This window comes from Aegilops tauschii, chromosome 1 (assembly GCF_002575655.3).
Source record: "Aegilops tauschii subsp. strangulata cultivar AL8/78 chromosome 1, Aet v6.0, whole genome shotgun sequence".
Lineage (NCBI taxonomy): Eukaryota > Viridiplantae > Streptophyta > Magnoliopsida > Poales > Poaceae > Aegilops > Aegilops tauschii.
Genome location: NC_053035.3, coordinates 35,051,662 through 35,123,750, shown reverse-complemented (window position 1 = coordinate 35,123,750; position 72,089 = coordinate 35,051,662). Strand labels below are relative to the sequence as shown.

Below are 72,089 nucleotides of genomic sequence, written 5' to 3'. Positions count from 1 at the left end.
TGGAAAATAATTGATGTCGGATTTCACTTGAGGAAGCAAGATACTCAAGGTGCCTATAAAGGTGGAATTACACTTGAGGAAATAATACTCGAGGCATCGAGGACAGCTGTGCTGGAATAATTAGGCGGAAACCAAAGGTCTCTAGTGATCTTAAGTGTCACAACAAGGAAACATATTGAAGGGAAGTATCACCATATATATATTTGGGGGTTTTCAACATAGCGTTAATATGACTGTTGATCCCTTGACTAAGCCTTTTAGTCGGGAGGTATTTGGTAAGCATGTTAAGGCTATGGGTTTATGAATATTTGAATGATCGTTTGGGACAAGTCGGAGATGTTGGAATTATGTGTCCTGCAACTATATTCAAATTACTAGGAATTACTTATATTCAGAATACCTCATTATGGAATTATACATGTATTTATGAATGGAATTACTTTACATGATTATCATGGAATTATCACTTGTTGGAACATACTTAAGTTATAGGCTTAAGGAAGCTGGTCAATTATCAGTGGAATACAATATACTATATATTGAAAAGACTACCCGGGTATAGTGATAATCGGAAGGAGCTAGATCATATAGTTAGATTACAGCCCTAATGTTGATCTATATAATTAGAGGAATTTACACTCTATTATGACGCGTTGCTCACAAGCGCGTGCTCGAGGGACACAACGGGTAGAATCCGTTAACAGACAAATTTGATCGTGGTTGGTAATTTGGTCTGGAGTCTATCCTGGAAAACTAGTTGAAAAGACTAGGAATCTTATGTTAAAAAAGGTGGACTCTTTGAAAAGACAGAATAAGAAAGTCCCTACCCCTAGCCTCAGATATGTGAATTGTGAGTAGCACCACGGATAAGTATAGAGGAATTAGGGGGTAGACCGCAAACCCTAAATTTCTAACATGTGGTGCGTCGAGGCTATGATGGTCGGTCGTGGCCCCACCTATCTGTGATTGACTCGTTTAGTGCAGTCCGCTGCGTATGGGCCTGCTTTTGTGTAAGTCGGTTTGACCCATTTAGCTATTTGAGTTACCGCACACCCCAACGCTAGGGCTTTGCCTGCCGCCGCCGCATTCGCTTCTCGCCCTTCCCTGCCCCAGTCGTCGCCGCCACCATCGGTGGAAGCCACCTAAGAATGGCCGTAAATACTTTCGCAGCTGCCATCCCCTCAACCTGAACCAGTACGGCGAGGCTTCCCGGGGGAATAGGCCGTGCCATGCTCCTCCTCTCCTTCAAATGGTGCGACGAGGAGGGGCAACAGGCCACCAACCCAGGGTGCCCAGCTCGATCTGCATCAGCACTCCACCACTAGCGCTCTCGGCCTCTCGCTACTGAGGCTTCACAGAACTGCCATTGTATCCCCACTGGTCCCGTGCAGCATCTGGCGTCCCAACCTCAAGGTCCATAGTTCTTCTCTTGTGTCTTCCTATCCAGTGTTCCGTTTTGTTGCGAAAATGAAGGAACCTGTGCTAAAGAGAAACAAATTTAGTTTAGGTAGGATATATAGTTGATGTAAATTAGCCTTTGGTTGCATATTCGAAGTATCTGTATTAAGCTCATGATAAATATTATTTGGTTCTTGGAGGAAGAAGCCTCGGACATAGTTTTGTACATCATATTGTTAGAACTGTGCTATTGTTTAGTTCAAATTTGAACTAAAACCATAGACACTTATTTTGGGATGGAAGGAGTACAAATTATGCCTAATGAACTGTATTTTTTTTTGGGACGGAGGAAGTACATCATATAGTCAGAACTATGCATTTTTTTCCCAAAATATACAATTGAATCTTGCTAGGGCATTTGACGTCTGGTCTCTGCGATTTGGATTCGTAGACTACAGCCGACTCACGCTGATGATCCACTTACCACAAAACCTGGATATCACACAGAGAAAATAACTGCGGCAAAATAGAAAGACTTTCCGTTGGGTCAAAATTGATAGAGCAATCCAATCACATTGAATGCATCAAACAGAAAACAATGGTTGATAGAGAGTAGATGTCACACGTCTGTGTTCCAGGCGCGGCAAAGCGCGCGTATCCCTCTGGTCTACTACTATGTACCCAAACATCGCTCTGCGATATTTTAATCGTCGAATATCATCTCATCTTTGGGGAAAAAATCACAGAAAACCACGTTTGGTGCAGGGTTGTAACACGTATGTAGCTAACACGTATGTAGCGCTAACTTGCGTCTTTGTGTGTTAAAAAAACTTGTCTATGTACGTAGCAAATAGTTAATGAGAAGAGAGATGTTTGTGATAACATAATATGTTTTAACATAAACATACCCAACGTAAAATGACTCTACATCTAAATAAATTAAGGCTTGCATGATACCACACATATTACTATCCACTATGAAGGTAGCATATGTTAACATAGACTGATAACATATGTTTAACATAGACTAGTAACATATATGACTTCCAACTATGACCAGCCTAATAGCGAATCTGACCAGTGGGACCCGTGAGTCAGTCCAACATGGACTTCCAACATGCTCATTCTTTGTCGTGTCCGTGTTTTTACACTCGGCTTACTTTATGTAGTGACTGTTCGTTAGTCATTTCTCTAAAATAATTAAAAAATCAAACAAACAACAAAACCGGGTAAAACAAATTCATATATAGTCCCGCAGGTATGGCGCTTGAGCGGATGGCGACGTTTCTTCTTCGAGTTTGTCTTTCGGGTTTCGATTCCCCTCGAGTTCATCCGTGTGGACATAGTCGAGAGAGCTCCCGCGTATATTTCTGCCATCTTCTTGGACAATGAGGTTAGGGTTTCTCGTCATGTGGCGAGATTCGGTCGTTCGTTGGTCTCGGAATCTTGATATAATTTTTATTATGTTTGAGATATTTTGTACTTTCGATGAACTTTTGTGTAGATCTGATCTTTTCGCAAAATAAAATAAAATCATATATACTAGTATGCAACAAGCTGCCTACAAGCGAAGCACGACAAGTTACATTATAGTAGTATACATGCATTCCAAAAGAAAAACATGTATATAGTAGAACAATCTGGCTTGCCCGGCAAGTGAAAATTACTCCCTCCGTTCGGAATTACTTGTTATAGAAATGGATAAAAATGAATGTATCTATAACTAAAATACATTTAAATACATTCATTTTTTGGATGAGTAATTCTGGACGGAGGGAGTACATGGCAACCAATCGGTATGACAAGTAGAATGATCAAGCGGTTGCTTCTTCCGTTGACGACAACTTGGCGTATCCAGTAGCCCCCAGCTGGTTGTCGCTGTTCTCTTTGCGCTCGTAGTAGAACGCGGTCATGGCGCAGACGGCGAACAACTGCACCAGTGCCATCAGAACCGCGTACACAAAATCTAGGAGCAGCCCAAGCGCCACGCTATCATCACCCGCGCACGTCCTTGCGAGCGTGTGCACCGGCGATAAGACGGCGGCCAGGGCGCCGGTAACGGCGACGTACAGCACGACCTGCCTCCTCTTCCCCTTGGCCAGCCTCCACGCCCTGCCTAACGCGGCCGCGCCGTGGCAGCCGGGTTCGGCCACCGCCACGACGATGCTGAAAGAGCACAGGAAAGAGAAGTACACGAGGAAGACGGTGGCCGCACCGACGATTAGAATTGACGCCAGGAGGAGCACCGCGAAGTACTGCTTCAGCATGACCATGAGGACGCCGAGAAGCGCGCCCACGAACGCCAGAAGCACGGTGCAGACGATCTCCAGGACGTAGACGAAGGCGAGCGTGAGCAGAGGGCCCTTGAGCTGCGCCTTGGCTTTCCCCAGGAGCGCGCCCAAGGAGGTAGCAGCAGGCTGCTCCTCGTCGGAGTACGTGGAGACGGCGGCGAAGAGGAGGACGATCCGGACGGCCGAGCTGACGACGACCGCCAACAGGAGGAACCCCGCGCCCACGAGCAGGAGCTCCCTGGTGTCATCCTGGATCTCCTGCACGAGCTTGGCGAACTCCGGGCTGCCGGGGTCGGTGCTGTTCAGCGCCTTGGCGTCCAGCTGGATCTCGTCGGCGAGGGGCTGGACGGCGAGGTCGCCGCCGAGGAGGAGCAGCGCGGTGGAGGCGATGACGACGGCGTAGACCGCCAAGAAGAGCCTCCGGTTGCGGGCCGGGAGGAGGAGGCCTTCCTTTAGGAAGTTGAAGAACGAAGGCCCCATGCTTGGAGTCGATTTGGTTGCCATGGCTATGGCCTATGGATCGATCGAGGAGCTAGCTAGCTCGGGATGATGCTGCTGATAGAAGAGAGACGCACAAATGTTCATATATATCAACGAGGGCCGGCGACTGGGTCAAGGAAGGCAGGGGATTATTATTGGATAATTAACGCGTGGCGAGCACTGTAGCGACTAATGTGTAATGAATGAACATGAGTAGGAGACTTTGGTAGCTGCTGTGACAGAGTCTCAATTGCCACGAAGGCGGGTGTCTGAACTGATCAACGCCGGGTGTGATGTGACTACCTACTTTTCAAAATCTTTTGTGGTGTCTATAAGAGCAAATCCAGTAGAATCGTCAAAACGATAGCCTCTATAACGTGTACTGTGCGTACTCTAAAATTGTAATTTTTTGGAGGCCACAAGGACAGAGCAAAGCACGAGCTGGGCGAACTAAATTATGCCAATAGAGTTTGCGACCAAGACAAGATGGCTGCTCTATCTCCAGGGCGCCGAGCACGGTGGCTTCATAAAGTTAACAGTTCAGCTGCGTACATTCTCGTATAGAGCGGAGATCAGCGCTTGTGATTGAAAATCCGGTCATTTTTGTCAATGGCAAAGAGTGACAAGACCAGCAGCAACCAGAATATGCAGCTTGCGGGATGCAGGCCAGCGTAGATGAGCACGTTGAACAAAATCCAATAAATCCATGGAGTTATAAGCAGCGTCAAGCAGATCAAACCTCTCCCAGATAGCAGGGGCACAAATGCATCTCAAAGCTAGATGACTGATGGACTCGATAGCTGGGCATATATCACAGCAGGCATGTGTAGCAATAGAAGACCACTGCTTCTTTACCATGTTGTCACGGGTATTCAGGCGACCCCAAAAAGCCAACCAAAGGAAGATCCTGTATTTCAGGGGGATAACAGGATCCCAAACCCACTGCTGGAAGCTGCTGTTGACGCCTCTGAAGGTAAATAGATGGTAAAAAAAGGCAGTAGTGACTTCTTTGTTGTAGAGAGATGAGAGACGGTGATCTTGACTGCTAGAGGAGGGCTGAACTCCCAGTAAAATAGCTAGAAGAAGCTGCAACTCTCGAGCTGCCGTTCGGGACAGATTTGGGTGCAGTTCGATGTCCCAACAGTTGTCAGAGAATTGTGAAGCAACACTGCACCAGGTGCTCTTGGCATAGGAGAGAAGAACTGGGAATTCATGGCACAAACGTCCAGCAGGCAACTACTTGTCCTTCCAGAAAGAAATAAGGTGTCCAGTACCCAGGGAGCAACTACAGGCAGACATAACCAGGGGGATAAACTGTTTGAACCCCTTCCAAATTGGCGTATCCTTGTAATGGGCACCAGAAAACACCTGATTTTTGACAATATTGAGCCGCAAGCCACTGGAAGCAGGGGATATCAGACCGTTGCAGGACCTTGGCAACAAATTTGCACACCATAGCTTTGTTATGAGCATAGAGATCTCTCACGCCAAGCCCACCGGACTCCTTTGGTAAAGTGACGTGTTCCCATGCCACCAGACGGTGACCGCCTTTAGCATGATTCTTTCCTTGCCAAAAGAACGCTCGTAACAGGCTCTCCAGTTTAGCAATGGACTCCTTAGGCCATAGAAAGCATGTCATAAAGTAGCTCGGGATACTGGCGAGGACTGAATTGATCAAAGTTAGACGGCCACCGGGAGACAGAAGGGCAGCCAACCAACCAAACAGCCGCTTATCAACCCTGTGGATTACTGGCAGAAGCATGCCATGTCCGATCTTGTGCAGAGAGAGAGGAAGGCCAAGGTATGTGCAGGGAAACGAAGAGACGGGGCAACCCAAGAGGGCAGCAATCTGGTTAGCAACTGTATTGTCCAAACATATAGGGACCAAGGTGCTCTTGTGAAAATTAATTTGCAAACCCGAGAAGTCAGAAAAAGCTGTAAGGATTTGTTTGACGAGGCTGGCCTGCTGTATATTGCCCTGAAAAAGTAACAGTGTGTCATCGCGTATTGAAAGACAGGAAACAATCGATCCGACCCAACCGGATGAACCAGATTACCCGCTTCAAATTGGGCACAACATAACCTCTGCAGCACATCGGCAACCAGGATAAACAAGTATGGTGACGTGGAGTCACCCTGCCTCAGCCCTTTCTTAGCCAAGAAAGGATCACCAAGCTCGCCATTAACCATAACTCTTGAACTGGCTGTCGAAAGAAGCGAAGAGACCCAGCTGATCCATCACTGAGGGAAACCTCGGGCTTCCATGATGGTATGGAGGCACTACCAGCTGACCGTATCAAAAGCTTTGCGGAAATCAAGCTTGAGCGCTACCATAGGAAGATTCCTCTTATGGGCAGATTGAACCATATCAGCGGCCATGGCAAAGTTTTCCACAATAGACCTCCCTTTGGCAAAACCGGACTGAAAGGAATGAATTAGATGCGGTATCTGACTCTGCAGTCTGCGGGCAAGAACCTTGCTGGCCATCTTTGGTATGCTGTGGACGATGGAAATAGGCCTAAAGTCCCGCAGCTCCAGCGATGTATCTTTTTTAGGCAGGAGTGAAATGAAAGCCGTGTTAATTCCTGTCAAGTCCACACGGTTATGATACAAGTCTGAGAAGAAGAGCTCGAGATCAGGCCTGAGTGTGCTGTGAAACATTTTGAAGAACTCATTAGTGAACCCATCCGGGTCGGGGCTTCGGTTATTTGGGGAATGGTTGATGGCAGCAACTATCTCAGACCAGGTGAACTCTGCTTCAAGGCAGGAGAGGTCCAAAGTGGGGTACAGAGAGCCTAGTTGTACAGTTGGCAGAGAGAGAGCGGGCTGCCCAAGAAGTTCAAAGAAGTAGTTGGTGGCAAGCTGTAGTTTATGTGCATTATCAAAGAACTCAACCCCTTCATGAACAATAACTCTGATCTTATTTCTCCTTGCATGACCGTTGGCTGCCGCATGAAAGAATTTCTTGCTCTCATCCCCAGAAACACACCACCGCAACTTGGCCCTCCTGCGCCACATCTCAGTTTGCCACAGAACAAGCTGTTCAGCCTTAGCAGAAGCAAATTGCCTGAGAACCTTTTCCAGCGAGGATAGCAGGCGCCGTTCCTCAAGCATATTGAGGTACTCAACCACATGCTTGTTGTTATTAATAAGCAGCTTGAGGCTGGCCCTGTGCCTTTTCCAGTGTCTCAAGGCGGCACGAATGCGCCTCATTTTGAAATTGATAAGCGAGGCAGAGGACTGAAACTGTCTAGTACCCCGAGTCCAGCCCTCCAAGATGATCCTGCGTGTGTCCTCCATAGCTAGCCAGTGATTCTCCATACGGAACAGATTACTTTTGTTAACTTGATGGCTGAACTGAACCAAGATGGGCACATGATCAGAGGTGACAGTAGGAATAGCAGAGGCAGAAGTTTGAGCAAACCCTAGCAACCAGTCAGTATTCACAAGCACTCTGTCTAGACGCACCAATGTTGGATTATCCCTTTTATTTGACCAAGTGAACTTTCTGTTACTGACCTCGATCTCATCAACACCATGATCCCTGGTCCAAGCATTGAACATATCCATCATAGCCCAGTTGATACGACCACGTGATTTTTCATGCTCAGAACGATACATATTAAAATCACCAACCAACAGCCAGGGATCAGACACCATGCCAACAGCCGAGTCAATAACATCAAGAAAAGGAAGTCTGTCCCGATCCAAACAAGGACCATAAACAGCCGTGAGTAAGAAAACAGAACTGCTTGAGGTGGATGTCATTCTGATAGTAATGTGATACTTGTGCGCCACGATGATCTGCCCACCAACAACAGAAGAATCCCAGGCCACCAGCAGACCACCAGATGAACCATCAGAGGGGAAAGCCTCAAGGCGATCCAAATGAGGGGGGAGAAAGGCATTCAACTTTCTGTGCGGGAGCGATTCCAACTTAGTTTCCTGCAAGCAGACTATACTAGGACGACAGGAAGTTAGGGTGTCGCGGACCAAAGAATACTTATCCTTATCACCAAGGCCACGAACATTCCAATCAAGAACTTTCATGGATTGCAAGATGCAGCAGCAGCCCAGCATAAAGAGAGAACACAAGTTTGAAATGCTCATGCGAAGGAAAAGCAAAAGACGCGTACATGACAGGCTCAAAAGAGACCTCTAACAGACAGAATCTGAAACAGACTACAGACGCTAGAGCAATGCAGGAACAATGCAAATGAGCTAGTGGAAAGGTGGTGAATGGCAGCGACCAACGCTGCAGCCAAACTCCAGAAGAACTAGACCTACACATCCAGAGTGGCGCAGTCACTGACGGAGGAAGCAGAGGCGCCACCAGCCTGGGGGAGCGAACAACCCCACCAGAGGAAGAAGCTTGAGCTTGTGCCTAGGCGAGAATGGCGTCAGCGTTGAGGTCGTAGCATTTTGCCAACTGCTTGAGCTTACCCCTGGTAAGCGGCCTGGGGGTGTTGGAGAAGGGAAGCTTCAGCAGGCCAGCCACGGCGGCCACCTTGGGCACCTTGCGACGGCCACCAGGAGAGAGGGAGCGCCTGCCTGGAGCGTGATACGTCTCCAATGTATCTATAATTTATGAAGTATTCATGTCATGTTTACAATATTTTTATATGATTTTGGTATGATTTGATTAGAACTAACCCGGACTGACGCTGTTTTCAGCAGAACTACCGTGGTGTTGTTTTTGTGCAGAAATAAAAGTTCTCGGAATGCGATGAAAAACAACGGAGAATTGTTCTGGAAAATATGAAAAATACTGGAACAGAAATCTACCGGAGGGGAGTCCTGGGGGGCCCCGCGAGGGTGGGGCGCGCCATGTGCCTCGTGGACTCCCCGAGGGCCCCCCTGACGTGAAATCAACGCCAAACTCTTCTATAAATACAGAAACCTTCGGGAAATAACCTAGATCGGAAGTTCCACCGCCGCAAGCCTCTGTAGCCACGAGAAATCAATCTAGGCCCTCGCTGGCACCCTGCCGGAGGGGGCCATCATCACCGGAGGCCATGGAGGAGGATCCCGAAGGGGCCATCATTGCCATGAAGGCCAAGGACCAGAGGGAGAACCTCTCCCCATCTAGGGGGGAGGCCATGGAGGAGGAAGCATAAGGGGGAGAACCTCTCCTCCTCTACCTCGGTGGCGCCAGAGTGCCATCGGGAGGGGAATCATCGTCGCGGTGATCGTCTTCATCAACATCACCATCATCATCACCATCATCATCTCTTTTACGCGGTCCACTCTCCCGCACCCTGCTGTAATCCCTACTTGAACATGGTGCTTTATGCCACATATTATGATCCAATGATGTGTTGCCATCCTATGATGTTTTGAGTAGATATCCTTTGTCTTTGGGTTGATTGATGATCTAGATTGGTATGAGTTGTATGTTTTATTTTGGTGATGTCCTATGGTGCCCTCCGTGTAGGGTGTTGCAGTATGTCCATGGTTTACTTATTGTCTGCGTTGCTTGAGTGACAGAAGCATAAACACGGATAAGTGGGTCACGGCGTATGGGATAAAGGGGACTTGATGCTTTAATGCTATGGTTGGGTTTTACCTTAATGATCTTTAGTAGTTGCGGATGCTTGCTAGAGTTTCAATCATAAGTGCATATGATCCAAGACGAGAAAATATGTTAGCTTATGCCTCTCCCTCATATGATATTGCAATAGTGATTACCGATTTTGTTAACAATTGCCTAGGAAAATTCCGCACACCGATCCATCATTATTCCACACTCGCTATTTATAATATTTAGTAATATATTCTAACTTTATGATAACAACACCTACTTTTATATTTTAGCTCTCCGATACCATGCAAAGCTATCCTCTTCATACCCACAATGTAGTTTTATTTCTCGTTTCTAGTTGGAAGCAAATGTTCCGTGTACGTAGAGTCGTATCAGTGGCGGATAGGACTTGAGAGAATATTGATCTTACCTTTAGCTCTTTGTGGGTCCGACACTCCAAACTTATCACTTCCACCTTTGGAAATTGCTACGATGATTCCCTGCACTTGGGGATTATCAAGCTCTTTTCTGGCACCGTTGCCAGGGAGCAATAGCGTGGGGTTGATATTCTCGGGTGTGCTTGTTTGCTTTCTTCACTAAGTAGATTTTCTTTTTCCTTTTTGTTTCTGTTTAGTTGTGGGTGAAACATACAAAAAAATTAAAAGAATTAAAATACAAAAAATTTACTTGCCTCTCATGCCTAAAAAGTTTTTCAAAAAGAGAAGTGGTTGGAAAGTTATGCATTGAAGAAGTGAGGGTCGACCTTGAGCACTTGTGTTCATGCTTACGGAAACAATGTAGAATTTTTCATGGAAGTTTCTCTGTAAATAATTATCCCCTTATATATATATCCATTGTATTATAAAAATAATGTGCCAAGCTTTGGTTTTAGGATGATTAGATTGCTTGTTTACTATGTGCAGAACAAAAACAGAAACTTTGGCTCTAGTGCGTGAATTTACATTTTTTACTGGAAAGTCAAATGGGTCTGAAACATTTTGCACATTACTTCTGTACAAATTGGTTAAATTGTCATATTTTTTAGAATTTTTTGGAGTTACAGAAGTTTACTAAACTTCCAGATTACTACAGACTGTCCTGTTTTTGACAGATTCTGTTTTCTATGTGTTGATCGCTTATTTTGATGAATCTATGGGTAGTATTGGGGGGTATGAACCATGGTGAAGGTGTAATACATTAGATAAAGTGCTAATATGAAATTGGAATGAGTTTGCAACAGTACCTAAAGGTAGTGATTTGCTTTAGTATACTAATGGATCTCACAAAGTTTTTGTTAAAGTTTTGTGTGGATGAAGTGTTCGGAGATCGAGGAGCTATCAATATGAGAAGAATAAAGAGAGGCAAGAGTTCAAGCTTGGGGATGCCCAAGGCACCCCAAGTAAATATTTCAAAGGATACTCAAGCATCTAAGCTTGGGGATGCCCCGGTTGACATCCCATCTTTCTTCTTCAACAAATATCGGTATACCTAGGTTTTTGTTTTGTTCACATGATTTGTGTCTTTTGTGTTTTTTTTCCTTTAAGAAACATGCTAGTATGAGATAGCCCTTCATTGATTTATAAAATACTTCATGTGCTGCACTTATATCTTTTAAGAATGATCTTATAGAATTGCTCTTTGTGCTTCACTTAAATCTTTTGAGTATGGTTTTATAGAATGCTTCGTGTGCTTCACTTACGTATTTTGAGCTTGGATATTGGTTAGTCTATATTAATTGTAGAATGTTCCATGAACTTCACTTATATCTTTTGGAGTATGAATAATACTATCATCTAAAGCGGGTTTGGAAAAGTGTCAACTTTAGGAATTAGTGATCCCACTATTCTAAATGAAAATAATTTTGCTTACGGGAGAGTAGAAAAATTTCTATGCTTGTAGATCATGAAAAGAATGCTTTATGTGATGGTTATATTGTTGAATTCATTCATGATGATACTGAAAATTATTATGAGGGAGGAATATATGCTTGTAGGAGTAGCAATAATACCAACTTTCCTCTCTATGTGCTTAAAGTTTTGAAGTTATACTTGTTTTGCCTTCCTATGCTAGTTGATTCTTGTTCCTATAAATTGTGTGCTCACAAAATCCCTAGGCATAGGAAGTGGGTTAGATTTAAATGTGCTAGTCATATTCTTCATGATGCTCTCTTTATGTTTCAATTCTTATCTTTTATGAGAGCATCATTGAAATCATCATGCCTAGCTAAAAGGCATTAAGGAAAAGCGCTTATTGGGAGACAACCCAATATTTACCCTTACTGTTTTTGTGTTTACATGATTAAGCTACTGTAGTAATCATGTTTATAGCTTTTGTTTCAATAAAGTGCCAACTAAGACCTTTGGGAAGACTTGGGTGAAAGTTAATGTGATCTTGCTGTAAAAAACAGAAACTTTGCGCTCACAAGATTAGCTGTCATTTTTTTACAGAGGAATGCTTTTGAGTTGATTATTTTTGCAGGAAATTAATAGACAAATTCCTCAGGTCCACCAATTTATTTCATAATTTTTGGAGTAGCAGAAGTATGGTTGCTGTTAAAATCATTACAAACTGTTCTGTTTCTGACAGATTCTGTTTTCATTGCATGGTTTGCTTGTTTTCTAGTTTCTATGGCTTATATTTCTCAATATAAATTGTAGAAATGATATGGTACAGTAGGCATTGTGTGAGAACAATTATGAACCTTGTCTTTGACAGTACCAAAGTGAATGGTTTACTCTTTATCATACTAACCTATCTCACGAAGTTCCGTTAAGTTTTGTGTGATTGAAGTTTTCAAGCTTTAGGTGAGATATCGATATGAGGAGAATAAGAAGTGGAAAGTCCCTAGGCTTGGGGATGCCCAAGGCACCCCAAGCTAATATTCAAGGAAGACTCAAGCGCCTAAGCTTGGGGATGCCCCGGAAGGCATCCCCTCTTTCGTCTTCAAAACTATCGATATACCTTACTCGGAGCTATATTTTTATTCGTCACATGATATGTGTTTTGCTTGGAGCGTATTTTCATTTTACTTGCTATTTGAATAAAATCATTGGATCTGAAATATTAAATGAAAAGGAATCCTCCCATGGCTAGTTAATTATTTGACTACTCAGTGTTCTTCACTTATATCTTTCGGAGTAGTTTATCATTTACTCACGTGCTTCATGTATATCCTATGAGTGAATGGTTGAATGAATTGAATATCATAAATCTGAATTTATATATGTTTCATATGCTTATAACATGGGGAGTAATGACTTCACACATAATAAGTGTAGGTAGTAAACTTATTGAAAGTTAGCAAACGCAGAATTGGTCGCTTGAACAATTCATGAAATAATATTGAAGGAAGAGAGATTTCACATATAAATATACTATATTGGACATCTTTTTGTAATTGTGAGCACTCATTAAAATATGACATGCTCAAAGGTTGATGTTGGACAAGGAAGACAACGAATGGGTTATGTTTTCTTATATCCGAAATAAAGTATATTGTCATGGATCATCCAACATGCTGAGCTTGCCTTTCCCCCTCATGCTAGCCAAATTCTTTGCACCAAGTAGAGATACTACTTGTGCTTCCGAATATCCCTTAAACTAGTTTTGTCATGAGAGTCCATCATACCTACCAATGGATTGAGTAAGATCCTTCAAGTAAGTTGTCATCGATGCATGCAATAAAAATTGTTCTCTAAATATGTATGATCTATTAGTGCGAAGAAAATAAGCTTTATACGAACTTGTGATAGGGAAGAAATAAAAGCGACAGACTGCATAATAAATGTCTCTATCACAAGAGGCAATATAAAGTGACGTTCTTTTGCATTAAGATTTTGTGCATCCAATCTTAAAAGCACATGACAACTTATGCTTCCCTCTACGAAGAGCATATCTTTTATTCTTGTCTTATACCTTATACAAGAGTCAAGGTGATCTTCACCTTTCCTTTTTACATTTTATCATTTGGCAAGCGCATTGTGTTGGAAAGTGTTGGGGAACGTAGTAATTTCAAAAAAATTCTACGCACACGCAAGATCATGGTGATGCATAGCAATGAGAGGGGAGAGTGTTGTCCACGTACCCTCGTAGACCGATAGCGGAAGCGTTTAACACAACGCGGTTGATGTAGTCGTACGTCTTCACGATCTGACCGATCAAGTACCGAACGCACGGCACCTCCGAGTTCAGCACACGTTCAGCTCGATGACGTCCCTCGAACTCCGATCCAGCCGAGTGTTGAGGGAGAGTTTCGTCAGCACGACGGCGTGGTGACAATGTTGATGTTCTACCGACGCAGGGCTTCGCCTAAGCACCGCTACGATATTATCGAGGTGTAATATGGTGGAGGGGGGCACCGCACACGGCTAAGAGATCAATCATCAATTGTGTGTCTAGAGGTGCCCCCTGCCCCCGTATATAAAGGAGCAAGGGGGGTTCGGCCGGCCTAGAGGAGAGGCGCGCCAGGAGGAGTCCTACTCCTACCGGGAGTAGGACTCCCCCCTTTTCCATGTTGGACTAGGAGAGGAAGGGGGAAAAGGTGGAGGGGAGGAAGGAAGGGGGGGCGCCCCCCTCTCCTTGTCCTATTCGGACTGGGGGGAAGGGGCGCGCGGCCCTGCCCTGGCCTCCTCTCCTCTCTTCCACCTAGGCCCACTAAGGCCCATTAAGTTACCGGGGGGTTCCGGTAACCTCCCGGTACTCCGGAAAAATCCCGATTTCACCCGGAACACTTCCGATGTCCAAACATAGGCTTCCAATATATCAATCTTTATGTCTCGACCATTTCGAGACTCCTCGTCATGTCCGTGATCACATCCGGGACTCCGAACAACCTTTGGTACATCAAAACATATAAACTCATAATATAACTGTCATCGTAACGTTAAGCGTGCGGACCCTACGGGTTCGAGAACTATGTAGACATGACCGAGACACCTCTCCGGTCAATAACCAATAGCGGAACCTGGATGCTCATATTGGTTCCCACATATTCTACGAAGATCTTTATCGGTCAGACCGCATAACAACATACGTTGTTCCCTTTGTCATCGGTATGTTACTTGCCCGAGATTCGATCGTCGGTATCTCGATACCTAGTTCAATCTCGTTACCGGCAAGTCTCTTTACTCGTTCCATAATACATCATCCCGCAACTAACTCATTAGTCACAATGCTTGCAAGGCTTATAGTGATGTGTATTACTGAGTGGGCCCAGGATACCTCTCCGACAATCGGAGTGACAAATCCTAATCTCGAAATACACCAACCCAACAAGTACCTTTGGAGACACCTGTAGAGCACCTTTATAATCACCCAGTTACGTTGTGACATTTGGTAGCACACAAAGTGTTCCTCCGGTAAACGGGAGTTGCATAATCTCATAGTCATAGGAACATGTATAAGTCATGAAGAAAGCAATAGCAACATACTAAACGATCGAGTGCTAAGCTAACGGAATGGGTCAAGTCAATCACATCATTCTCCTAATGATGTGATCCCGTTAATCAAATGACAACTCATGCCTATGGCTAGGAAACATAACCATCTTTGATCAACGAGCTAGTCAAGTAGAGGCATACTAGTGACACTCTGTTTGTCTATGTATTCACACATGTATTATGTTTCCGGTTAATACAATTCTAGCATGAATAATAAACATTTATCATGATATAAGGAAATAAATAATAACTTTATTATTGCCTCTAGGGCATATTTCCTTCAGTCTCCCACTTGCACTAAAGTCAATAATCTAGATTACACAGTAATGATTCTTACACCCATGGAGTCTTGGTGCTGATCATGTTTTGCTCGTGGAAGAGGCTTAGTCAACGGGTCTGCAACATTCAGATCCGTATGTATCTTGCAAATTTCTATGTATCCCACCTAGACTAAATCCCGGATGGAATTGAAGCGTCTTTTGATGTGCTTGGTTCTTTTGTGAAATCTGGATTCCTTTGCTAAGGCAATTGCACCAGTATTGTCACAAAAGATTTTCATTGGACCCGATGCACTAGGTATGACACCTAGATCGGATATGAACTCCTTCATCTAGACTCCTTCATTTGCTGCTTCCGAAGCAGCTATGTACTCAGCTTCACACGTAGATCCCGCCACGACACTTTGCTTAGAACTGCACCAACTGACAGCTCCACCGTTCAATGTAAACACGTATCCGGTTTGCGATTTAGAATCGTCCGGATCAGTGTCAAAGCTTGCATCAACGTAACCATTTACGATGAGCTCTTTGTCACCTCCATAAACGAGAAACATATCCTTAGTCCTTTTCAGGTATTTCAGGATGTTCTTGACCGCTGTCCAGTGATCCACTCCTGGATTACTTTGGTACCTCCCTGCTAAACTTATAGCAAGGCACACATCAGGTCTGGTACACATCATTGCATACATGATAGAGCCTATGGCTGAAGCATAGGGAACATCTTTCATCTTCTCTCTATCTTCTGCAGTGGTCGGGCATTGAGTCTTACTCAATCGCACACCTTGTAGTACAGGCAAGAACCCTTTCTTTGCTTGATCCATTTTGAACTTCTTCAAAACTTTGTCAAGGTATGTGCTTTGTGAAAGTCCAATTAAGCGTCTTGATCTATCTCTATAGATCTTGATGCATAATATATATGCAGCTTCATCGAGGTCTTTCATTGAAAAACTCTTATTCAAGTATCCCTTTATGCTATCCAGAAATTCTATATCATTTCCAATCAGTAATATGTCATCCACATATAATATCAGAAATGCTGCTGAGCTCCCACTCACTTTCTTGTAAATACAGGCTTCTCCAAAAGTCTGTATAAAACCAAATGCTTTGATCACACTATCAAAGCGTTTATTCCAACTCCGAGAGGCTTGCACCAGTCCATAAATGGATCGCTGGAGCTTGCACACTTTGTTAGCTCCCTTTGGATCGACAAAACCTTCCGGTTGCATCATATACAACTCTTCTTCCAGAAATCCATTCAGGAATGCAGTTTTGACATCCATTTGCCAAATTTCATAATCATAAAATGCGGCAATTGCTAACATGATTCGGACAGACTTGAGCATCGCTACGGGTGAGAAAGTCTCGTCGTAGTCAATCCCTTGAACTTGTCGAAAACCTTTCGCAACAAGTCGAGCTTTATAGACAGTAACATTACCGTCAGCGTCAGTCTTCTTCTTGAAGATCCATTTATTTTCAATGGCTTGCCGATCATCGGGCAAGTCAACCAAAGTCCATACTTTGTTCTCATACATGGATCCCATCTCGGATTTCATGGCTTCAAGCCATTTTGCGGAATCTGGGCTCACCATCGCTTCTTCATAGTTCGTAGGTTCGTCATGGTCTAGTAACATAACCTCCAGAACAGGATTACCGTACCACTCTGGTGCGGATCTTAATCTGGTTGACCTACGAGGTTCAGTAATAACTTGATCTGAAGTTTCATGATCATTATCATTAACTTCCCCACTAATTGGTGTAGGTGTCGCAGAAACTGGTTTATGTGATGATCTACTTTCCAATAAGGGAGCAGGTACAGTTACCTCATCAAGTTCTACTTTCCTCCCACTCACTTCTTTCGAGAGAAACTCCTTCTCTAGAAAGGATCCATTCTTAGCAACGAATGTCTTGCCTTCGGATCTGTGATAGAAGGTGTACCCAACAGTCTCCTTTGGGTATCCTATGAAGACACATTTCTCCGATTTAGGTTCGAGCTTATCAGGTTGAAGTTTCTTCACATAAGCATCGCAACACCAAACTTTAAGAAACGACAACTTTGGTTTCTTGCCAAACCATAGTTCATAAGGCGTCGTCTCAACGGATTTCGATGGTGCCCTATTTAGAGTGAATGCAGTCGTCTCTAAAGCATAACCCCAAAACGATAGCGGTAAATCAGTAAGAGACATCATAGATCGCACCATATCTAGTAAAGTACGATTACAACGTTCGGACACACCATTACATTGTGGTGTTCCGGGTGGCGTGAGTTGCGAAAGTATTCCGCATTGTTTCAAATGTAGGCCAAACTCGTAACTCAAATATTCTCCTCCACGATCTGATCGTAGAAACTTTATTTTCTTGTTACGATGATTTTCAACTTCGCTCTGAAATTCTTTGAACTTTTTAAATGTTTTAGACTTATGTTTCATTAAGTAGATATACCCATATCTGCTCAAATCATCTGTGAAGGTGAGAAAATAACGATATCCACCACGAGCCTCAATATTCATCGGACCACATACATCTGTATGTATGATTTCCAACAAATCAGTTGCTCTCTCCATAGTTCCGGAGAACGGTGTTTTAGTCATCTTGCCCATGAGACACGGTTCGCAAGTACCAAGTGATTCATAATCAAGTGATTCCAAAAGTCCATCATTATGGAGTTTCTTCATGCGCTTTACACCGATATGACCTAAACGGCAGTGCCACAAATAAGTTGCACTTTCATTATCAACTCTGCATCTTTTGGCTTCGACATTATGAATATGTGTGTCACTACTACCGAGATTCATTAAAAATAGACCACTCTTCAAGGGTGCATGACCATAAAAGATATTACTCATATAAATAGAACAACCATTATTCTCTGATTTAAATGAATAACCGTCTCACATCAAACAAGATCCAAATATAATGTTCATGCTCAACGCTGGCACCAAATAACAATTATTTAGGTCTAATACTAATCCCGAAGGTAGATGTAGAGGTAGCGTGCCGACGGCGATCACATCGACTTTGGAACCGTTTCCCACGCGCATCGTCACCTCGTCCTTGGCCAGTGTTCGCTTAATCCGTAGTCCCTGTTTCGAGTTGCAAATATTAGCAACAGAACCAGTATCAAATACCCAGGTGCTACTGCGAGCTCTGGTAAGGTACACATCAATAACATGTATATCACATATACCTTTGTTCACCTTGCCATCCTTCTTATCCGCCAAATACTTGGGGCAGTTCCGCTTCCAGTGACCAGTCTGCTTGCAGTAGAAGCACTCAGTCTCAGGCTTAGGTCCAGATTTGGGTTTCTTCTCCTAAACAGCAACTTGCTTGCTGTTCTTCTTGAAGTTCCCCTTCTTCTTCCCTTTGCCCTTTTTCTTGAAACTAGTGGTCTTATTGACCATCAACACTTGATGCTCCTTTTTGATTTCTACCTCCGCTGCCTTTAGCATTGCGAAGAGCTCGGGAATTGTCTTATTCATCCCTTGCATGTTATAGTTCATCACGAAGCTCTTGTAGCTTGGTGGCAGTGATTGAAGAATTCTGTCAATGACACTATCATCCGGAAGATTAACTCCCAGTTGAATCAAGTGATTATTATACCCAGACATTTTGAGTATATGCTCACTGACAGAACTATTCTCTTCCATCTTGCAGCTGTAGAACTTATTGGAGACTTCATATCTCTCAATCCGGGCATTTGCTTGAAATATTAACTTCAACTCCTGGAACATCTCATATGCTCCATGACGTTCAAAACGTCGTTGAAGACCCGGTTCTAAGCCGTAAAGCATGGCACACTGAACTATCGAGTAGTCATCAGCTTTGCTCTGCCAGACGTTCATAACTTCTGGTGTTGCTCTTGCAGCAGGCCTGGCACCCAGCGGTGCTTCCTGGACGTAATTTTTCTGTGCAGCAATGAGGATAATCCTCAAGTTACGGACCCAGTCCGTGTAATTGCTACCATCATCTTTCAACTTTGCTTTCTCAAGGAATGCATTAAAATTCAACGGAACAACAGCACGGGCCATCTATCTACAATTAACATAGACAAGCAAGATACTATCAGGTACTAAGTTCATGATAAATTTAAGTTCTATTAATCATATTACTTAAGAACTCCCACTTAGATAGACATCCCTCTAATCATCTAAGTGATTACGTGATCCAAATCAACTAAACCATAACCGATCATCACGTGAAATGGAGTAGTTTTCAATGGTGAACATCAGTATGTTGATCATATCTACTATATGATTCACGCTCGACCTTTCGGTCTCAGTGTTCCGAGGCCATATCTGCATATGCTAGGCTCGTCAAGTTTAACCTGAGTATTCTGCGTGTGCAAAACTGGCTTGCACCCGTTGTAGATGGACGTAGAGCTTACCACACCCGATCATCACGTGGTGTCTGGGCACGACGAACTTTGGCAATGGTGCATACTCAGGGAGAACACTTTTATCTTGAAATTTTAGTGAGAGATCATCTTATAATGCTACCGTCAATCAAAGCAAGATAAGATGCATAAAAGATAAACATCACATGCAATCAATATAAGTGATATGATATGGCCATCATCATCTTGTGCTTGTGATCTCCATCTCCGAAGCACCGTCATGATCACCATCGTCACCGGCGCGACACCTTGATCTCCATCGTAGCATCGTTGTCGTCTCGCCAACTATTGCTTTTACGACTATCGCTACTGCTTAGTGATAAAGTAAAACAATTACATGGCGATTGCATTGCATACAATAAAGCGACAACTATATGGCTCCTTCCAGTTGCCGACAACTCGGTTACAAAACCTAATCATCTCATACAATAAAATATAGCATCACGTCTTGACCATATCACATCACAACATGCCCTGCAAAAACAAGTTAGACGTCCTCTACTTTGTTGTTGCAAGTTTTACGTGGCTGCTACGGGCTTAGCAAGAACCGTTCTTACCTACGCATCAAAACCACAATGATAGTTTGTCAAGTTGGTGTTGTTTTAACCTTCGCAAGGACCGGGCGTAGCCACACTCGGTTCAACTAAAGTGAGAGAGACAGACACCCGCCGGTCACCTTTAAGCAACGAGTGCTCGCAACGGTGAAACCAGTCTCCCGTAAGCGTACGCGTAATGTCGGTCCGGGCCGCTTCATCTCACAATACCGCCGAACCAAAGTATGACATGCTGGTAAGCAGTATGACTTATATCGCCCACAACTCACTTGTGTTCTACTCGTGCATAACATCAACGCATAAAACCAGGCTCGGATGCCACTGTTGGGGAACGTAGTAATTTCAAAAAAATTCTACGCACACGCAAGATCATGGTGATGCATAGCAACGAGAGGGGAGAGTGTTGTCCACGTACCCTCGTAGACCGATAGCAGAAGCGTTTAACACAACGCGGTTGATGTAGTCGTACGTCTTCACGATCCGACCGATCAAGTACCGAACGCACGGCACCTCCGAGTTCAGCACACGTTCAGCTCGATGACGTCCCTCGAACTCCGATCCAGCCGAGTGTTGAGGGAGAGTTTCGTCAGCACGACGGCGTGGTGACAATGTTGATGTTCTACCGACGCAGGGCTTCGCCTAAGCACCGCTACGATATTATCGAGGTGTAATATGGTGGAGGGGGGCACCACACACGGCTAAGAGATCAATCATCAATTGTGTGTCTAGAGGTGCCCCCCTGCCCCCGTATATAAAGGAGCAAGGGGGGTTCGGCCGGCCTAGAGGAGAGGCGCACCAGGAGGAGTCCTACTCCTACCGGGAGTAGGACTCCCCCCTTTTCCATGTTGGACTAGGAGAGGAAGGGGGAAAAGGTGGAGGGGAGGAAGGAAGGGGGGGCGCCCCCCTCTCCTTGTCCTATTCGGACTGGGGGGAAGGGGCGCGCGGCCCTGCCCTGGCCTCCTCTCCTCTCTTCCACCTAGGCCCACTAAGGCCCATTAAGTTACCGGGGGGTTCCGGTAACCTCCCGGTACTCCGGAAAAATCCCGATTTCACCCGGAACACTTCCGATGTCCAAACATAGGCTTCCAATATATCAATCTTTATGTCTCGACCATTTCGAGACTCCTCGTCATGTCCGTGATCACATCTGGGACTCCGAACAACCTTCGGTACATCAAAACATATAAACTCATAATATAACTGTCATCGTAACGTTAAGCGTGCGGACCCTACGGGTTCGAGAACTATGTAGACATGACCGAGACACCTCTCCGGTCAATAACCAATAGCGGAACCTGGATGCTCATATTGGTTCCCACATATTCTACGAAGATCTTTATCGGTCAGACCGCATAACAACATACGTTGTTCCCTTTGTCATCGGTATGTTACTTGCCCGAGATTCGATCGTCGGTATCTCGATACCTAGTTCAATCTCGTTACCGGCAAGTCTCTTTACTCGTTCCGTAATACATCATCCCTCAACTAACTCATTAGTCACAATGCTTGCAAGGCTTATAGTGATCTGTATTACTGAGTGGGCCCAGAGATACTTCTCTAACAATCGGAGTGACAAATCCTAATCTCGAAATACGCCAACCCAACAAGTACCTTTGGAGACACCTGTAGAGCACCTTTATAATCACCCAGTTACGTTGTGACGTTTGGTAGCACACAAAGTGTTCCTCCGGTAAACGGGAGTTGCATAATCTCATAGTCATAGGAACATGTATAAGTCATGAAGAAAGCAATAGCAACATACTAAACGATCGAGTGCTAAGCTAACGGAATGGGTCAAGTCAATCACATCATTCTCCTAATGATGTGATCCCGTTAATCAAATGACAACTCATGTCTATGGCTAGGAAACATAACCATCTTTGATCAACGAGCTAGTCAAGTAGAGGCATACTAGTGACACTCTGTCTGTCTATGTATTCACACATGTATTATGTTTTCGGTTAATAAATTCTAGCATGAATAATAAATATTTATCATGATATAAGGAAATAAATAATAACTTTATTATTGCCTCTAGGGCATATTTCCTTCAGAAAGATCCTGATATACATATCCAATTGGATGTAAGTTATCATGAACTATTATTGTTGACTTTACCTTTGAGGTAAAAGGTTGGGAGGCGAATCTATAAGCCCCTATCTTTCTCTGTGTCCGATTAAAACTTTGTACCCATAAATATCACGTGAGTGTTAGCAACTATGAAAAATTAAATGATAGTTGAGTATGTGGAGTTTGCTGAATCAAAGCTCTGACATAGACGCTTCCTGAAAATAAGATGAATTGCAATTGTTTGATGACTAAGAATATAGTTTGTTAGCTTCAAGAAAGTTTATGATCTATAGTTTGACATGTGAATAGCTTGTTACCTGATCATGAGAAGTTTTATGAGTTGAGCTACTATTATGATATATAATCATGCTAGAAAAAGTGATTGGAATTATCATTGATCAAACTTATGCACTTGCTAGCATTCACACTTCATAAATTATTTCTTTTATCATTTACCTACTCGAGGACGGGCAGGAATTAAGCTTGGCGATGCTGATACGTCTCCAACGCCTTTCTAATTTATGAAGTATTCATGCCATGTTTACAATAGTTTTATATGATTTTGGTATGATTTGATTAGAACTAACCCGGACTGACGCCGTTTTCAGCAGAACTATAGTGGTGTTGTTTTTGTGCAGAAATAGAAGTTCTCAGAATGCGATGAAAATCAACGGAGAATTTTTCTGGAAAATATGAAAAATACTGGAACAAAAATCTACCGGAGGGGAGTCCCGGGGGCCCCACGAGGGTGGGGGGCGTGCCCACCCCCCTAGGCGCGCCCCTATGCCTCGTGGACTCCCTGAGGGCCCCCCTGACGTGAAATCAACGCCAAACTCTTCTATAAATACAGAAACCTTCGGGAAATAACCTAGATCGGAAGTTCCGCCGCCGCAAGCCTCTGTAGCCACGAGAAGTCAATCTAGGCCCTCTCTGGCACCCTGCCGGAGGGGGCCATCATCACCGGAGGCCATGGAGGAGGATCCCAGAGGGGCCATCATCGCCATGAAGGCCAAGGACCAGAGGGAGAACCTCTCCCCATCTAGGGGGAGGCCATGGAGGAGGAAGCATAAGGGGAAGAACCTCTCCTCCTCTCTCTCGGTGGCGCCGGAGTGCCATCGGGAGGGGAATCATCGCCGCGGTGATCGTCTTCATCAACATCATCATCACCATCCTCATCTCTTTTACGCGGTCCACTCTTCCGCACCCCGCTGTAATCCCTACTTGAACATGGTGCTTTATGCCACATATTATGATCCAATGATGTGTTGCCATCCTATGATGTTTTGAGTAGATACCCTTTGTCTTTGGGTTGATTGATGATCTAGATTGGTATGAGTTGTATGTTTTATTTTGGTGATGTCCTATGGTGCCCTCCGTGTCGCGCAAGCGTGAGGGATTCCCGCTGTAGGGTGTTGCAATATGTCCATGGTTTACTTATTGTCTGCGTTGCTTGAGTGACAGAAGTATAAACACGGATAAGTGGGTCACGGCGTATGGGATAAAGGGGACTTGATGCTTTAATTCTATGGTTGGGTTTTACCTTAATGATCTTTAGTAGTTGCGAGTTCCAATCATAAGTGCATATGATCGAAGACGAGAAAGTATGTTAGCTTATGTCTCTCCCTCATATGAAATTGCAATAGTGATTACCGATTTTGTTAACAATTGCCTAGGACAATTCCGCACACCGATCCATCATTATTCCACACTCGCTATTTATAATATTTAGTAATATATTCTAACTTTATGATAACAGCACCTACTTTTATATTTTAGCTCTCCGATACCATGCAAAGTTATCCTCTTCATACCCACAACGTAGTTTTAATTCTCGTTTCTAGTTGGAAGCAAACGTTCGGTGTACGTAGAGTCGTATCAGTGGCAGATAGGACTTGAGAGAATATTGATCTTACCTTTTGCTCCTTGTGGGTTCGACACTCCATACTTATCACTTCCACCTTTGGAAATTGCTACGATGATTCCCTGCACTTGGGGATTATCAGAGCGCTAGCAGAGGCAGCACCAGACGCTGCCGCCTTCCGCTTGGAGGCTCTCTCAACAGAACCAACACGCTCACCATCATACAGCTGCAGAATCCGGGGGCTGCCGCGAGGAGAGCGTGGCGCCGCCACCTAAGCGCCCCTGGCGATGGCCAGCTCCACGAGGCGACCGGGGTTACCAGGCCCAGCACGCGCAGCACTCCCGAGCCCCAGTTCCTGCAAGAGGGGATCAAGCGCTGGATCCAGGATAAGCGCATCCCGATCCGCTGCCACAGGAGGAGAGGGCGGGGAAGCACAGGGGCCAGGCATCACTGGCCCGAGGAACTGCAGCGTAGGTGGGGAAGGAAGGAGGTCCCCTGCCTGGGGCTCTGACGGTAGCGCCCGGCGGCTGCAGAAGGCGGCCGCCACATGAGCCGGGACTAGCGAGCAAGCTCCATGCCTGAGGTCAGTGGCCACCACTAGGGAAACGGACCCACCTGGGAGCAGCCCTTCACCCAGCGGAGGCAGGTGCTTGATGGGCCTGGAGCAGATGGACCGGGCTGCGAGGACCTGGTGGGCCTGCACCAGTGCTTGGGCCACGAAGTAGACGTCTGGCGGCAGAACGACCGCCTCAGCAAAGGAAAGGAAGGGGCCCACAGTAGGCAACAGCCCAGCTGGAACGATGGGCTTGGGGGGGGGGGGCCTACACTGATGTTCTCATCAATGAGATATGGGACGTCGCGCGCTCGCTTGGCGCTCCCTCTGCTCCGCCCCTAGCCCCGATGGACCGCCATGAGGACGGTGGCTCCGGCCAAGGCGGCAGTGCCCTGCCAAGGATGCTCCCCCGCCAAGCCCATGCACATCCTCGTAGGGCGCGTCCAGGGCGCGCAGCTCCTGGCCACCTAGAGGAGGAGGACGGCATGGTGACGCGTGCCTACCGCGCGTTCCTTCACCCGCATATCGCCTCTCCTGCCGACCTCATGGCGATGCTGAAGCTTTCCTTCAAGCCAAGGCTCATCAAATGGCCACCTTCCATCTTCCCACCGCCGAGCAGATCGTCCATGAGGACGAGCAACGTCACTGCCTCCGTCCTATCCTTCTCGCTGCTCATGCCCATAAGCCCCGCGTCCTTGTTTCCTTTGACCTTGACACCATGTGCTTCTCTTTCAAGCTTGAGCTCAGCCACTGCCGCTCCGCCTTGGGTTCGATTCCGGTGCGCCCTGTCGCAGTGGATAACGGCTACTTCCCATCCTTTGATCTTTGCTCCGAGCTGCTTGCGCGGGAAAGCTGTCGCTCCCTGCTGTTCAAATTTTGGCCCCAATCAGGCGATGGCAATATGTGCCCCCGTACCCTGCCTTTGCTGCCTACTATAAAATACATAATTCATATATATTCAGTCAATATATGTTGCTTTGTACTCCCCCTCCCCCTTTTTTTGACGGGTTGTACACAAGTCTCTAAAATGTCTTATTCTTATTTATTACCGAGGGACTACATATGGTTATGTGATAATCTAGCCCAAATGTGATGGTTATGTGTAATTTACTCATATTTGGTCCGATGGCAGGCTGGGGTTAGGTCATATAAACATTCTTGTTGCTCAAATCAAGGACATGAGGTCATGCTCCGTTGATTTGGTTCCGATGGCGTAATTGGCCTTCTCTCCTGACTAGGAACTTGCTCAAATAAACCCCACTGTTTTCCATAAAAAAATCAACATTGTCAAACAACCATTGCTTACTTCAAATTAAAACGCAACACATTCCATCCGCCCATTTTATATTTCTATCCCTTAAACTAAGAAAGGACCGTATACATTTTGAATAGGATGCACAATATGGGATCAGTTTTCACCATCATCTTTATATTATCAAGATCTTTCAAACCACATCATTGTTGACTTATTTTATAACTTCAATGAACTTTATGAACCCAATGATTTCATCGATGCAGGATTTCTGGATAGGGGATTTGGGCATTCCTTTGTATTATCAAGGGCAGGTGGGTAATAAGTTTATTAAACCCCATAAATATAATTGTAAGTATTGGGGTAGTTTACCCCAATTTTTTCTTATGTGGTGCTTGCAAGTTGATCGCATACAAGGCTTGCACAATTGATCATGCAGGCGAATCGGTGCTGGAATTTCTCCTTAACATGACATACAACGAAGTGATGGTTATTGGACGAGGTAAATTTAATTTTGTGAAACATTAGCAACTTGTGCTTAGTATCTTTGGTGGGAACGCTCGATGTTATTGCACGGTATTTACTTTTTCTCCATTATGCTATTATTTGTTTAGATCATATTGTTTCTTCTTCTTCTTTGAACTTCTGGGCTGTTGTGTCCAAACCTGGCCAAGTGGGTCGGCACGACCCTCACTTAAAATGTGTCTGGCATGATATGATCCAAGTGGGCCGCGTGTTTTGGGCCAATTTGAGCTAATTTGGGGGCTTTTGGACAGTTTTTGGGTCTATATACAGAAAAATTAACTGACAAAATAATAATAATAAAGTCATGCAAGCACCAGGAACAACCCTTGGCATGCCGCGTGCTGGGCACAACCTGTTTAGCCACGTGTTGGACCCATGGCACGCCAGACACACATGCTAATGGGCCAACACACTAAGAATGGCCCAGTTGGTCAGGTTTGATTGTGTCCAAGTTTGCGGAGCACCTATGCTCCTCGTTTATAATGAGAGCGAAGAAGGTCTTGCTGAAGGAGCACCCTCCCAGCCACAAATAATGGGCCGACCCAACTTTTAGGTTTAGTCCCTTTTGTTGTCCGTTATTGCTTTCCTTTTTATTACTTCTGTCTGTTTGTCGAAATTCCAAAACTTAATTTACCTCAAAAAATTATAACCGAGAATTTGAAAATATTAATGCAATATAATTTTTTGTTAGAATAACTTAAGACAATGTTGATAGCTTTCAAAAAAAATGTTTGTGACATTCACAAAATATTTACGCCTTTCAAAAGCATGTACATGAATTTTTTTAAATGTTTATGCAATGTACAGAAATGTATGTGTAATTCAAAAAAAGTGTTAAACATGTATAAAAAGGTGTTTCAGATGTGTAAGGAAAATGTAAGATGCGTACAAAAAATAAGACATCAAAACATATAATTGAAAAAAATGTTAATCATGTATATAAAAAATGTTAAATATATATAGAAAATTTATGTGTATGAAAACAATAGCATCAAACCATATATTTGAAATACAGTGTTAATCATGTGTTTCACAAATTTTAAATGTGTATTAAAAATGTTTTAGATGTATCCCAAAAATGTACAATGTGTAAGGCAACATATATTTGAAAAAATGTTAATCATGTATACTAAAAATGCACAATGTATACGAAACAATAGAAATCAAAACATATATTTTAAAGATTTTTTAACCATGTATTTCAAAAAAATTAGACATGTATTAAAAAAATTATGTATACAAATAATGTACAGTGTGTATGTAAAATGTAGCCATGTGTTAAAAAAAGAAAAAAAGAAAGAAAACCATAGAGAGAAAATAAAAATGAAAAGGACAACAAGCCGGTGCAAAAAAGAAGAAGAAACGAAGAAAACAAGAAGATCAAAACAAAACAACCAAAGAAAATAAATAAATAAATAGAATAATCAGTGAAAACGAGAAAGAAAAGAAGAAAACTAACGAAAAAACAAGGAAAACTGAAGAAAACAAAAACACGAAAATAAAAGTAAACCTGAAGAAAATCAGAGAGAACAGAACCATGTAGCCAATGAGCGACTGAACTGGGCTCTATTTTCTGATGCCGCCAAATCACAAGCCCAGCCCAGCTACACCAGCCGGTTTCGGTTTGCATCTCTGTCGCTCTGCAGAGTGGAGACGACGAGGCAGCCAGGCCGGCCGGATCACCACCGCCACCGCGCCGCGCCAACCCTTGTACAGCCAGCCGGACTCCCTCGCTACGGCGGTTGCTGCCGGCGGCGCATCTGGTGTCACGAACATCACCACCTCTCGCCGGTAGCCGGCCGGCCGGCCGGCCGTCCATGCCCGTGGCGACCACCGGCATCAGCAGGGCAAGCACGGGCACGGCGGCGACTCCCGCTTCATCCTGCGCTGCGACACATCAGCCTCGTCCTCACCTTCCGCACACTTCCCCTCCGCCTCTCGAGGTGCTCACTCGTTCCTCCCCTCCGCTCATGTTCCTGCCCCCAGATCTCCACTCTCTTCTGACCCCCTTTTCACTTTTTCTAACAAGGAGCGAGGTGAATAAGAGGCTCGTTGACACCGAAGTTGATTGCCTTCAGTGCTGTGAACAAATTTAAGGAGGATTGCGAGATGCTGGAACAAACATTTGTTCCTTACCTAGCCTGGTTGGATTCTGCAGCTTCGAACCCCACACACAACCCAGAGGTGTCTTCCAGGTTGAAACTGATTTACCGTCAGAGTGCTGTATGTGTCTTCTTTTTCATTCTTCATGTTTCGAGTTTCCTAACCTGTTTGCAAAAATAAATGTCTCATACCGCAAATGTGGTGGTTGATTGCCGTCTAGCATGAAGGCTATATCACTTGAAAGCTGTACTGAACTTGTTGTTGGCAAAATACACCGACATAAGCAGTATCTTTCTGAGTGGAAGTATGCCTTTTCATACTAAATCTGATGTGAAGGCTATATCATTTGAAAGCTGTACTGAACATGTTGTTGGCAAAATACACCGACATAATCAATAAATTTCTGAGTGGAAGTATGCCTTTTCATACACAATCCGCTGTTCGCTTGATCCAGTTTTACTGGTTGTGCAACTAAATGATGTTTCATGTTTTCATACATCTCAGTAGATATTTTGCACGGGTGTGTGTGTGTGGCAAAAACTGGCCGTTACTAATCTGTTGAATCCCATGTAGCTGCTCTGGTAACTATTCCTACATATAGGAGGAATTATGCTCTTGAAAAGGTTGAGTAACCTAATATTGATATTCAGAGAATTATGCATGTGGAGGAGAAGCAACTGGTGTGGAATTTCCGTTTTTCTTATCTTAGATAGAAGAAAGCTCTTACAAAGTTTGTCTGTTCAGTGGAAGTGAGTGATATCCAAGTTAGTTAAAACATCCAGTTATCCTTATATCTCAGCACGGCTTATGTTTTGTACTGTTGTATTTCGTATGTGCATCAGAGGAAATGTGCTTTCTAGGCATGTTGGACCGTACGAGTCCGAGACTTCATTAATATAATATGGTCATGCCCAGTGATCAATACAAAGGACACTGGAATTCGGTTTCTAATGTCACTTTTTTTTCCATTTCAAACATTATCTGTGTTGAAAGGAATCTATGTCGTAACTTCTGCATGTCTATTTCACATTCCTTGTTCTAATTTCTAAATGACAAATTGACAAGGCAGCCTGTTATATAATATTGAGCTACCGACTCCACATTATCTTGATATAATTTGCAAGGTTTAGTATTGTGATCGTGTGTGGGAAGCTAAAGAAGCTGTCGTATTATTGATTGGAAAATGGAAAGTGTGAACCAATTGATGTGATGATGACTCAGTCAGCATTTGGTTATCATGGTCAGCAATTTCTATTTATACTTAACTACTGTATATAAAACTCACATGTTATGATCTGTTGTCCATTTCTGCTTTATTAAATATTGAAATTGCTAGTTTCATACTAACTTTTATAGTCGAGAAATTAGGACAGGTGTTGTCAGTAGTTGTTAGTGGGCATCCTAACTTTGCTGAGGCAATACTTGTTTTACATCATTAACTTGCTCACTGTTTACTATTGAAAGCTAAGAAAATATGGATCATATATATATGGATTAACTTGTCTTAGTTGCTTTAATTGGTTTAATTTGGAAATTTCATTTCAGCCAATTCGTTCACTGTCAGCAGCTACACTTATCCTTACTAGTGTTTCACCTAAGAGTCATCCGTATTCAAGAGTGCCTTAAAATCCACCGCGTCTTACATTTAAGTCGGCGAATGGGGAAGCATCCAAGATAATTTTCAGAAAGGGAGATGACCTCCGCCAAGAGCAGCTGGTAATTATTCTACTCTTGGTTTACATTTCATGGAAATCATTTTGGCTTTTGTGTAGTCTGGCACACTGATATGTATTGTCATCCCTGCGTACTGGTCTGAGAATACTCCTGTGAAACCAGCCAGCCTGTATTTTCAGTCCTTGCTAAGTTGCCACTTATAAGCTAAATAAAGTATTGTAGACTCTTCTCATTTTGTTTTAAAGTTGCCTGCTGTTGGACTTAAATGTGGGTGGGGGTGAAAGATTAAGTACATCTAGGGTCATGTCAGTCGGGGAAGTGTTTGGCACTCCACTTGTGTATCCTGTATCGTACATTTGCAGCACAAGTGGTGGTGATGAGAGGAGGAACTGCGTGGGCCCACAACTGACGTCTAGTCAGTCTGGAAAGAATAATGGGCATGGTGGCGAGCTCGCGGGGTAGTTGCATCGTGGGGCTGCTGGGGGGGGGGGGGGGGTGAGGTCATGGGAGAGGAGGAGGTGTGATGGGGGCAGGTTGCGAAGGGGTGGCAGCGTCTTTAGGTCGTTGGAGAAGGGAAGATAGGCTGCAGAACCGTCGCCGCATCCTTGTGTGTCATCTCTAATGGTGGAGATGGCTGCAATCCTACCTTTACTCTGTGTGTAACTAATTAATAGATAAACGCAGCCTCCTCCAGGGAGGTAGATACACTTCCCACAGTTTCTATTTTATATACATATATGTTTGTGAGCTGTAAAACACCATGCAATAAGCAACTGAATAATACATGTAATTGAATTGGCAATGGCTCCTAGATGCGTATGCACCCATTATCTAAATACACATTTTGAAAAGTTGAAAAATTCCAAACAAAAATCCCGCGTGTATATCCGGACATTCTAAGTGCGTGCACAAAGTTTTCGGTGAAAAACGAGGTTTTTTGTGGCTTCTGTAAAAAAGACAATTTCTGATGCTTCATTACAACTATTCATTTTGCATTTCTTTATCTTTTTTACACAAGCCACAAAAAACGTCGTTTTTCACCGAAACTTTGTGCATGCACATAGAATGTCCGGATATACCCGCGGGATTTTTGTTCCGAATTTTTTAACTTTTCAAAATGTATATTTAGACAATGGGTGCATATGCACCTAAGAGCCAAAACACCGCGTCCGTAAATCAACCCATAAATACAAAGATAGTACTCCCTCCGTCCGAAAAAACCTGTCCCTCAAATGGATTTATCTAGCACCAAATTAGTGCTAGATACATCCATTTGAGGAACAAACTTGGGACAAGCTTTTCCGGACGGAGGGAGTATTTATTTGTCGGCTGTGAAACACCTCGTAATAAGCAACTGAATGATGCATATGTAAATCAACCCACAAGTACGCAGGTAGCTTCTTCGTTTAGATATTAAAATTATGAGCTGTAAGCACCTTTCGGAAAGCAATTACGCACTACTCTAACAATAAGAAAAGCCTCTGAGAAGAGTAACCTAGCCCCAAACATTACATGACCTGGTACTAAATATAATATGTGGCATGCAAGCTCACATATATTATAATTATAACATCAACCAAGATTGATATCATCTTCCTCCTGAAAGACCAGATATTGTGCCAATGCTCGTGTTTAATGAAAGATATGACAACGCATAACGGTCAAACCCTTGACCCTGCATTTGAGAGAGCAAGCTGAAGCTCATATCTGTATCTGTCAACTCTGGGAGTTGCGACTCGCCAGCAAGGTACCGCATGATACTCTGCATGTTGGGCCTTGCATTGGTAAATGGGTGTGCACATAGTAGTCCTAGCTTTAGCACTAGGCATGCCTCGTCAACATTATAGTCATTCTGTAGCCTCGTATCTACTGCCTCAGCCAGTGATCCCTTATTCCAATGCTCAAGAACCCAATCAACTAACAAAGGTTGATTTACTCGTGCATTGCTGTTAACTGGCCTTTGCCCACAGGCAACCTCAAGAAGGAAAATCCCAAAGGCAAACACATCGGTGAGAGGAGTTGCCTTACCTGTGCATATCAGTTCTGGGGCTAGGTACCCAATGGTACCAACCACATGTGTGGTCTGCATATCAGTTCCATGATCATAAAGTCTTGCAAGGCCAAAGTCACCTAGCCTCCCATTCATTTCACTATCAAGGAGTACGTTGCTTGCTTTGATGTCACGGTGGATGACCACTTTCTCCCATTTTTCATGGAGGTAGAGCAAGCCTGATGCAATATCCTTTATTATCCGAAACCTCTGAGCCCAGTTTAGTATAAGCATTGGATCATCACAATACAAATACTTATCAAGGCTACCATTTGACATGTAGTCATACACCAAAAGGAGTTCATCTTTTCTCCTACAATAGCCAAGTAGCTGAACAAGGTTACGATGTCGGATGCGGCCAATGCTGACAACCTCAGCAACAAACTCCTTTAGACCCTGTCTGGACTCATGCGATACCCTCTTCACAGCAACCTCTAGTTTTGTTGATGGAAGGGCCCCTTTATATACCTTCCCAAATCCTCCTGCACCAAGTAGGTGTTTGTTCTTAAACCCTTCTGTGGCATGGAACAAATCCTTGTATGAGAACCGATGTGGCCCGAACTCGATCTCCCAATCTTCTTTTAGCTCAGCATACCTCAATTTTCTCCTCACAAGTAAAATGACCATAGAACCCACAGCAAATACGAAAATTGCGCTCCCTATAGGTAGGATGATTTTCAGCAGCTTTGGTTGATGCTTTGGCTGAGGTAGCTTTGGCAGCTTCGCAGAATTGATCAGTGGGGCTGGTTTGTTCATCCCAAAACTCCAACCAAGCACATAATGTCGTGAGTCGACCTCTCCACCTGAAGATGAGAAGCCGATGTAGGATGGATCTTGCAACACACTTGAGAGATCATAATCTGTCGAGATGAGTGGCCTTGTAGGTTTCGCCATTTGAAGGGGAGCCATGGTCACACTGATTTTCTTGGCTTCACCATTGTAGTCCACCCACACTTGAATTGCATCACCACTAGCAAGAACCATGTCTTGGAAGGTACCATTCCTATCATCATAGTATCCTGCAGGGTTGGACTCTATAGACTGGAGGCTGTTGATGTCAATACCTACATGGTTGGTGTTGATGTCTTTGAACTCGATGTTTAGGACGGTGTCTAGCTCGATGGCGAAGATGTGGTTGCTCAAGTTGCCGTTGTTCTGGGAGTTCATGAGGCCCAAGTATTGATTGGCCAATGCAGTTGAGAAGTTCATGCTTGGGGCGACGACGAAAGCCAAGCCCTGTCGGCTCATGATGGGGTAGGTAGAGTGGATGGCAAACACGAAGGCGACTGAGAAAGATTGCACGGTATCATCATGCGATTTGCGGAAGTGCAGCGGAGTTGGGTAGAACGCATGGCCTTTGCAACCAAGCGAGCCGTTGGTTAGCTCAAGGAGTCCGTTCAACGTGACTGAAGCAGCCTCGTCGACGGTGAGGTTGGTACCGGCTGTGAAGCCATGGTACAAGAGTTGGTCATCGCTTGCTGCAGTGAAAAACGCAAGCTCGAGGCCAAAGCAGAGGAGGAAACAGAGGAAGAGGAACTTCATGTGAGATGGGTGCTTCTCTGTGCTTGCAGGAGCAGACTGCAATGCTATTTAACTTAATTTGCAGTGAGGTAAAAGTTGCTATCCTGCCCTCTCTTTTCCACAGGCATCGTTGTATGACATTGACAGTTTTGGTATTTTATACTAAGAACACGTTTTGGAAAAACAAGATAGGCATGACTTCAGTGCACAATGCTTCCCTCATGGTTGTAATTTATTTGCAGGGAAGGAAATTCTTAGCCACTCATGTCATGACTTCAGTGCAAAAGTCAGTCATCCTTACTTTTTCATATTCTCCACTACACATGGCTTCATATACAAGTCTATCTTCTGTGTAGCTTTCCATGGCTACACATGCATGCATGACTTGAAAAGTCAGTCGTCTATGTAGCTTTCCACACTGGTCAAGTATATCTTCTGTGTAGCTTTCCGTGGCTACACATGCATGCATGACTTGAAAAGTCAGTCGTCCATGTAGCTTTCCACACTGGTCAGTATGTCATTTGGTTACTATATGATGTGCCATCTGGTCAATGCATCATGAGAAATATATGGGCATTACTATAGATATTTTCCAACTTTGCCCATGCCACCTACCGAACCCAACAACTACAGTGTAAATGGAAGGGTTATCTCTGACCATCCGACCGATCAAATTAATCGCGATCAAATCCGGTGCTTGATAGTTCTCGTATTAACATCGAAGTCAAATAATTCATCTTGGGTTTTAATTGGTGTCAGATAATTCGGATAATATATGGATAGCCCTATTTGGATATCCATTTTTAGTTATTTAAGTAAATTACTCAAAAATCAATTTAAGATTTTTTTAGGGCATTTTTTTTCTAAATGTTTTAAATTCTGGTTCTCCACATATTGTTTTAACTTTTACTTTGCGTAGTAGATACTTCCTAATTCTGGTTCTTCACATATTGTATTAACTCTGTTTTCATGCAATCTCGTGATATTTTATTTGTTTCCCAGTCTATCTTTATACAATTTGGTTCATATATCCTATATGTATGATCGTCTCAGGAACTCTTAGAAATATTATAAGCACTAGAGTCCCACTGTATGATGGCTGCCACCATGTTTTTTCTGATTTGTATATTAAACAATACACATTTTACTGTTTCCTGAAAAGAATTAAAACCCAAATTTACACAGCCTGGAGCATAAATCAGAATAAAAAATATCATTATGTTTTCCTTATGATACAGTTATTTCTTATTACTAGATAAATGTGTGCAATCAACTTAATAGCTGCTACACATAGCTTCAGTTTGTCATGTGTAAAGGTTACCTACCATGAAAGGAATATAACTTTCAGGATAGATGCTTAGGCAAAAGTTGTGGGAAAATCTTTGCTGTGCGGCTGTAATTTATTTTCAGCCACGCATGCCTTCATAATTTATTTCATGTGCGTCGGCCTTGCTTTTTCATATTGACTACTGCACATGGCCTCATAAGTCAGTCGGCTATGTAGTGTAGCTTTCCATGGCTACACGTGCATAAAGTCAGCCGTCTTGGGAGTATGTAGCATTTTAAATTGGTCATTGTCAGGAACTGTCGTAGGACTGCATAGAGTTCACACCCGGTCTGTACAGAACAAGATGCACACAGTCCAAACAAAGACAAACTCACCCGTAGAAAAAGTACAAACCCAGTTCTAGAAACTTCCGCACCAGGTGGGGTCGGGGAAAGGATTACACAGGGAAAGCCTTACCTTTGCATAGTGCAATGTAGAAAGGATGCATCGAATCCAAGACCTCTCTTGGCACAAGTAGGGAGTAATTCACCACTGTGCCAGGACGAACTCACACGTATAAAACTTAAAATGACATGGTTCAACAAAAAGAGGACAACATAAGGCACATGTAAGTACTTGTGTAGTTGTGTTCCCCTGAACATGCCCTACATATATAGGTCTTGTTCTTAGAGGTTATGATAAACCATATGAGATAAGAGCTTTTGATACTAACCAAGAATAATTCTTCTTCCACATGTATGAATACATTGCACATAATATATTGATTCAATGGTAGAGTTTGGAAAAAATGTGCATCTAAAAAGGTTTAAAAAAATGTGCATCTAAATTGGAATAAGAAGAAAGTGGAATTTACACCATCGAGGCTGCACGCAAGTCATCTATTGAAACTTCATTCTGCATCAAGGATAGAATGTTGAAGCTCATGTGTGCCAGATTCAGATCTGGGGGTGGCATATCACCATTGAGATACTGCAGAACCTGCCTCATGTTGGGCCTTAAATTGATCAATGGGTGTGAGCACAGCAATCCTAACTTCAGAGCTAGGCATGCCTCATCAACATTGTAGGCACCTCGGAGCTTGGTATCCACTGCATCTGTGAGAATTCCTTGGTGCCAATGGTCAATCACCCATCTGACCAAGGTGAGTTGGTTGCCTTGTGATGCTGGCTCGATGGGCTTTCGCCCACAAGTGACTTCAAGAACAAACATGCCAAAGGAAAACACATCACTAAGTGGGGTTGCTTTGTTGGTGTGTGCTAGCTCAGGAGCTAGGTATCCAATGGTGCCAACAACATGTGTGGTTTGAGGGCCAGTCTCGTGGTCATATAACCTTGCCAAGCCGAAATCACCTAGCCGTCCATTCAGTCCATCATCGAGGAGCACATTGCTTGGCTTGATGTCTCGATGCAATACAACTTTCTCCCATTCCTGGTGAAGGTAGAGCAAGGCAGACGCAATGTCTTTGATGATTTTGTATCTCTGGGCCCAAGTTAAAGTAGGCTTCTTCTCCTGATCATACAGGTACTTGTCGAGACTTCCATTCGACATGTATTCATACACCAAAAGAAGCTCAGCCTTGCGACGGCAGTAGCCATGCAACTGCACAATATTGCGGTGCTGGAGGCGGCCGATGCTCGCAACCTCTGCGACAAATTCCTTCATCCCCTGCTTCGAGTCGTGGGAGATCCTTTTCACAGCAATCTCCACTTTAGACTTTGGAAGCACCCCCTTGTACACCTTTCCAAATCCTCCAATCCCCAGTAGATTCTTGTTCTTAAATCCCTTGGTGGCATGAAACAAGTCCTTGTATGAAAACCTATGGGGCCCAAATTCAGTTTCCCAATCTTCTCTAAGCTCGGCATACCTTAGCCGCCTTCGCACAAGAAGAATGATAGTGGTGCCCACAGCAAGAACAAATGCCGCAGAAACTATTGGCAGTACGATTTCCAGTACCTTGGACCTAGGCTTGGGGCCTTGGCGAGGCAGCTTGGGCAGCTTGGTGATGTCGATCGCTGGAGCAGGCCTGTTGATGCCGAAGCTCCAACCAAGCACATACTGCCGCGAGTCGAATGAGCCCGTCGAGGCGGAGAAGCCGACGTAAACCATGTCTGGGAGCACCGTTGAGAGGTTGTAGGTGGTGGAGAGCAGTGGTTTGGTGGGTTTGACCATGTCTACGGGAGCCAAGCTCACACTGATCTGCTTGCGACCTCCATCGTACTCCACCCACACCTGCATCATTTTGTAGCTCGCGAGCGTCAGGTTTTGGAAGTTACCCTCGTCGCGGTCGTCGTAGTAGCCGGCGCTGCTGGAGTTGACAGAGACAAGGTTGTTGATGTCGATCCCGACATGGTTGTTGTCAATGTCCTTGAACTCGTCGTTCCAGTTGGTGTCGAGCTCGACGGCGAAGAAGCGGTTGGCTGGGTCGCCGTTGTTGTGGTCGTTGATGAGCCCCAGGTACTGGGTGGGCATGGTGTCGGAGAAGTTGCTGCTTGCGGCGACGATGGAGGCCATGCCGTGGCCACAGGTCTGGGCCTGGACGCAGTAGATAGCAAACACGTACGAGACAGCAAAGGACTGAGCCTGAACTGCTGTCCCGTTGGGCGCCTTGCCGAAGTGGAATGGAGTCGGGTGGAAAGCATGGCCTCTGAGCCGGAAGGTGCCGTTGGTCAGCTCAAGCAGGCCGTCTGGTGTGATGGTGGCCACGCCTTCGAGGGCGAGGTTGGCCCCAGCGAAACCGGAGTAGACAAATTGGTTTTGTTGCCCGGTAGCAAGCTCTGAAAGATCAAGGACGAGGAAGAAGAAGAAGAAGAAGAAGAGGAGATATTGGAGCAAGGAGAGACGCTTAATGCTAGTCATGACTCCGGATGAACAGAAGTTACTAAGCGAGATGAAGAAAGATGGAGAGACATAATCACATAAGCAAGCCTGCCCTCTACTATTTGGCAGTATTTTTGCTGCAGTTGGTCAGATTCTCTGGAAAAGCATCCCCCCTGACCAACTCCTGCAGTATTGTATTGTGCACAGCAAAATATTGCTTCTTTGGATCATACTTCTGTTGGTTTCATTCATATGAAGCACGTGTGGATTGAGCTTGAAGCAAATCAGTTTTTACATTGCAAAGTCAAGGTCAATGAAAGCTGCTGTGATGTCGGTGTGCAGATATTTCTCTAGTTGTGGTTGGTGGAAATTACCTTCCTGCAAGTGTGGCCAAGTTCTTCTGAAGCTGTGACATAATCTTTGACTTGCACAAGTCAGTCAGTCAGTCATACATATGTCAACCACGGCCTCGTCAGTCCTAAGTTAGTCGTCATTGTTAGATTGTGGAGATCACTCAAGATGCTGGTGGCGTACTCCGATTTCATGAAAGTTGTGGATGTCATGAAGAATGGTGGACATTCATTGGGCCTGCAGCGGCAATGTACGACGATTGTTTCTTCCTCTGTCATGAGTTTAGTGATATTTTCTTTGATTCTTTTCCCTAGGAAAGCCAAGCCAATATGGGCGGTACATGTTTTAGCTAGAAAGTCGGAGAATTGTAGCCCTTTTGTTTGGCAAGAGGAACCTCCTGCATTTCTTGTAGCTGTCATCACAAAGGATGTAAGCGTCTTGCCTTATGAATAAAAACCGCCATGAAGGCTTTCCTCCAAAAAAGAAATAAACTCGACCCTCTCCCATGGCGCTGCTGCCTCAGTGAACGTCATGGAGGTAGGCAGCCCCAAGACGTCCTGTAGCGGTGATGCCCGAGGCAAGGAGGCCACAACCAGCAGGGCGCACCAAGACTTCCTGTAGCGGTGTAGCATGAGTTGAGAGCTGCGCGGTGACGCGTTGCGCCGCGGTGATGGTGTGTGTGTGTGTGTGGCCTGCAGGGTAGCAGCGTCCATCACATTGGCGTCCGGATGCGGCGACCTCCAACGGCAACTCATGCTACATCGTTCTCTGAATACTTCTACCTCAATTGTGTGGTTCTCTGAAGAAACGTCCAGCACGGCTCTGTTTTCTGAAGAATTGACTCTGTTTTCTGAAGAATTGTACTACCTGAAATTGCTGAAGCTTGCGCGGTGAGATTAGTTGTTCTGTTAGTGCTGCAGCTGTGCAACTCCCCTGTAGTTTCTGAAGGTGGTTGTTCGGCGGTGATGAACAAACCGAAAAACCTGAAGCTTCTTGCTGTAGATTGCGTCATGATCTCAAAACACACTAAAACCTGAAGCTTCAGTCGGCAAATAGTACGCATGTGCCAGTGCCTTTATCCTAACTTTGCTTGCTTGAGCACGAACGGCAACAATTAAGGCCTGGCCACAGGATTCACATCTAGCGGCCGGGAATAATGGGGCAGGGAACCCCACGGTCACCAGATTCTCACTCAATATTGCGTTTGTGCAAAAACTGTTATTATTATCAGTTGACTAATGTCTTGAATATTATGCTACTTTAGAGTTTTGTTATTATTTTGTTGTTTAGTCTTGTTCACCTATCTTTATCATGCTTATATCAGCTTTTTGCTGTTGCTGTGATGCAAGAAAGCAACTTATACGAGACAAAATCCCGTGCAGATCTTGGAAGTTGGAAGCTGCCCACCTTCTAGTCGTTGAAAGCAAACTCAAGTACTCCCTCCTTAAAGAAATATAAGAGTGTTTAGATTACTAAAGTAGTAATATAAAAAGTCTTATATTTCTTTACAGAGGGGATATATTATAGTACTGTCCGCGTGTTCATGCGTGTTTCCAGGATATCGTTTGTTTTTCATTTTTGATAAACCAGCTATTGGTCACGTCCACGGAACACAGAGTACACTAACAAGCAGGATTATTAGCGGTCCGTTATTATAAGCTGTTCCAACAAACTTGCTTGGCACACTAGACGAATATTAACTACTCTCTCCATGCACTATTATAAGCTGTTTCAACTCTTTTCTGAATCAAATGTATATATAAACGCATTTTAGTGTGTTTGTTCACTCATTTCAATCCGTATGTAGTTCATATTGAAATATTCAAAATATCTTATAATTCAGAACGGAGGAAGTAGTATTCATTTGTACGCCCGTGATCCTAACATATCACTCTAATATTAATTTCGTGTTAAGACAAACACATATACCACATATATATATGCAAACTGACACCACCGGTGATGTACCACATCACAGGAACAAAGGCAGTGGCACGGCCTTGAGTGGTGTGACCATGTTGTGGGATGTCCTATACCGGTCCCTAACATCCACGTCGCACGGTTGCATCCCCACGGGCAGCCTCCACTTGAACCTGTGCAGCAGGATGCGAGGATGAGTGTCACAATCCTCGTGGCCATCGGCATCCCAGGGCAGATTCTTCTTTTATTATGATCTTTTACTTTTGTTTCTACTCGACTCAGATTGATGTAACAATGGCTAGCTAGCTACTGCCTTGCATATTGGTAAATTAGTTATACTACTGCCTTACATTTGTTTTTCATGCACTATTGTTCTTCCAGGGTGATCTCTGTTGTGATTCCCTGTGTTCATTCGGAGCAGGGGGCTGATTAATAGCTATTCTTCCGGTCGCTTAAAACTGATGTAACTTAGATTCTTGTATGTAGCCGTGAGGGCCATCATGGGCTCCACATGTGCCCTATTGCCGGCCCTTGATGCGGCGCCCCAGCCTCCCTATAGAGGACCGGAAGCTTGAAGTAGCAGGAGCAGCAACATCTCTGACCCTTTCCTGAGGAGCTGCAGGTCCTAAACAAGGTCCTGGCCGAGGTATGCCCTCCCCTCCTTTCTTCCCCTTCCTGTCAAGTTCTTGTGTGAAAAGCAATCTTGACCGAAAATAAATCTGCTTATTTAATGGACTGCCACTTCACATTGATCTCAACATGGCTAGTTTGTCGTATCTTTACTGTTTTAGTAGCTCACTACTGAAAAAACCATGGATTTGGAAAAGAGTTGTGGATTTTAAGAAATTCATTAATTTTAGAAAAGTTTGCGGATTTAAAAAAATTCACCGATTTAGAAAGGAGTTGTGGATTTTAAAAAAAAATCATGAATTTAAAAATAAATTGAGGGTATAAAAATGTTCATGAATTTGAAAAAAATCACAAATTAAGAGAAGAAAAGGAAAAGGGAAACTGAATAAAAGCCGTTCTAAAATAAACCACAGAAAAAACCGCACCAAAAAACTGGGGGAACCTTCCAAAAACCAGCGGAAAAAATTCCACATGGGCCGGCTCACTACGCAAGCGACGATTAGGTGATGTGTGCGCTGTGTACCGTTCCAGCTATAACTTGTGCTTTAAGCGTAGAATAGGAAGTGGCTGACATCCTGCCTCCGTTTAGTTCCTCCCTGTCTTGGCCTTGGGGCTACGTACATTGCTGCTCTTCATCATGTTATTTACGGACGCATGCAAAATTCTCAGGTACTATCTCTGTAACTTTTTGTAAGATTTGTTTTAGTTCTAGATATATCTATTTCTATCGATAAGTAATTCGGGACGGAGAGAGTATACTTCCTCCGTCCAGAAGTTACTCGCAAACAGAAAAGCGGCAAATATAAAGGCAAATGGTGATAGTCGAACTTTTTATTCTGTGTGGGAATGCAAAATTGCACACACTACCACACGTACACTCAAGCAGCAGATGATCATGCCTTCATGCCGTCTGCAAGAGTATGGAAGTTTCCATGTGAGGAGCCCCCGTCCTGAACGCTCTCAGGCGCCGCATTCTTCATGGCCTCCGCAAAAGCATCGAAGTTTCCATGCGAGGAGCCGCCTTCCTGAATGCTCTCGTGTGCGCCCTTCTTCATGGCCTCCACCCTCTCCCTCATGCCGGCGTCCCCCATCAGCTCCTCCACCCTGCCGGCGATGTGCTCCTTGGTTATGACCCCCGACTCGTCGGCGACGGCCTTGAGGCCGACCTTCCACACGTCGGAGATGTACACCTGGTTCACGAACTGGTCGGCGAAGTAGGGCCAGGCGAGGAAAGGCACGCCGTTCCGGACGCCCTCCATGGTGGAGTTCCACCCGCAGTGCGACACGAAGCACGCCACCGCCGGGTGCGCCAGCACGCGCTGCTGCGGTGACCAGGAGACGAGCTTGCCCTGGCCACCGGGGCCGCACACCCGGTCCAGGTAGCCTTCCGGGTAGTCGTGCACCGCTCCGTGGCCGATGTCCGGGCGCACGACCCACAGGAATGGCCTGCCGGAGAGCTCTAGGCCCAGCGCGAGCTCCTCGAATTGGCGCCGGTGGAACATGGTGAAGCTGCCGAAGGCGACGTACACTACGGATCTCTCTGGCTGCGTGTCGAGCCAGGACATGCACTCGTCGTCCTCCGGCTGCCAGAAGTGGCCCACGGCCTTGCCGCTGCGCTCGCCGGTGAGGAGCGGGCCAACGGGGAGGACGTTGGGGAAGAGTTTGAAAGACGCCGGCTCCGCGTCCTGGAAGGAGTTGCAGATGACGAAGTCGCACTGCTCCATTGCGCGGACGCCGTCACAAAGGAGCCGGTAGAGGGTGGCCTGCTGGTCGTGGTCGCCGATGCAGTTCCATGCGAGGTGGGCGCTGTGCATGAGAGGCATGTCGGGGCTCAGCTGGAATGTTCCCTCGCCCACTGTAGACCCTGCATGCAAAGTCGAACTGAGATCAGTAAATAATGTACTAAGAGAAGTCAAATAAGTTGCTCGATCAGTTTACCATCTTCCGCATCGATGATGTTGTCCTCGATCAGCTTGGGAAAGCTGAGCAAGGTGACCATGACGGCAGCCGACGCCGGCCAAACGGCCCCCACCCGGATCCCGGTCCTCCGCGCAATGTCAACCGCCCAATACCCGACGTTGTAGTCCGTCACCATGCACGTGATCTTGCCCGGGCACGCGCCGTCCTTGCCGCTCCGGAGAATGAGCTCCTCCACCCGCGGCGCCATGAACTCTGCCATGAGTATGGTAAGCCTCACCAGCTGGTTCCGGTCCTCCCTGGGGGCCATGCCGTCCGGCACCTCCACGAGCCGGATCCGGCCCAGCCCGCTGCCGGCGCCGTTGGACATGGAGGCGACGACACGGGCGTGGTTGAACTCGGTGTTGACGAAGGTGACGTTGAAGCCCCTGTCGGCCAGCGCGTGCGCGACCTCCATGAGCGGGATGACGTGCCCCTGCGCTGGGTAGGGGATGACGATCGCGTGCGGTGGACACGCCATTGACGCAAGTATAACTGAGATCTAGCTCGGCGGCGGCGATCCTAGCTACGTACAAGTAGTCGTCGATGCTGCAGTTATGTCATCCGAGTGAATGATCGGCAGAATTTATAGTGAGAGATGCTGCAGAATGAACGACACGCACCAAGAGCCACAGAGAAGGAATGATTCTTGTTGCTCCAGCGGCTAATCTCGTTCTTGGATCTTCTGAAAAACTGAGCTGGTTCTTGTTGGGGTTTCTTGTTAGGGCCTGGCATTCTGCTTGTATTTTATGATCAGGCATTGTACTTGCATTTGATTCGTCGGAGAGTTCCTTGTGACCGTCGAGGCATAGTTTTTTAGAAGCATAGGAGATAAACACACTTGGCAACTCGACAACTTCAGTGGTTTACTAGAAGCTAGCTAGTTCTTTTACCAAGTCTTCATCACGAGGATAGTTTGCTGCATATATGCCAAGTAAGAAGCAACAATAACTTCGCCCAAGATGACGTAATGGAACCTGGCTCCCAGCTGGGAGGCGTGTGGAAAAAAGAATCTATTTTTTTGTCCCATCTTTTGTCATTTTTGAGAGGGGTTACCTCATTTAAGCAATTTTAATCAATTTTACCCCATTTAAAACTTTGAACCACATTTTATCGGTTTTATTTTTTGAGTATTTCAGGTACTTCTACCTAAGCCACGCAAGTTAGGTTGAACTCCGACGACATGCCGATTTTCGGGTACATGTACCTGGTGCGTGCTGTCTGGTTTCAATAGTAAGTTGATCCTTGGGTAACACTACCTAGCCTACACAGCTCGGAACATTCGACTGATACAAAATATAACGGAAAAAATATGTACTGCAAAATGAATCATGTGTTTGCTCAAGATGTCACGTGTATCATGATTTATTCTCTCAAGAAGATAACAAATACTCCCTCTCTACCGAAATATATGTCGCTGGAGTAGCTGAATATAAAACATTCTTGTAAAGCAGACCACGGTTCTTCTGCTTGAAAGTTATGAAACATTACTACTCCCTCTGTTCTGAAATACCTTGCAGATTACGCCTCGCCAATGCGAGCTTTGACCAACAATTACCCCTTGCTGGTATACTTAATTATGTTGGATTCACATTCAGAAGTACTTACTTTTTGTCATTCTCACCTTGATACAGGTGAGACCACCCTAATGGATCCAGCAATTTCCCCTCCATCATTCTCACCTCGTCACGGATTCTTACCTCGCTACGGGCAAGACCACCCTAATGTTGGGTGGTGGATGGCTCGGGGCTGGTAGTGGTGCAGCTCCTTGACAGTGGAACGCTCCATTTATCCTATGTTAGTGGGTTCAATGTTGTTGCTGGTGGTTTGCTCGTTCGACCGCTGACTTTGTGACCATGTTGTCTTGTGGGTGGTTACAACGTTGGGAAAACTTTGTTTCGCCATTCTAGTTTTTGCTCACTATGTTATGTCACTCTAGAATGTGACATCTCACTTTTATCACACTTAGCTTTTGACAATATATCACAAATGCCAGGCCGTGGAAAAAAGCAAATATTTTTCATTTCATTTTTACCACTCTTAACTTTTGATAATGTATCACAATTGACACCGTGAATTTTTTGCTTTTTCCACGGAATGGCAATTGTGATGTATTTTCAAAAACTAAGAGTGGAAAAGTGAAATGTCAAATTCTAGAGTGACATAAACCAAGTGGGCAAAAGCCAGAGTGGCAAAAACAAAGTTTTTCTCTACAACATAACCTATACTGCACCACCCAGCCTCATACATCCTTACGCAGTTGAACTTTGTGTTCTCTTATAACTGTGTGGGGTGTTTTGTGTGTTTTCCTTGTTCTTGCATTAGCAGGATGTGTTGCTCCTCGGGTTTTAAGTTTTTTCAAGGTTTTTTTATCCGTTTTTTCTCATAAATTGGATCAAGGTTTTTGATCTGGTTTCTCACATAAATTGGATCATGTTGTACTACCCGCTTTCCCTCATAAACCGGCTTAGTTTTTATTAACTCGGATCAATATACAGGTGGCGACACCTCCCGCCCTCGGTGAAGGATTCAGATAATAGTACTTATTTTTTATTATGATTATGTATCACAAAACTTTCATATTAATGGCGTACACTAAAGATTTTTCTTAACAAAACCTATCATGCAAGGCGTTTGTAACAAAGGAACATGTGAGTAACACAGATGTTGATTTTATTATAGAGGAACTAGTTGAATGTTTGTGTACTATTTAAACAATTGATTTAATACAAAAACGTTTTCCAAACATGACAACAAGTGATCATACAAGGACAAATATCGATTATATATCCAGCTTCTTTTATCCTCGATAATCGCCCATGTCTCCCTAGCTAGCCACCATCTCACTGCAAGAAGACAAAGCAGCATATTTCTGCATGCCCCTCCTTCCCATCCACCTCCATTGTCTTCGTCCCTTGTTATAGCATTGTCGTTGTAAGAGAATAAAATGACAAAATGAAGATAGTTGTCTGTAAGAGAAGAGAGAAAATAAAATAACATGTGGCGCTCATAACTTAAACAGATAATCAAGAATTTCTTCTTCCCTTGGAACATATCAGGGGAAAAGTACAATATGCATGTTTGAAGGAAAAAAAGTTGAAATTAAGTAAGTTGGTTACCGTTAGTGGATATATGAAGAATATCTAGTGGTGAGGGCTATGTGTTTTCAAGCTAAAAAAACTGTGAGTTTGAAAGAAAAAAATCAACGGGAAAGGAAAGTCATTATATAGGGAAAAATATTCTCAGCATGACCCCCGAACTTCAAAAGTTCAACATGGTGATGGTTAAAGAAAATATGAAAATGAAAGGAGCTAAAAATGAATCAAATGTTTTCATGAGAATCAACCTTTGGATAGATTGTAACAGATGAGAACATCAAAGAATTTAAATTATCAAAACAATTCTAACCAGGGCAAGTCAATTGATTCACAAGAAGAAAAGAAATCGAGACCAATACTCACTTATTGCAGTCCGTTGTCCGTATGAAGGCGGGGGGGGGGGGGGGGGGGGTGGGGTGGGGGCATTGCCCCCTTGCCCCCTCAAGCCAACACATAGCTCCGGCACTAATGAAGAGCAAGCATATCAAATCTCAATTCTTGATTCATGCCGGAACATGAGGCTTCTCAGGTCGTTTGGAATAGGGACCGTCCGATCTGTGGGTCCAGGCTGAGGTTTCTCGATCATGCCCGCTCGTTCATTCCAATTGTTTCTCCTGGCCTCATTCCTCACTTATGTATATTGGTCGTAAGTCACTGATTCGTGGGGTCCAGTCTCCTGTGGGCCACGCCTATCAGCGGCCGTGGCTAGAAGGGTGCCCGGTGGGCTTCTTGTGCGGTAGAAAAGCCGTGCCACCGCCTGTAGTTTTGGCCGCCCATTATGGGCACTAGCGGAATTCCAGATCGACGGACACCACATTGATCACTCCAATTCATTGCTCTGCCCCAATGGGATGAGATGCTAGGTTTCGGCTCTCTCATCTCACTTCTCTTTCTCCCTCGCACCTCTCTAGTGCCTCCACTGCCACCGCTCCTCCCTCGCCGCTCTCTCCGGCCCCAGCCGCTACCGCTCCTATGCGCATCCCTCCTCCCCCATGAAGATCGCCACCGGCCCTCCCTTCTTCTCGAGTCCTGGAGGAGCAGCCGCACCGGTGGACAAGGAGATCCATGGCCAATCGTCGATGATGGGTGCACCACGGAGGAGCTCTCCACGCCCAGCCACCTCTCCACCACCAGGTACTAGTCAGGGCCCACCAGTAGAAAACTGACCTTTCATCCGGAGCACTAGTCCCGACCGGGTTTGGGCCCGGGACTAATGTAAGCATTAGTCCCGGTTCCAACGACTAGGAGCGGACGGGGGCACGGCCAGGATTAGTCCCGGGTCAAATGGGACATGTAGTCCCGGTTGGTCCCGGTTGGTGATACCAACCGGGACTAAAGGGGTTGCGGCAGGCTGGGGGCCCTGCGAGCCCCTTTAGTCCCGGTTGGTATCACCAACCGGGACTAAAGATAGACCTTTAGTCCCGGTTGGTATATCCAACCGGGACTAAAGTCTTCCCTATATAAATCGGCTTTGTCCAGCCCGACTCCAAGCTTTCTATCCTCTATGTTTCCTTCCCCAAGCTCGAGTTCATCCTCCATTTTTGCCAAGATTTGTCAATATTGGAGACACCCCATCTATCCAAGGGTTGTAAAAGGTTAGCAACTTCATCCTTTCATCTCTCACTGCTAGTTTAGCTCATTTCATGCTCCATAAGTATAGTGATTTGTGGGTTTTAGTTTAGGAGTAATTATGTGGGAGTTTATTTGATTTATATGCAATTTGAGCTCAAATTAACTTCTTAGTTTGCATATGTGTAGGTGTGGTTTACTTAGGCCTTGTAAAATGCAAGGTGCTTAGGAGAGGTGCTTGGAGAAATAAATCAGGCTTTTCTTAAGCACCGGTGCTTATTTGTACAGGGCAGACGCTTAATTAGGCGTCTCTTCTATAGAAATAGGTACCGGTGCTTCAAAAATCCGGTTTATTTTTCTAAGCACCTAGCATTGTACAAGGCCTTTGTGCCTTCCTATCCCCGTCCTCATCGCCGTCGATCGCTCACGCCGTCCCGTAGCCGGCACCACCTTGGTGAGCCTCTTGTTCTTATTTTTTTTTTGTAAAAAAATCTTATTTGTATGATTTAGATAGTTGTTTGTATGATTGTTTGTTATATATAGTGCCATGGTTTTGATATCCGTCCCAATCGGCCCTCGTCCGGTTTATGATTCAGATGTGGTATATTATCTTTTATAACTATTTATTTCATTTCATGTTTATGACAATTATGCCCATCAAGTTGACATAGATATTTTTATCTAGGAGGTATATGAACCGGAAATTGCAACCGACCCTCTTGTCGAGAGGTTAAATTTAGTTGAAAAATAAAACGATTATTTGAAAGAAAATTGAAAAGAATTAAAGAAGAAATGATGAAAGTGGAGTTGTATGTCGCCGATGTTGTCGATGATCACAAGGTCAAGATGTATGCAATGCGTTTGAAGATTAGACAGATTAGAAAATATGCCATTAATAAAGAGGCTTGGTATCATTATGCTGTTGGATCAATTATTACCTTACTTGCGATTTTGATCGCATTTGTTGTTGCATTTAAATGATTTAGATAGTTGTATGTTGTTTTATGAGAAGTATGTATGGACTTTATGTTTATATTTTTGCAGTAATAACATTTGGTCGCGACTCTACTTTGGTTTTAATGTGATGAACTTGTATTAATTTGGTCACTTTGATGTTGTGTAATGAAGATGAGCCGGCAATGGATGTAATATGACCGACGCTCTCCCGAGTTCGTTAATGGCATGCATAATTTTATGCATCTGGCTGAGATAAACAAGCGGAATAGTTTTATGTGTTGTCCATGTGGTGTCTGTAAGCTAACTAAGAATTACTCTACCTCAAAAATCCTTCACAGCCACCTGCTTCTGATGTGAACTGGGGACCCGATCTTTCGATGAGAGAGGATAATTAAGATTTTTGTGGGACTTGTCCCTCACGATCCGGCTACCAACCGGACAGGGAGAACTGTACACGACTGATATCCACGGCAATCGCTGAACCAACTCCACGGCGTTATCGACCAAGCCAACGGCGCGATCGACCTATCCACGAAGGATTTTTCTGCAAGCAAATCGAAGAACATGCAAGAAAATAATAGTCAAGAAATCTAAAATTACGAATATGCTAAATGGAATAATCTCACAAGATGAGATTTTGATAGGATGTCTTGACGGTCGCACTAGCCGCTACGAGCGAAGACAAATAAAAATAGCAATAGCTAAAGTTCTCCAAACAAAATCCCAAACCTAACCCTAGAACATAATCTGCTATTTATTAGAGGCGGAGACGCGCTCGATGCACGCGGTGGCGGTTGTCTCTCGATCGTGTTATCTTGGGTTTCCTTAACGCCGACAAAAAGTGGACAGGCCTGTCCTTCGTGCATCGGACGTGATGCTTATGGGCCAGCCCGTGCGTATACACGCACGTAATGCTGAGGGCCAGCCCGTGTCCTGTACATGCACATGCACGTACAGGAGCTTCCTTGTATGATGGCTTCATTAGTATTTGACCCTTGTATGCATGTACATGAGCTCCTCTTACTTGTCTTGACCACATGGATTGACTTCTAGGAAAATCTTCAGTATAATCACGCCTTTTAATACGTAGAGCGTACGTGCTTCCAATAAATCTACATAAAGCATAAAAATATGTAGTATATTTGTTTCCAATAGTAAAACAAATAATTGAATAGTTACTATTAGAAATCACCTGACAAATATGCCGTATAATATTTGTATATGTATATATGGTGGCTATGTCCACATCATCCTCCCTTCCTTGAAAGCAAAGCCATCCTCGGCTTTTATATATCTGGAACACACCATAGAGCAAAGCAAAAATACGTGCAATGTACATAGGTCCTTCCAAGGGCGTTAGCGCAGGAGGGTGTGATAAATTTGTAATAGCACCATTAGGAATATCATCATAAGTGTTATCCCACACAGAGTCTATATATGAATTATGAGGACAAAAATGAACTATGTGAGCATGCCGTAGGACGAATACAGAAGTTGGAACACTCAATCGAAAATTTTCAGAATTGATAGGAAGCATACTATGCATAGTATGATCCGTTAATTTAGCTTTTCCATCATTAATTATTTCATCAGGGGTCATAGGAAGCAAATTAATGGTTTTTCCTTCAAACATGAGCATATACGTATTTGTTCTACCATGATGCGTAACACTATTATCATATTGCCAAGGTCGACCTAACAATAAAGAACATGCTTGCATAGGTACGACATCACAGTCAACATAATCATGATATGAGCCAAGTGTAAAATGAACCCTCACACGACGTGTTACTACCTTCAACTTACCACAGTCATTGAACCATTGGATACAATATGGATTGGGGTGCCTTGTAGTGGTGAGGCCAAGCTTCTCTACCATCTCAATACTCGCCAAATTATTGCAGCTTCCACCATCAATGATCACACGAACAGAATGCCCTTTGACAACAAACTTAGTTTGAAAAAGATTGTGGCGTTGAGGCATCTCAGTATGCCCAACCTGGGCACTAAGTACTCGCATGGTGACAAGGCTTGGGTATTGATCTGCCATTGCAGCATTAACATGTATCGCCTCCATATCATTCTCCTCAGTGCCACCTACATTATTAGTGGCAAGCATAGCACATGTATCGTCATCCAAATCACTAGCTGAGGAGTACTCACCATCTTCTCGCACAATGAAAGTACGTTTATTTGGGCAGTCCTTCATTAAGTGCCCGCCACCTTTGCATATATGACACTTCATGTCCCTTGTGCGTCCAGACGAAGTGGTGGGTGCTAGAGAAATTGTTTTCGAAGCCTCGGATGATTGTGGAGCTGATTTTGAACTTGATGGGTGTGCACCATTGTTCAAGATAGATGGTGTTGACTCAGTACTGGACGGAACAGTAGGCGAGGGTGTCCATGATGAGCGGCGACATGCAGAAAAAGTACCTCGTCCCTTGTTGTGTCGTCCCTGTACTTCCCTTTCAGCTTTACAAGCAAAATCAAACAAACGAGTAATATAATTGTACTCTTTATAGTCCAATATATCATGAATATCACGATTCAAACCACCTAAAAATCTAGCCATCATAGCATCTTCGGTTTCAACTAAACCACGTCGCATTAAGCCACTTTGCAATTCTTGATAATAATCTTCTACAGAACTACTACTCTGTTTTAAACGTTGCAATTCATTCAGTTTATCATGAGCATAATATGAAGGAACATAACGTTGTCGCATAGCTCGTTTTAAAGCATCCCAAGTAGCATGTATATTGTTCACATTAACACGGCAATACTCACTCCACCACATAGAAGCAAAGTTTGTAAATTCACTAGTGGCTGCCCTAACTCTTTGCTTCTCAGGAATATCATGACATGCACATTTTTGTTCAACAGAAAGTTCCCAGTCAAGATAAACACCTGGATTATATTTACCATTAAAAGCAGGCATAGTAAATTTAATTTTAGCACTAGGGTGTTCATAATCTCTAACATCATACCCGTGTTGACCTCGTGCCATACCTTGACGGTTGAAACACAGTTGTTGATGAGCACGGTCATTGTGGTTGTCGACCGCTTGGTGGTCCTCGGTGTCACCGGAATAATCCGCGTAGTTATCCCCATATTCGTCGTTGACACGGGGAGGAATGCGTTGGTGCTGGTTTATGGTGGCAGCATCAGTGGTAGTAGCTGGGTCTTGTGGATGACCCATAGGCACACGCCGAGCTCGCGAAATAGCGGCGCCACCAGTGGAGTTGCGAGGATCAACGTTGTTGTTGTTGACGGGGGGTGCAGTCCGTAACTCGTCCAGACGTGACAAGATGTCCTTTAGCTGTGTGTTCGCAACACCTTGTGCATCCTCTATGGCCTTGAGCCTCTCTTCGGCCGCAATCTGAGCACCCTCAAGTTGGTCAAGACGCTCGCTGGTGACTTTCACATCCGCGGTGAGGCCCTCAAGAGTGGGTTGATCCTGTGCCATTGTTAGCGAAAGAGAAAAAACACAATGTATAATCCCTATCAACTAACAGGATGTGGTGGACTAAATTCGTTCACACTCAAACTTAGTATCAAATTCTTACTTGTTCTTACCAATGCAACAGGTGGTGATCGGCGCGTTGGTGTTAGCTTCAAACTACCGATGAATATTGGATAGAGCAATAACCAGGAATCAGTAGAGCCGGAACATGTACTTATTGGTAGAAAAAGTGTAGCTTGGCAAAGGCTTCTCAACTCACAATATCAGTGACAGAATTTAGCAAAAAGCAATGCAAATTGAATAATTGCTCAAACTCCTAACTAGTGCTTGCAGTCGACTAGTAAGAGACAAAATAATCTAAGCCCAGATACTGAATCAAATGAGTGGAAGCCAATGAAAATATGATAGCTCTAAGTAGTTAGATTTAAGTGAGGTATAAACGGCAGTGTAGAGTAGCTGAGAGCAGAAAATATATGATAGATGCAGTGGCGACCAAGTAGCAGCAAAACTACTGTCTGAGTAACAAATAGAACAAATTAGTCCAAATTAGATGCTAGCCGGCCTGACTTTTTTACCTTTTTCTTTCTTTTCTTTTATTTTTTATTTTTTTCTTTTCCTTTTTTTCTTCTTTTTTCTTTTTCTTATTTTTTTTCTTTTTTATCAAGCCGGTTACTTCGACGGATGCCTGCAGATTTTCGGCAGAGAGTAGGGCGTTTTGGTGCCCAGACTCATCTGCACCCGGTTAGAAAAAAATCATAAAAAATTCAAAACAAATTCAAAAAATTCCAAAAAAATTGTGTGGTAGACAATTTTATGCGTGAGGCCCGCTCCAAATTTTAAGTCATTTGGACATATGAGCAGCTCTCAGCAAAAAAGACAAATCAAGCCAAAACAGTACATAAACAGTAAACATTTTTACAGACCCTCAATTTGTCTTTTTTGCTGAGAGCTGCTCATATGTCCAAATGACTTGAAATTTGGAGCGGGCCTCACGCATCAAATTGTCCACCACACAAATTTTATTTGAATTTTTCTAGTATTTGTTTTGATTTTTTCTTCGACGCGGGTGCAGATGAGCTCAGGGGCAGAAATGGATTTTCGGCAGAGTCTAGGCTAGCAAGCAGTAAAGAAGCAACCGGACCGTGTGCTGTTAGAGCTGGCAAAACAAAGCACAACTCTCTTGATGGGATGTGTCACGTGTATGCATGCAAGACCGTGCAAGGAAACTGTGTGAACAGCGGCGCAGAGGAGCAGAGGAAACAGCGGACAGATGGCTGATGTCTAAGTAAGATCGAGCTGATGTCTCGTTACTAAACCAACTCATGATGATTCCATATACTGATGGATAAGAAGCAAATAAATTCACATGATCCAGAGTTTCAAACCTTAAGCATGTTTGTTTATCTACATAGACGAAGGGTAATAATATAACTTGCACTCAACCTAACAGTTCGTCCTAGTTTCATTTTCAGTGTCAGGATTTGCCCTCTGATGTATAGTGTGTGCAGCAACGTAGGAGCGACCATCCTTCACAGAATTATAATGCAATTCCAAACGATTAATTTGCATGTGTTTGAACATAAGAAACGGGGCTATTGAAGATGAAGCACAGGGAGTTATTTCCGAAGGATTAATTTGCATGTCATAGATTGAACTTATTTTTTGGTTATTTGCTTGTTTTAATCTTATCATCTTCGTATGATAAAAGAGTGTTCCATGCACAGCGACGTACCTATGGATGAGAGTGAATTGCAAAAAACATCAACATTGAAGGCTAGGATTGCAGAAACCACACTTCTACAGTTTTGTGCCAAAAACCACTAATTCTGAGCCTAATTTTTTGCAAAAAAACACTAGTCGGTGATTTAGACCGTTTTGAGTATGATTATGACAGATGGGTCCCGCTGGACAGGGTGGCATGGCAAATAAAAAAGTTGATTACATCCTTATATTATTTTGTTTCACAAAAAGACCCCCGAAGAAAAAGCAATCGGGTCCTCCGTACGTCTCCTCCCACCAGTCTGGTGGTGGATGCCGGCGGCCATTCCCTCCCTGTGCGCGACCGGCGCAGCTGCTGCTTGCTTTGGCGGCGGGGCATAGGGGAGGTTCGGCGTTGTCGGGGACGCGTGCCACCGCAGCGCCATTCCCAGGCTGGCGCCGGCGAGGAGACACGGGAGGTTGCTGACGTCCTCCCTGCCTCCCAGGCAGTTGCTCGTCACAGCGAGGAGACGCGGGAGGTGGGGCGAGATGCACGAGCGCGGCTAGAGCCCGGCGGTAGAGCCAGGGAGCGCGGCGACGGCGGTGGCTGACTGTGCGACGACCGAAGGCGCCGTTTCCGGCTGCCCTGGCGGCCTTGGCCCGCACGCCGGCGAGTTCGAGCACGCCGCCAGCGTAGGTCGCTGCTGCTGCTGCTGGCCCTTTGTCGTGGATGACCTTTTTTTTAAATGACCTTATCCTCTTAGGACTTTTTACACTTTAGTCTATGCTATTCTATCTATTTGTGATATGTTATGTCGTGCCACATCACCCTATCTAGTGGGACCCATATGTCATAATCGTGCTCAAAACGGCCTAAACCGCTGACTAGTGTTTTTTGCAAAAAATTAGGCTCAGAATTAGTGGTTTTGGCACAAAACCGTAAAAGTGTGGTTTCTACAATCTTAGCCTTTAATGTCGATGTTTTGTGCAATTCACACTATGAATGATGAAGTGCGAGCAGCTTCCATGCTGAAGCGGCTAGCACCACCTGTCTCTGGCGCGCTTCGCCGCCCGGAGCGGTGAGGTTGAAAGGTCGTAAGACGGGAGTCGTCGCCACTGGCTAGCGCCGCTCGCCTCCGTCACGCTGCGCTTCCTGGGGCCGTGGTCTTGGCTGGGGGCAAGATGAGATCCGTCGCGGCTATGTGTGCTCGCCTCAGGCACGCCGCGCCGCGCTCGGCCGTGTCCTTGGCCGGCGGCAAAACAGGAGCCGTCGCGGCTAGTGCTGCCTGCCTCCGGCGCGCTCAAGGCCCGGCCAAGGTTCTGGCCCACCCGCTCCCTTGGAGATGGTGCCATGATGGAATTGCTGCGCTGTCAACCGGTGGCCGAGATGCCGCGCGGTCGCACTAGAAGATGCGAGCTCGATACTCAACAGGCAAAGGTGAGTGATGATTCATTGCTTCATCTACCTCTGTACTAGCATCTAGCTTTGTACTAGTAGCTAACTAGCTCTCAACAATCAGCGTATTGACATTTGCACGTACTGAACTTTCAAGTATGCGCTGTATCCATTTTTCTCTGCTTTCCAATTACACAGTACAGGGGAAGGGGAAATCACAAATTGGTAGGATTTTCCATCTACTTGTATAGCATAAAAAAAGGAAGGATTTTCCATCTGCTTGAGAAAAAGGGTTTCCCCCCGCTTTGTATTACAAAGCAATCATCCGATACAACCAACGATAGGGGCTGGGGCGGAAGCAACACAAACACGTCCAAAAAAAATAAAAGAGAAAAAAGAAAAGAAACAAATGCCGATAACGGCGAATCGACAAAAACGACGAAGCCTCGTGACCGGTGCGTCCACCGGAGATCGCCCACCAAGCTCCGAGACTCCGAAGCGCCGGTACCTCAACACCTCCAAGAAGGGACGCGACGATGACGACGCTGCTGCCAAGGGTTTCCCCCGGTACGCGGCGAGGAGAGAGGAAGGGTAGCCCCGACGCCCTCCAGGAAGGTCCGGCGGCACCCTCAGGCGCCACCGCGTCGGTGTCGGCCAAGCCAACAAGGATTTCTCCCGATCCCAGCCTCTACCTCAAGCACTTCGGAGCTCGCCACCAAACCGACCACCACCCTGGGCCAACACGGACACGAAGCTTCCCACGATGTCTCACCACGGCACCGCGAAGATGGTATGCACAAGGAAGAAGAGGAGCCGGGACTAGGGCAGCGGCACCGTCGGCATACAGGAGGGCCCCACCTCCACCGTCCACGACGGTAGCCGACTGGACGCCATAGCAGGAGCCTACCGGGCCCGTGGCCCCACAGGCCCGGCCGGGCCCTCAAAACCCAGACAGCTCCCGCCTCCGCGCAGCAGCTGGCACGCCGTCGGCGTCGCTGTCCCAGTCCAAGCCGCTCCCCTGCCTCCCCATACAGAGAGCGTCGTGGTCGCGCCGGAGCTGAAAGTGCGTTATATCGACTAGAGGGGGGTGAATAGGCAATTTTTATGAATTCTTCACTGAGGAATTTGTGGGTGAGGAAATTCCTTAGCGAAGAACTACTTGCAGCGGAATAAGTACTCAAAAGTATGCATAGCAGAACACAAGCATAGTCATTATGATGAAATGAAGATAAGCACGGAGTACAGAAAGCGTAAACACAGGATAACACAGGATGAAGACAAACAGACTGAAGAAATTGAACTGAGGAAATTGAGAAACTCTTCAGTCAAAGTCTTCAAACACAGATATGAACAAGCATACAACACAGTAATGAGGAAATGAAAGAGTTGAGGAAATAGAACCAGTAAGCTTGGTGAAGACAATGATTTGGTAGACCAATTCCACCTGTTGTCTCAGTTGTACGTCTGGTTGGAGCGGCTGGGTATTTAAACATGAGGACACACAGTCCCGGACACACAGTCCTCACCGTATTCTCCTTGAACTAAGGTCACACAGACCTCGTCCAATCACTCGTGGTAAGTCTTCAGGTGACTTCCAAACCTTCACAAACTCGGTCACTCGGCGATCCACAATTTCCTCTTAGATGCTCTAGACCATGACGCCTAACCGTCTGGAAGAAGCACAACCTTCAAAGGTAACAAGCGTCGGATCCACGCAGGATCAATCTCTTCAGTGATGCTCAATCACTTTGGGTTTGGGTTTTCCTCACTTGATGATTTTCGCTCAAAGTCCTCGGAGGACGGGATGCTCTCAAATGACAAGTGTCAATTTCTCTCGGAGCAGCCAACCAGCTAGTGGTTGTAGGGGGCGGCTATTTATAGCCTAGGGAGCAGCCCGTCATGATAAGACATAAATGCCCTTCAGTGATATGTCCGTTAGGTGGGTAGATATTTTGGGACAGCTGGCGCATAGCACAGCAACGGTCGGAAATTTGAGTATCAAATTCCTCAGGGCTATCATGTTCCTCACTGTGTAGGCAATACGCACTGGCGAATTCCTAACTCCTCAGTCAGAACAAATTCCTCAGAGACCAGAAGAACTTCGTCTCTGTCACTGAAGAATATGACTGAACTGTATGAGATTTCCAATGGCTTCACTCGAAGGGATTGGTAGGTGTAGGATTTTGAATTGAGCATCACATGGAAATTTTTCCTTAGTATTTCCTCGACCCCTTTTAACAGTACGGTGTTTCTAGCTTTCAAAAAAACAGTACGGTGTTTCCTATGACTCAAGAAAGAGAAAATGAAACTACGAAAACAGAAGTCTTCACGCTTTATGTTCCTCGAATGAATACCAAGTCTTCAAGGTCACACCAATTTCTTCACTTTCAAAGTCTTCAGAAATCCAAAGTCTTCAGTCGAAGAACTTCATTTTTAGGGGTCGACTTTCTCTGTAAATATCAAACTCCTCATAGACTTATAGACCTGTGTATAATCACAAACGCATTAGTCCCTTAACCTATAAGTCTTCAATACACCAAAATCACTAAGGGGCACTAGATGCACTTACAATCTCCCCCTTTTTGGTGATTGATGACAATATTGGTTAAGTTTTCAACGGGGATAAACATATGAAGTGTAAATACTGATATTGAGGAATTTGATTGCAAGATATAGAAGAACTCCCCCCTGAAGATGTGCATAGTGAGGAATTTGCTTTTGAAGCAATGCACACTTGAAGAGTTGAATCATGGAGATCTCCCCCTATATCTTGTAATTCATACACGCATTTGACATAATATATGAGGAATTTGAAATGCATGATGAAATATGATGACTGATGTAATTCAGCATGCATGCAATAACATTAACGAGGAATAAGCATGCAGAAGAAACGACAAAAGTATCAGGCCACCATAGAGTTTAAGTTAACAACTCGGTCCAGCAAAGTCATCAGAAGAACGAGAGTTGTAACTTAGAAAAGACGCCCATAAGATAGACCCGCTTGAAGACTAACTCAAATTTCTCCCCCTTTGTCATCAAATGACCAAAAGGGTCGAAAATTAGGACTAACGCCCCTGAAGAATATCAAGGTGATGAAGGAGCGCCAGCGTCGTTGGGGTCGTTTGTTGATGTAGGGCCTGCCGCAGTGTCGTCCAAATCTTCATGTTCATCAGTGTCACGTGATGAAGAATAGGAGCTGGCCACCAAGGAAGGAACCTTGACCTTCTTGTACTTCTTCGGAGGAGGTGCAGCCCAGTCAAGATCTTCCTTGAGACCCATTTTCTTCAGATCTTCTTCACCATATATGTGCGACAGAATAGCCCAGGTGCGGTTGAGGGTTTCATGAAGGTAGTAATGGTTTTTCTTCACTGCATTATGGGTAGCAGTCATGTTGTGAAGAATTGAACCAAACTGACGCTTGACCCATTTATGATTGCGATCAATCTTCTGGTGAAGACTGAGTAGAAGCTCACGGTCAGTCATCACCCTGGGTGTTGTGCCTTGAGGATTTTGCTTGGGTGCATTTGCGGCAGAGTCATGGGTGGCAGAGTCATCATTGGTGGAGTAGGATGCAGCCTTGCGAAATTGACCATCCATTGGACGAATGCCTTCATCAATTACAGCAGTAGCCTTGCCCTTTTCATCAGCTGAGGAAAACGTCCTTTTGAGGACTTCAATCGGGGGCAAGTAACTGCAATGGTTCAGTGTATCAGCTTTGTAGTTGAGTGAAGACCTTGTTCTGATGAATATCATAATCCATGGTGCATAAGGCTTCAACTCAAATGGTGACATTGCGACATTGGCCAGAGTCCTCATGAAGAAATCATGGAAGTTGACGGGAACGCCATGAATGATATTGAAAAGCAGATTCTTCATGATGCCAACGACTTCTTCTTCATTCGATTCGTGGCCCTTGATAGGACTCAATGTCTTCGTCAGAATGCGATAGACAGTCCGAGGCACATACAGCAATTCCTTCACAAGGAATTTTGTTCTTGGGGCCTGACCTGGCTTCAAAGGCTTCATTAGCACTTGCATATAGTGATCGGTAAGGTCAGGTTCATTGTATACACAACAAGCACCTTCAAGGGGCGGACTGAGAGGCAAAGCACGAATCAATTCAGTAGCTGGTGCTTTGTAGTGAGTGTTTTCAGACATCCAGTCCAGCACCCATGAATTCACGTCTTCAGAGTTGCCGGTGATGTGCAGAGTTGCATAAAATTGAAGAATTAGCTCGTCATTCCAATCACATATGTCAGTGCAGAAATTTAGCAGTCCAGCGTCGTAGAGAACACTGAGGACTGGCCCGAAGCATGGCAGAGATTCCATATCCACGTGAGGAATGTGCTCATGATCGAAGACTTTGTCTTTGTTGAACAGCACTAAGGAATAGAAATTTGCCTGGCTGGCAGTCCAGAAACACCTCTTCCTTATGCGAGCAGAGTCATAAGGGTTGTAATCAGTGAAGAATACATGCTCGCCAAAGAAGGCATCAGTCTTGAATTTTTGCTTCCTTGAGAATGGATCCTTTGGCTTGGGCAGTGGAGTGTCAGTCAGTTGCATGATGACCTCAGGAATCGCAATCTCAGGTTCTTCAGGCTGAGGAATTTCTGGTTCCTCTTCAGTGGCAGCCTGGTTCTTCAATTCTTCATTCTCATTTTCTTCAGCACTAGCGGCTGGAATGTCTTCATGAGCTTCATCAGATCCCATTTGAACTGTAGTTGCTGGGGACTGAGGAATTTGTTGTAGGGGAGTGAAGAGTGGAGAATTGGGGTGTTGATTTTCCCAAAAGTCATCATTCATTACTGGTGTGGTACAACCAATGTCCACATCTTCTTCTTCAACGCCAGCCTCTTCAGCAGTAAACTGAGGCATAGGCGAGGAAACTGTGGGGGTTGAAGGGATTTTATCCACTTCAATTTCTTCATCCATCTGCTCTGACGTAGCAGCAGAAGGATTTTCTTCATCAGATCCGGTAGGAATCACATATTCTTCATCAGAAGGGATGATTTTCTTTGATGGCATGGAGGAAACTGGAACAGCATCAATTGGATGAGCAAATGAGCTTATCAATGTCATCATCTTCTTCGGTGCTGAAGAATCTGAAGGAGCTGATGCTTTCCTTTTCTTCACTGATGCACGCTCTGCAGCCTTGATCTTCTTCACATCTGATGCAGATGGAAGGATTGGAGTTGGAGTAGGCGCAGGAGGAGCAGAGGAATGTGGTTGATTTTCTTCAGGCACAACTGATGCAGTTGCCCTGACCTTTTCATTTTCTTCAGACGCACCACTAGTGGGTGCCCTGGCAATTTCTTCAGCGGCTGGATTGCAGTCATCAGCCCTGGAACTCACATTTTCTTCAGCAGCCTAATTGTCATCAGCGGTGCTGGCATGTTCTTCAGTTGGCTGAGCAGAGGCTTCAGCCTGAGGAATTTGTTGTTGCGATGGGGCTGCAACATTGGAGGTGAACAGCTTAGTCAGTTTGACAAACCTGACCTTGGCTCCTTTCCAATCAGCATAGTAAGCATTGAAATCATCGCTGAGGATTTTGATTTCAGATTGGATCTTCACAAGTTCATCAGTTGACATAGAGACAACGTTGTTCTTCAGGAATTTCTCCTTCCTGTACTGAGCTTTCTTGAGCTGTCTGGCCTTCTTAAATTTCCATTTTTCTTCTTGGATGAAGGCAGTCAGCATATGACTTTGACCAGGAGTCAGCTTGAAGTCAGGCATAGGAGTGTTTGGGTCCTTGTGCCAGAGGTCAATATAGTCAAGGATCAACTTTGGATCCAAAAGCAGTGGCACATATGTGCCCTTGGCTCTAGCGGCCCTGACTTGCTTGTCTCTAATGATTTCAGCAAGTTCTTCATCATCAGCTTCGTCTTCTTCAGACAGTACTTGGAAGGCGACCTGCCTCTTGTGAGGACTTGGGCGAGAGCCTCGTCCGGCAGTGGTCTTTGTCTTCAGCAGAGATGGTCCTGTTGAAGAATTTGGTGCAGCTGAGGAACTAGCTGAAGCTCCTGAGGCAATGGAGATGCCTGTAGTCCTTTGGCACGTGGCAAGATGCACAGGTGCTGAGGATTTGGGCGGAGCAACTGAGGACTTTGGAGGAGCAGGAGCAGCTTGAGGAATTGGCCGCGAGGGCTTAGCTGAGGAAATTGGTCATGAGGGCATTGAAGAAGAGGCACTTGGCTTGTGCACAGGCTTCTTTGCCATGGATTTCTTCGGCCTTACAGAGGCCTCAGCAGCAGCAGCAGTAGAGTCTTCGTTGAATTTCTTCACGGCATCTTTTGCCTGTTTGGCCAACTTGGCGTGGCGCTTGGCCCATTCTTCAGGAAAATCCTCACCGCGCTTGATGCTAGTGGGATCTGCCTCTTGACCAGGTGCCAATGGAGGTCTTGAGCATGGAGGAGTAATAGCGAATTTCTTCATGTATTTTGGAGTCACATACCTGTACTCCTTCCACTCTTTTGCCCATCTCCTTTCTATCCTCTGAATGCGCACCTTGCGCTGATTTTTATCTTCCTCAGGGGGTGTGCAGTACCCAGCATAAATGTCCTCAGGGATTTCAAAGGCAGTATTGATTTCAGGCCTCTTTCCTCCTTTTTGTGGCTTCTTTCCATCAGCCATTTTCTTCAGTTGAGGAATTTGAACAATTGAACTTTCTGAAGAAGTATGCAACTTTTATTCGAGGAACTCTACAAATGAGTTAAGTTGATGAGAACCTAGTGATTCAGCAACGGACATGAGTAGCTGTGAACAGAGTATAGTTGCGAGGAATTTGGAGAGGTCATATGCGTTCTCAGAAGGTTTTTCAAAAAGAACAAGTTTGAGGAATTTGACCAGTTGAGTCTTGAAGAATTTCACTAAGCGTTCTTTGTCTTAGGTTCCAGAGTTGTATAGATCGAAGATCCACACAATTGAGGAATCTTGAAGAAAAATGATGCTTAGGGAAACGAATCAAGAACAGATGAGATGTGAGGTGTTTTGTGTATGAAAATTTTGAAGAATAAACACCTTTGAAGATTTTGTAGGAATCATTTGAATCAAAAGGGGCAGTAACTCCACGCCCTAACTCGGCGGAGGAAGACGGCTACGGCGGCGGCGGAGTGATGATTTCCACGGCCGGCGCGAGTATGGCCGCGACGAGGTCGAGGCAGTGAAGCTCTTCCTCACCGGCGACGATGAAATAGCGGCGGTGCTAGGGTTTGAGAAGCTTGAGCTGGAGAGAGGTCGAGCGGAGTAAAAGAAGTGGGGAAGGGGAGAGGGGGTATTTATAGCCACGGTGAAAAAACCGTTCGTCCGAAGAAATTGGACGAACGTGCCCCTGACCCTTCTCATTCGCTTGGCATGTGTCACCCACGTACTGAGAAGTGGAGATTGTGTTAGATCGTGGGTGAATAGATAAGTATGTCGTGGGATGCGGAACGGTTTGAGTGACAAAGCCAAAAATTTTCATAAGATAAGTTAAAAGTTCCGTTCGCAAATTCTTCAGCTGACAAGGACACAGTGAAGATTTTGAACGAGTTTCAAATAGAACGCACATGAAGAATTTGTGAATAGATTGGGTTGAGTATAGCATAGAGGGGGAAGGGTCCGATCACATTCACTTAGCAGAAAAACCAACTTGAAGAAATAGCCATAAGTGAATGCTGTAGAGGACATAAACTCATTGTCACAGAAGAAAAACGACGGAAACAGTGAAGATTTTGCAAAGTTGAGGAATTTGAACAACTGAGGAATTTCAAAACTGAGGAAAAACTCAAATTGAAAATTTTTAACTTTTGGTGGTGGCGTGACCCACCGTATAAGAATGATGATTTCAGACACCGCGTACAATTGTCGTAGGGTTCTAAGAATCAAATTCTTCATTAATTTCTTCACACTTAGAGTGTTATTCTTCATTGATTGAAGAAAAACGTTTCTTCATGTGTTGCACATCTAAGTCATCAATTTTGCATAAGTGTTAGGATGAGTGTCCTTTTCAAAGAACATTCGAAGATTCTAAGATATTTAGCTCACACCGCAACTTGCTAAATCTCTTCTCATCTAAGGGCTTTGTGAAGATATCGGCTAGCTGTTCTTCAGTCTTCACATGCTCAATAGAAATGTCGCCCTTCAACACATGATCGCGAAGAAAATGATGACGAATCTGAATGTGCTTTGTCTTCGAGTGTTGAACTGGGTTGTGAGCAATCTTGATGGCACTCTCATTGTCACAGAAGAGAGGCACATTCTTCACATTTACGCCGTAGTCCTTGAGAGTTTGCTTCATCCACAGTAATTGAGCACAGCAAGAGCCAGCAGCAATGTACTCAGCTTCAGCAGTAGACAGTGATACGCAGTTCTGTTTCTTCGAGGACCAACAGACCAAAGATCGTCCGAGGAAATGACATGTATCAGATGCTGACTTGCGATCCACATGATCACCAGCATAGTCAGAGTCAGAATATCCAATGAGATCAAAAACCGAGCCCTTGGGGTACCATAATCCTAGTGTTGGTGTGTGAGCTAGATATCGAAGAATATGCTCCACAGCCTTATGGTGTGATTCCTTCGGTGTAGCTTGAAATCGGGCACACATGCAAACACTAAGAATTATATCTGGCCTAGATGCACATAAATACAATAAAGAACCAATCATGGAGCGGTATACCTTTTGATCGAAGTCAATACCATTTTCATCAGTGCACAGATGGCCATTTGTGGGCATAGGAATTTTGACTCCTTTGCAATCTTGCATGCCGAATTTCCTCAGTACATCTTTGAGGTATTTCTCCTGAGATATGAATATGCCCTTGCGCTGTTGACGAATTTGAAGACCTAAGAAGAATTTCAACTCTCCCATCATACACATTTGATATTCTTCACTCATCATATAGGCAAATTCATCACTATAACATTGGTCAGTACAGCCAAAGATAATATCATCAACATATATTTGGCACACAAACAATTCACCATCATAAGATTTAGTGAAAAGAGTAGGGTCGAGTGAACCGGGTTTGAAGCCTTTCTTCATGAGGAATTCCTTCAAAGTATCATACCATGCCCGAGGGGCCTGCTTGAGGCCATAGAGGGCCTTATTGAGTCTGAAGACTTTGTTAGGATGCTTTGGATCTTCAAAACCTGGGGGTTGAGCAACATATACTTCTTCCTCAAGCTTACCATTGAGGAATGCACTTTTCACATCCATTTGATATAAAGTGATATCATGATGGTTAGCATAAGCAAGTAATATGCGAATAGCTTCAAGTCTAGCAACAGGTGCAAAAGTTTCATCGAAATCAATTCCTTCAACCTGTGTGTAGCCTTGAGCTACTAGCCGTGCCTTATTCCTCACCACAAGGCCATTTTCATCTTGCTTGTTGCGGTAGATCCACTTTGTGCCAATGATATTGTGTTTGCGAGGATCTGGACGATTGACCAGTTCCCAAACGTTGTTGAGCTCGAACTGATGTAATTCTTCTTGCATGGCCTGAATCCACTCAGGCTCCAGAAATGCTTCATCTACCTTAGTGGGCTCTGTGATAGAGACAAAAGCATAGTGCCCACAAAAGTTAGATAAATGTGAAGCTTTTGAGTGTGTGAGAGGACCTGGTGCTTCAATGTCATCGATGATCTTTTCAACTTGCACTTCTTTTGCAACGCGAGGATGAGTTGGTTGTCGTCGAGGAATTTGATCAGCATTTTCTTCAGGTGCATTAGCTCGACGTTCTTCACGTTCTGGAATGAATTCTTCAGCAGATTCTTCGGTAGGAATGACATCCTCAGTAGCCTTGAACTTGATAGTTTCCTCAGGTGTTGGTTCATCTATCACAGAGGGTAGGTGCTCTCTTTGCGAGCCATTAGTTTCATCGAACTGCACATCTACAGTTTCAACAACCTTGTGAAGAACGTTGTTGAAGACTCTGTAGGTGTGCGAGTCCTTTCCGTAACCAAGCATAAAACCTTCATGTGCTTTTGGTGCAAATTTAGCGTTGTGATGAGGATCTCTAATCCAACATTTAGCACCGAAGACTTTGAAATAACTCACATTGGGTTTCTTGTCAGTGAGGAGTTCATAGGCAATCTTCTTGAAGAATTTGTGAAGATATACCCTGTTGATGATGTGGCACGCAGTATAAATTGCCTCAATCCAGAAGTGACGAGGCGTCTTGTACTCATCAAGCATAGTGCGAGCTATCTCAACAAGAGTTATGTTCTTGCGCTCCACGACGCCATTCTGCTGAGGAGTGTAAGGAGCAGATAACTCATGAGTAATACCAAGTTCATCAAGATAGTCATCAAGACCAGAATTCTTGAACTCAGTTCCATTGTCACTTCTAATGTGCTTGATCTTCACACCAAAGTTGGTTGAAGCCCTTGAGGAAAATCGTTTGAAGACTTCCTGCACTTCATGTTTGTAAGTAACAATGTGTACCCATGTGTAATGAGAGTAATCATCAACAATAACAAGACCATAGAGGGATGCGTCATTTGTGACAGCTGAGTAATGGTTAGGACCAAAGAGGTCCATGTGAAGCAATTCGAATGGTCGAGTAGTGGTCATGATAGTCTTCGCTGGATGCTTAGCCTTGGTCATCTTTCTAGCTTCACAAGCTCCACAGAAATGATCCTTGAGGAATTTGACATTCTCAATGCCAATGACATGCTTCTTCTTCGCAAGAGTGTGCAAATTCCTCATGCCTGCATGACCAAGTCGTCGATGCCATAGCCACCCTTCTAAAGCTTTTGCAAGTAGGCACACGGCTGGTTGCGGTCCTATAGAGAAATCAACAATATACAAGTCTCCTCTCCTAAAGCCTTCGAAGACTTTGGAACTGTCAGTTTCCATAACCACAACACAACGATACTTGCCAAAGACAACTACCATATCAAAATCAAAAAGCATTGAGACAGACATAAGATTGTATCCTAAGGACTCGACAAGCATGACTTTGTCCATGTGTCGATCCTTTGTGATCGCAACCTTACCTAGACCCAATACCTGACTTTTGCCTTTGTCAGCGAAGATGATATGCTTCAGATGCGATGGTGACAAAGGTGCATCCATCAATAGATTCTTGTCACCACTCATGTGATTTGTACATCCACTATCGAGGACCCATTCAGTGGCTTTGGGTTGATCATCCTGCAGATGAATTAGTGCAGCTTACGAACTTCATATACTTCATGAGTGAAGAATATGACATCACAATTCATCAGATGAATTTCATCAAGCAATGCAACAGTTAAAACAGTATGAGGACGTGTGAAATGAAGGTTCATTTCTTCATGATTAGCTTGCGTCCTTTCAGGCACTTTTCAGGTCTCTAGCAAATTCTTCAGACGTTTAAGTACGTCTGGAGAACTGACCCTGCAGAAGAGATTAGTTCTTTTTCTTCACCACCCACATCTGAAGGGGTGGCAAAGAGTTCATCACTTTGCGAGCTCCATACGAGAAAGGTGGCATAGAAGCCAATCCATTTCGTTTCACATAAGAAAGGTTAGGGTAAGCATATGAATAGGCAGAGAAATTCTTCGCGGACTTATGAACATAATGACTAGAAGAATAATGCTCATATTCATAGCCCTTAGCTCTTCCCTGCGAAACAGAATTGTTAGCATGATGATTTTCATATGAGGCCTTTGATCCTTTTGAGGAATTTGATCCATGTGAGGAATTTGGTCCGTATGAGGACTTGGATCCATATGAAGAATTTGGTCCATATGAAGAATTTGATCTGGGGTCCATATTCTTCACAGGTGGTGTCATGAGGACATTCACCTGAAGACTTTCAAGGCACCTTTTGGGAACCCAGATTTTCTTCATAGGAGAACCGTTCCTGTTGTTAGTGCCAACATATCTAGCAAATACTTCACCATTCTGATTTTTGAACAGTTTATAGTTGGAGTCAAATGACTCATCAGAAGAATAAGAAGATTCACATGTAAAGCCAGATAAATTAGATGGATCAACTGGAGGTCCCTTTGCAGCTACCCATGAGGTTTTGGGGTACTGCTCGGGCTTCCAATATGTACCATCAGCATTGAGTTTCCTCTCAAAGGCAATACCCTCTTTCCTAGGGTTCCTGTTGAGAATCTGTTTTTTAAGCACATCACAAAGAGTCTGATGCCCTTTGAGGCTTTTGTACATGCCTGTCATGTACAATTCCTTCAGTCCTGCATCGTCAGTGATACTAGCAATATCCTCAGATGAGGAATTAGTGATAGCAGAGATAGTTGAAGAATTTGTAGCATTAGAAGCATTTGAACATTCAGGTGAAGAATTAACAGATTCACGTTCAATGCATTTCAAACATGGAGGAACAAATTTTTCCTGAGCAACGCTGATTTGTTGAGCAAGTAATGAATCGCGCTCCTTCTGAAGATCTTCATAACTCACTCTTAGCTTTTCAAGATCTTGCTTTCTTTGAAGAAATTCATAAGAAAGCTTCTCATGATCAGATAAGAGAGTGTTATGATGACCTGTAAGGTTGTCAAACCTAGTCTGAAGTCTGAAGATTTTCAGTCAAGGTTTTAGTGCGATCCATTTCTTCACCCAACATATCATCACTTTTGTCTAGCATGTTTTGAACCTTTTCAAGGGACCTTTGTTGTTTCACAACAATCTTAGCAAGTTTAGAATAGCTGGGCTTAAGGTTTTCATCAGATTCATTCTCACTTGATTCAGAGGAGGTATATTTGAGTACCTTGGCACCCTTTGCCATGAAGCAATAGGTGGGAGCGTAGTCATCATTGCCTTCATCAGCCTTGTTGGTGAGGTCATTTTCTTCAGTGTTGAAGATAGACTTGCTGACGAATGCAGTAGCGAGGGCCAGGCTCGCCACACCGGATTCGGAATCCTCAGATGCCTCCTCTTCCTCATTTTCTTCAGATTCAGCCTCAGAGTCCATTTCCTTGCCAATGAATGCCCGAGCCTTCTTGGAGCTGCTCTTCTTGTGAGATGAAGACTTTGAGGATTTTGATGATGAAGATTTTGAGGATTTCTTCTTTTTCTTCGCATCATCAGAACTGTAATCCTTGTATTTCTTCTTCTTTGATTCCTTTTCCCACTGAGGACAATCTTGAATGTAGTGTCCTGGTTTCTTGCATTTGTGACAAAGCCTCTTCTTGTAGTCACTGGATGAGGAATCATTGCTCCTTGAGGGTCTTCCAAGGCGACCACGTCTTGAGAACTTCTGAAATTTCTTCACGAGCAGTGCTAGATCATGGCTCAGTTCTTCAGGGTCACCAAGGCTGCTGTCAGAGTCTTCATCCTCAGACTCAGAAACTGCCTTGGCCTTCAGTGCACGTGATTTGCCATAGCTCGAACCATATAGATCTCTCTTTTCAGCAAGCTGGAACTCATGAGTGTTTAGCCTTTCGAGGATATCAGGACTTGTAATCAGCACGTTCTTGTATCATCAATGCTAGTGTATCAAATGAAGAATCAAGCGATCTCAACAATTTCTTCACCACCTCATGGTCGGTGATGTCAGTGGCACCAAGTGCTTGAAGCTCATTTGAAATGTCAGTGAGGCAATCGAAGGTTTGTTGAACATTTTCATTGTCGAGTCTTTTGAAGCGGTTGAAGAGATTGCGAAGAACATCAACTCGAGAGTCACGCTGAGTTGAGACTCCTTCATTCACTTTGGACAACCTATCCCAGATAAGCTTAGCAGTTTCCAAAGCACTCACTCTTCCATACCGTCCTTTGCTTAGATGGCCACATATGATATTCTTCGCTTGAGAATCGAGTTGCTTGAATCTCTTCACATCGGTAGCGTTCAGTGAGGGTGAGACAGAGGGAACACCATTTTCCACAACATACCAGAGATCATCAATTGCCTCAAGATGCATTCGCATCTTATTCTTCCAGTAGGGGTAGTCTGTCCCATCGAAGGTAAGACACCCAGCAGAGACCTTGATCATACCTGCGGTCGACATAACTAAAACTCCAGGCAGTTCAACACAAATCACACAGAACAAGGGAGTACCTTGCTCTGATACCAATTGAAAGTGCGTTATATCGACTAGAGGGGGGTGAATAGGCGATTTTTATGAATTCTTCACTGAGGAATTTGTGGGTGAGGAAATTCCTTAGCGAAGAACTACTTGCAGCGGAATAAGTACTCAAAAGTATGCATAGCAGAACACAAGCATAGTCATCATGATGAAATGAAGATAAGCACGGAGTACAGAAAGCGTAAACACAGGATAACACAGGATGAAGACAAACAGACTGAAGAAATTGAACTGAGGAAATTGAGAAAGTCTTCAGTCAAAGTCTTCAAACACAGATATGAACAAGCATACAACACAGTAATGAGGAAATGAAAGAGTTGAGGAAATAGAACCAGTAAGCTTGGTGAAGACAATGATTTGGTAGACCAATTCCACCTATTGTCTCAGTTGTATGTCTGGTTGGAGCGGCTGGGTATTTAAACATGAGGACACACAGTCCCGGACACACAGTCCTCACCGTATTCTCCTTGAACTAAGGTCAGACAGACCTTGTCCAATCACTCGTGGTAAGTCTTCAGGTGACTTCCAAACCTTCACAAACTCGGTCACTCGGCGATCCACAGTTTCCTCTTAGATGCTCTAGACCATGACGCCTAACCGTCTGGAAGAAGCACAGCCTTCAAAAGTAACAAGCGTCGGATCCACGCAGGATCAATCTCTTCAGTGATGCTCAATAACTTTGGGTTTGGGTTTTCCTCACTTGATGATTTTCGCTCAAAGTCCTCGGAGGACGGGATGCTCTCAAATGACAAGTGTCAATTTCTCTCGGAGCAGCCAACCAGCTAGTGGTTGTAGGGGGCGCCTATTTATAGCCTAGGGAGCAGCCCGTCATGATAAGACATAAATGCCCTTCAGTGATATGTCCGTTAGGTGGGTAGATATTTTGGGACAGCTGGCGCATAGCACAGCAACGGTCGGAAATTTGAGTATCAAATTCCTCAGGGCTATCATGTTCCTCACTGTGTAGGCAATACGCACTGGCGAATTCCTAACTCCTCAGTCAGAACAAATTCCTCAGAGACCAGAAGAACTTCGTCTCTGTCACTGAAGAATATGACTGAACTGTATGAGATTTCCAATGGCTTCACTCGAAGGGATTGGTAGGTGTAGGATTTTGAGTTGAGCATCACATGGAAATTTTTCCTTAGTATTTCCTCGACCCCTTTTAACAGTACGGTGTTTCTAGCTTGCAAAAAAACAGTACGGTGTTTCCTATGACTCAAGAAAGAGAAAATGAAACTACGAAAACAGAATTCTTCACGCTTCATGTTCCTCGAATGAATACCAAGTCTTGAAGGTCACACCAATTTCTTCACTTTCAAAGTCTTCAGAAAGTCTTCAGAAATCCAAAGTCTTCAGTCGAAGAACTTCATTTTTAGGGGTCGACTTTCTCTGTAAATATCAAACTCCTCATAGACTTATAGACCTGTGTATAATCACAAACGCATTAGTCCCTTAACCTATAAGTCTTCAATACACCAAAATCACTAAGGGGCACTAGATGCACTTACAATCTCCCCCTTTTTGGTGATTGATGACAATATTGGTTAAGTTTTCAACGGGGATAAACATATGAAGTGTAAATACTGATATTGAGGAATTTGATTGCAAGATATAGAAGAACTCCCCCCTGAAGATGTGCATAGTGAGGAATTTGCTTTTGAAGCAATGCACACTTGAAGAGTTGAATCATGGAGATCTCCCCCTATATCTTGTAATTCATACATGCATTTGACATAATATATGAGGAATTTGAAATGCATGATGAAATATGATGACTGATGTAATTCAGCATGCATGCAATAACATTAACGAGGAATAAGCATGCAGAAGAAACGACAAAAGTATCAGGCCACCACAGAGTTTAAGTTCACAACTCGTTCCAGCAAAGTCATCAGAAGAACGAGAGTTGTAACTTAGAAAAGACGCCCATAAGATAGACCCGCTTGAAGACTAACTCAAATTTCTCCCCCTTTGTCATCAAATGACCAAAAGGGTCGAAAATTAGGACTAACGCCCCTGAAGAATATCAAGGTGATGAAGGAGCGCCAGCGTCGTTGGGGTCGTTTGTTGATGTAGGGCCTGCCGCAGTGTCGTCCAAATCTTCATGTTCATCAGTGTCACGTGATGAAGAAGGAGCTGGCCACCAAGGAAGGAACCTTGACCTTCTTGTACTTCTTCGGAGGAGGTGCAGCCCAGTCAAGATCTTCCTTGAGACCCATTTTCTTCAGATCTTCTTCACCATATATGTGCGACAGAATAGCCCAGGTGCGGTTGAGGGTTTCATGAAGGTAGTAATGGTTTTTCTTCACTGCATTATGGGTAGCAGTCATGTTGTGAAGAATTGAACCAAACTGACGCTTGACCCATTTATGATTGCGATCAATCTTCTGGTGAAGACTGAGTAGAAGCTCACGGTCAGTCATCACCCTGGGTGTTGTGCCTTGAGGATTTTGCTTGGGTGCATTTGCGGCAGAGTCATGGGTGGCAGAGTCATCATTGGTGGAGTAGGATGCAGCCTTGCGAAATTGACCATCCATTGGACGAATGCCTTCATCAATTACAGCAGTAGCCTTGCCCTTTTCATCAGCTGAGGAAAACGTCCTTTTGAGGACTTCAATCGGGGGCAAGTAACTGCAATGGTTCAGTGTATCAGCTTTGTAGTTGAGTGAAGACCTTGTTCTGATGAATATCATAATCCATGGTGCATAAGGCTTCAACTCAAATGGTGACATTGCGACATTGGCCAGAGTCCTCATGAAGAAATCATGGAAGTTGACGGGAACGCCATGAATGATATTGAAAAGCAGATTCTTCATGATGCCAACGACTTCTTCTTCATTCGAGTCGTGGCCCTTGATAGGACTCAATGTCTTCGTCAGAATGCGATAGACAGTCCGAGGCACATACAGCAATTCCTTCACAAGGAATTTTGTTCTTGGGGCCTGACCTGGCTTCAAAGGCTTCATTAGCA

The 72,089-nt window shown here is 44.5% G+C and overlaps 4 protein-coding genes and 1 long non-coding RNA gene across 12 annotated transcripts; 1 reads left to right on the top strand and 4 right to left on the bottom strand.

The window, feature by feature from the left end:
- Positions 1–2,985: 2,985 nt before the first annotated feature.
- Positions 2,986–4,276, bottom strand: LOC109760381 (uncharacterized). The gene has a single exon (XM_020319210.4). The coding sequence runs from the start codon at positions 4,191–4,193 to the stop codon at positions 3,213–3,215; it is 981 nt and encodes a 326-aa protein (XP_020174799.1). The 5' UTR covers positions 4,194–4,276; the 3' UTR covers positions 2,986–3,212.
- Positions 4,277–28,205: 23,929 nt separating this feature from the next.
- Positions 28,206–44,949, top strand: LOC109760379 (uncharacterized). Of its 8 annotated transcripts, none has more exons than XR_012201507.1 (6): positions 28,206–28,554; positions 28,641–28,806; positions 30,260–30,430; positions 40,822–40,981; positions 44,061–44,154; positions 44,556–44,949. It is a non-coding gene; the product is annotated as an uncharacterized lncRNA (long non-coding RNA). The 8 variants fall into 8 exon arrangements; XR_006665758.1 differs by having other exon boundaries at positions 40,394–40,981; positions 44,061–44,131; XR_006665757.1 differs by having other exon boundaries at positions 40,394–40,981.
- On the bottom strand, positions 31,736–34,009 carry LOC109744920 (L-type lectin-domain containing receptor kinase SIT2). Its single transcript, XM_020304057.4, has one exon. It carries the CDS (start codon positions 33,978–33,980, stop codon positions 31,977–31,979), a length of 2,004 nt encoding a protein of 667 aa, XP_020159646.1. The 5' UTR covers positions 33,981–34,009; the 3' UTR covers positions 31,736–31,976.
- LOC109744919 (L-type lectin-domain containing receptor kinase SIT2) lies at positions 35,947–39,790 on the bottom strand. The gene has a single exon (XM_020304056.4). The coding sequence runs from the start codon at positions 38,101–38,103 to the stop codon at positions 36,097–36,099; it is 2,007 nt and encodes a 668-aa protein (XP_020159645.1). The 5' UTR covers positions 38,104–39,790; the 3' UTR covers positions 35,947–36,096.
- On the bottom strand, positions 41,823–44,054 carry LOC109744924 (UDP-glycosyltransferase 83A1-like). Its single transcript, XM_020304060.3, has 2 exons — positions 42,904–44,054; positions 41,823–42,829 (listed from the first exon to the last, which is right to left on the bottom strand). The coding sequence occupies exons 1-2, from the start codon at positions 43,400–43,402 to the stop codon at positions 41,859–41,861; spliced, it is 1,470 nt and encodes a 489-aa protein (XP_020159649.1). The 5' UTR covers positions 43,403–44,054; the 3' UTR covers positions 41,823–41,858.
- Positions 44,950–72,089: the final 27,140 nt, after the last annotated feature.

Excerpts from the sequence above, each read along its gene's own strand:
- LOC109760381 (XM_020319210.4), bottom strand. The coding sequence starts at position 4,193 with ATGGCAACCAAATCGACTCCAAGCATGGGGCCTTCGTTCTTCAACTTC.
- LOC109744920 (XM_020304057.4), bottom strand. The coding sequence starts at position 33,980 with ATGAAGTTCCTCTTCCTCTGTTTCCTCCTCTGCTTTGGCCTCGAGCTT.
- LOC109744924 (XM_020304060.3), bottom strand. The coding sequence starts at position 43,402 with ATGGCGTGTCCACCGCACGCGATCGTCATCCCCTACCCAGCGCAGGGG. Across the intron at positions 42,830-42,903 it reads CATCATCGATGCGGAAGATG|GGTCTACAGTGGGCGAGGGA; the intron begins GTAAACTGATCG and ends CTTTGCATGCAG.
- LOC109744919 (XM_020304056.4), bottom strand. The coding sequence starts at position 38,103 with ATGACTAGCATTAAGCGTCTCTCCTTGCTCCAATATCTCCTCTTCTTC.